Here is a 71,367-nt window from a genome sequence, read left to right as displayed (position 1 = left end):
AGTTTGCTGGGCAAAGATGTCCCTACACTGAACACATAACGAGTGCCCTGCATGATGCACAAGGTACATTGTCCAAGCACTTGAATTTGATGAACACTACACCCAAGAGAGACCCCATCAGGGCGTGGCGGCCAATGGAGCACCTTAAGCTCGACAGGCCAGCTAGGGTGTCGTTGATCACCGTCGAGACGAACAACGAACAACGACTAGGGTTGGAATAGTGAGGGTCAAGGGAAAAGGAGTAATTATATTTGGTAGATTCGATTGTGAAAAAAGAGTAACTTATACGGGGTAGGAAGGATTTGTTCACAGTGTTCGCCTAAATGGCCGTAAACGGCGTCTAAACAATAAATGGAGGTAAACTATGCTGTTTAAGTCGTAAATGGTAATTAAACAGGTGACCACTTAAACGGTCAAAAAATAGGAAAAAGGCCTAAACGGTCCAAACAGAATGGAATTAAACATATTAGGCAGGCTAGACAGCCGTTTAACACTCTGTTTAGGCAAACACCATCAAATCAACTTGAATTCTTACATGCATAAAGGTGTATACTTAATTTCTTTCCATGGATAAATATGTATACTTGTTTTGTTACATACATAAATATATATACTTGTTTTTTCAGTGCATAAATATGTATACTTGCTAGAATACTTGTTTTTTAAGGCATGAATATGCATTTTTTGTGGTGTAGTACAAAACTGTTTAGATCGTTTAACTCCATTTAAACATTGTTTACACAGTCTAAACGCTAAACAGATAGTGACCGACTGTTTACCATTTAGCATTTAGGAAAACATTGCTTGTTCAAAAGGGAAAGGGCACACAAAACAGCCCCAAACAAACAATATTTGGACTAAAGAAATGCTAAAACCGAATAGATCTCCAAAAAGCATTGAATCCCACAAATTTGGTTGGCATAGTACTATTCTATGGAGAATCCCAACACTCTCTGACTTCACTGTAGCTTTGCACCATACCAATTCAGATTGAGCACCATACAATAATAAGATAGCAAGGGGAAACTCAAATACCCTCTGTATGCACTGTAACTTTGCACCATACTCATCAGGGTATCATATTATGCTCCATTGTTCGATCCGCTGGCCATAACTCTTTAATTTGGACTCTAATTTGGGTGATCCACATATCCATTTCGGTTAGCTTAACGAGATCTACCCAATGGTGAATTCCAATATGAAATTTGGCTCACCATTCAAAGGCAATTAGCACCAGAGAATTGTACCATACTATACTTTGCTCCATCCACTAGAACCTTCCAGTCACCATAACTTTCTCGTCTGAGGTCCAATTTAGGTGATCCACATATCCTTTTGATTGTTTTCACGAGGGCTATCCATTGGTGAGCTCTATTCTATAATTTGACTCCATCTTTCCCTTGGTTCATGGCATCCTTCGATTTCATCTGCTTCAATGCGCCTTAATTCATCTCAGGCCATTTTTTAGTGTCAACACTTGTCCGATACAAAGAGTTCTTGAATAACAAGGAAACAAGAATCACTCAGGTATCAGCATATCACTAATTTGAGAGGTGAATTTGATGGACAACCAGGGGCAAATTCATGTGTGAAAGTCGCTCTGCATCCATGTAATGTTGGTTGTCTATGATTGAAGAAGAAACCATTTATTTTTGTATAAATGCTCCAACAAATTAAGTAAATTATTTCCATACAAAAAGGAACAACTAAAGTTGCTATGAAGAGTTCAAGCACTTGGTACCGGTGCATCTGTCTAGTGATGAAAATGGTCAGGAAGGTTTGGGAAAAGGGCCTAACCACTTTCGAGATGAAATCAGGAAAGCCTGGTCGGGAATGCGAAATCGGATACACGGGATGTCGGAAACGAAGCAATTCGATTGGAAGCATATATATCGATAATGGTCGAGAATGGATAATTAAAAGTGTATAGTAGATACCACAGTGCCACCTAGCAAATATGTGTATATTTTTTGACAAGTTATTTGATTAATCCCTTATATTTAATAAATCAGCTAAAATACATGTGTTTATAAAATCAAGAAATAGTTTTGGGAGAGAAAAACAACCGGAAAACAAAGCAAAAGAAACAATCGCTGGAACTCGGTTTGCCAAACTAGAGCAGCACTTCTTTTCTGATGAGCTGCAGTGGGCCTGCCGAAAAGGCCCCTGCATGTAGTTCACACTGCTACAGGTCTGCAGCTCGCCTGCCCTCGTTAGTCCCACTAGAACATAACGCGCACTCTACGCGCCCTATCAGCAGTGTTGCTTTTACAGTAAATACAAATATGAGCATAGTGCAATCTAAGAAATACTAATAGAAAAACGGTAGATAATAAATTTATGACATCTCATAAAAATATCTTAACAGCATTTATAGTGCTGACTGAATGGCATAAGCAGCATGTAGGTTCTATCAAGCCATATAGTACATTTAATGGTCAGCATTAGTAGTTACCAAACATTTTAGCAGGTAGTTTTAGAATACTACACTACTAGAAAACATGTAAAAAATCTAGGCCAAAGGAACCACTTGTTGCTTGAACCGGTATTAATGGGAGACATCAGCACCGGCTGCCTCAATAGCCGGTACTCTTGGCCTGCGCCGAGCGCTGGCAAGGCGCGCCACGGCACAAACCGGTGCCAATGCATCGACAAAGGCACTGGTTAAATCCTTCAGCTGGTACCAAATTGGCCATACATCAATGGCACCGGGTGGTGGCATGACCCGGTGCTTATGGAGCAGACATTAGCACCGGGTCATGCCAAGACCCGGTGCCTCTGCTGGCCCTGGACATAGGCACCGGTTGGTGCTTTCAACCGGTGCTGATCAAGTACTTTTGGCACCGGTTGATTAGCACCAACCGGTGCCTTTGTGCTCCTACTATAAATACCCCGCCCCCTCCCCCCTCCAAGCTGCCGTGAACTCACTGTTCATGGCAGCTGAGTGAGGGAAGGGGGGGCGAATTTTTTTATTTTTTTAATAAGGTTAGTAATACTATTTTCAATACTTTTACAAATTAATTTTGTAGATGTAGTTAGCACTTGATTTAGTTTATACACATAATAAATATTTGTAGATATATTTTTGGACCCGATTTAGTTTATGGTTTCATATTATTGTTATATAAAATATTAGGCATAAGATAACTATTTATTTATATATAGTTAGGATTTGGATTATTTTATTTTTATATTAGGCATGCATGATATATATATTTATAGTATATAATTTTGATGACACTCCAATTTAATTTGTTTCGTAATCAATCATTGTTTAATTCAATATATTATTATTTTAGCTTCCAATGTTTATTTAAGAATGGTTATGTTGACACTAGTTTGATGTTAATATATGAAATGTGAACCCAGATGAGTCGGCAATGGATGTACATGGCCGACCGGTGTTCAAAGAAGTTCATTGATGGCATGCATGAATTCATAGAGGCGGCCGAGAAACACAAGTATGGCGGTTTTGTTGGTTGTCCATGCAAATTCTGTATGAATGAGAAGGATTACTCATCATCAAGAACCATCCACAGTCACTTGTTCAATAGTGGTTTCATGCCGAACTACTATGTTTGGACGAAGCATGGAGAAAGAGAAATTATGCTGGATAATAATAAAGAAGAAGAGGACAGGATTTCTGACTTTGTAGACAATTACGGTGCTTTTTTGATGACACAGCAATGGGTGAGCCTGAGAAAGATGCTGAAGGACACATTGTAGAAGATGATCTGGGTCAGATGCTGCGCAAAGTTGAGGAAGTTTGCGAAAAAGAAAAGAAATCGAGAGATCTGAAGCGTATGTTGGAGGACTACATAACATTGTTGTACCCAGATTGCAAACAATGCCAAAAGAAGTTGGGTACCACATTGGAATTGTTATAATAGAAGGCATCAAATGGTTTGTCTGACAAGGGATTCGAGGAGTTGCTGAAACTTATAAAAAACTTACTCCCAGAGGGTAACACCTTGCCGGAGACAATATACGAGGCAAAAAAGTTGTTTGTCTATTAGGATTAGAGGCACAGAAGATACATGCTTGTCCTAATGACTGCATCCTATATAGAGGTGAGTATGAAAATTTGGATTCATGCCTTGTATGCAACGCATGCCGGTATAAGATCCCTCGAGATGATCCAGGCGACGCTGAGGGGATGCGTGTCAAGAAGAGGGTGCCTGCCAAGGTGATGTGGTATTTTCCTCTAATACCACGTCTGAAACGTTTGTTCATAAACAAAATGAATGCTAAATTGATGCGATGGCACAAAGAAGAAACTAAACAAGACAATATGTTGAGACACCCCGCTGATGGGTCGCAGTGGAGAAAGGTGGACAGAACATTCCCAACATTTACAAATGATACGAGGAATATAAGGTTCAGCTTAAGTACGGATGGCATGAATCATTTCGGTGAGCAGATCAGTGGCCATAGTACCTAGCCTGTGACACTATGTATATACAACCTTCCTCCCTAATTGTGTATGAAGCAAAAATTCATTATGATGCCGGTGCTTATCCCCGGCCCGAAGCAACCTGGTAACGATATAGATGTGTATCTGAAACCACTGATTGAGAATCTCCTATTGTTGTGGAAAGGAGAGGGTGTTTGTATGTGGGATGCGCACGCAGAGGAACATTTTAACCTTCGTGCATTGCTTTTCGTAACCACCAATGATTGGCCAGCACTAAGCAACCTCTCCGGATATTCCAATAAGGGTTATAGGGCATGCACCCATTGTTTAGAAGAAACCGACAGCACGTATCTCAAGCACTGTAGGAAGATTGTGTATATGGATCATCGTTGATTTCTTCCAATCAAGCACCCATTAAGGAGGAAGCATGCTCACTACGGTGGAAAGGCAGATCATCGTACCAAGCCTAGGCACCATTGTAGGAAAATGGTGTTTGAAATGGTCAAAGATATAAAAGTAGTATTCGGAAAAGGACCCGGCAGCAGATCAGTGCAGAGTGATGACGGTCGTGCACCTATGTGGAAGAAGAAGAAGAGTATATTTTGGGAGTTACCTTATTGGGAAATCTTAGAGGTCCGCCACGCAATTGATATGATGCACCTAATAAAGAATCTTTGTGTGAACCTTCTAGGCTTCCTTGGTGTCTACGGTAAGCCAAAGGATACACTGGAAGCGCGGCAAGATCTTCAACGTATGAAACAACGGGCCGCCCTACATCCAGAAAAAAGGGATAAAAGACATCATTACCTAGGTCCTGCGTGCTACACTCTTAGTAAGGAAGAGAAGCAAAGTATGTTCGACTATTTGAACAGTATCAATGTCCCATCAGGCTACTCTTCGAACATAAAGAGGATACTGAACATGAAAGAGAAGAAATTCGTACACATAAAGTCCCATGACTGTCATGTGTTGATGACGCAATTGATTCCAGTGGCACTTAGAGGTATTCTACCAGCTAATGTTCGGGCAACAATCATAAAGCTATGCGTCTTTCTCAACACAATTTCTCAGAAGGCAATCGATCCATCGAGTTTAAGCAGGCTACAAGAGGATGTTGTCCAAAATTTAGTCAGTCTTGAGATGATATTTCCACCATCATTCTTCAATATTATGATGCATCTTCTAGTTCACCTGGTCAAAGAGATTGATATTCTCGGTCCTGTTTTCTTTCATAATATGTTCCCTTTTGAACGATACTTTGCAGTCCTAAAGAAATACGTTCGTAATCGGGCTTGTCCAGAAGGAAGCATTGCGAAGGGTTACGTCATAGAGGAGGTCATTGAGTTTTGTATTGACTATGTGGAAAAACTCTGCCCAATTGGGATTCCAGTATCACGGTATGAGGGGCGGCTGATTGGAAAGGGCACACTTGGAAGAAAATCAGTAAATGCTACAGATCATGCCACGTTGAGCAAAGCACATCTCACAGTTCTGCAACAATCAGCCTTGGTGGCTCCATACATGGAGGAGCACATGCAAATTGTGCAAAGCATGTACCCTTTGAAGTCCAAGACACGGATTACAAAACATCATAACGATATTTTAGTCATCTGGTTGCAGAAGGAAGTCATGGCCAACGATGAAATTCATGAGCAGCTAGCTTGGCTTGCCAGGGATTCGGTAAATTCAATCCTGATGTACCAAGGATATGAAATTAATGGTTTCATATTTTATACAAGAGTCCAAGATAACAAGAGCACTAATCAAAATAGTGGTGTCCGTATTGATGCCACTGACTCTAGTGGCCAAACGAACTCATATTTTGGTTATATTGAAGAGATCTGGGAACTCGACTATGGACCGTTGAAGATCTCTCTATTTTGTTGCCAATGGGTTAAACTAACAGGAAAAGGTGTTGATATCGACGAGTACGGAATGACAACGGTAGACCTCAAAGAGCTTGGCTATCGAGATGAACCATTCGTCCTAGCTAAAGATGTCACTCAAGTTTTCTGTGTGCAGGACATGTCTAGCAAACCTCAAAGAATAAATCAAGTTTTCTAGGTGCCGGAGATGAGCCAAAGCGCCATATTGTTCTGGAAGGCAAAAGGAAAATTGTGGGAGTCGACGATGTCACAGATGAAGAAGAATACAACAAGATTGAAGATATGACTCCATTCGCAGTGGAGGTTGACACAAGTATACTTTTAGCCGAAGAGGAGGCTCCCTACACACGCCATGATCATAATGAAGGGACGAATGTAAAGCGAACCATTGTTAATATTCCATTAGTTGAATGATTATGTCTTGTAATATTTCCCGTGAACATGATATTAATGATTATCTATGATTGTTATGGCAATTATCAGATTTATTATGCAATTATTCGCTTTATTGTGCATTTAAATGATTTATTATACAATTATTAGATTTATTATGTATTTAAATTATTTATTATGTAACTAATAGAATTATTATGCATTTATATTATTTATTATGCATTTAAATGATTTATTATGTGATTAACTAATTTATTATGCATTGAAATGATTTATTATGTAATTAAAAGAATTATTATGCAATTATCTGATTTATTATGCATTTAAATGATTTATTATATAATTATCTGATTTATTATGCATTTAAATGATTTATTATGCACTGAAATGATTTATTATGTAATTAAAGAATTATTATGCAATTATCTGATTTATTATACATTGAAATGATTTATTATGCACTGAAACGATTTATTATGTAACTAAAAGAATTATTATGTAATTATCTAATTTATTCTGCATTTAAATGATTTATTTTGCAATTATCTGATTTATTATGAATTTCAATATTTTATTCTGTAATCAAAACAATTATTATACAATTATCTGATTTATTATGTATTTAAATAATTTATTGTGCATTTAAATGATGTATTATGCAATTTTCACTGAAATCTATTGGCACCGGTTGAATCCGAGCCGGGTGACCTGGGGTCGAATCCGAGCCGCGGCGAATAAATATCTTTGGCTTTCCATTGAGCTATGTTGTGATTTCAAGTTTCAAGGCGGCAAAACATCTAAAGTAATACTGAAAAGAGCCTAAGGCACCGGTTTTCTGATTCCAACCGATGCCTTAGGCCCTTTTCATTTCCCGCCCGTTGAGGTTTTTGGCACCGGATAATATCTCCACCCGGTGCCTATGGCTTTTCATTGGCACCGGGTGGTCTTCCAACCGGTGCCTTAGGATCTTTTTGGCACCGGGTGGTGTTTTCACCCGGTGCCGATGGCTCGATAGTATAAAAGGTGTGCCCTGTTCTCTCTTCTTTCTCACTTCTCCCTTCCACTGCCGGCCCTCTCGACGCCCCCGATCCTCGACGCCGCCGTCGCCCCCTCCGACGATCGTCCACCCCCGCCGCCCGGTTGTCCACCACCACGCATCCTCGACGCCGCCGCCCACTCCTACACCGAAGCGCCTCCTTCTCGACGCCCCCGCGCAGCCGTGCCCGTACAGGTGCGCTGCCGCCCCTCCACCTCCGCCTGGAACAACGCACCCCGGCCGCATTCGACGACCCCGCGCCTCCTCCTCAACGGCACCGAACCCGCCCTGCACCGACGCCCCTTCGCCGCCGTCTGCCTCGACGCCGCCGCCCCCTACCCTGCGCGCCGCCTCGTCGTCGCCGTGAGATCGTCCCCTGCGCGCCACCACCGCCAGGACCCTCGACGCCGACGCCGCCAAGTCGTCCCGACGTGGTACTGGTGGCCTCCGGCCATCTTTTAATTTTATTTCAAATACAATTATGGAGATATTTATTTGAATAGAACTATATAGTGATAATATAGAACTAGAATTATAGAGAATATTTCTTATAGAGATATTTCTTAGAATTATATAGTGAATTATAGAGAATTATAAAACTAGAATTATAGAGAATTATAGAGAATATTTGTTATAGATATATTTCTTAGAATTATATAGTGAATTATAGAGAATTATGGAACTAGAATTATAGAGAATATTTCTTATAGAGATATTTCTTAGAATTATATAGTGAATTATAGAGAATTATAGAACTACAATTATAGAGAATTATAGAGAATATTTGTTATAGAGATATTTCTTAGAAGTATATAGTGAATTATAGAGAATTATAGAACTAGAATTATAGAGAATTATAGAGAATATTTCTTATAGATACATTTCTTAGAATTATATAGTGAATTAAAGAACTAGAATTATAGAGAATTATAGAGAATATTTCTTAGAATTATATAGTGAATTATAGAACTAGAATTATAGAGAATTATAGAGAATATTGGTTATAGATATATTTCTTAGAATTATATAGTGAATTATAGAGAATTATAGAACTAGAATTATAGAGAATATTTCTTATAAAGATATTTCTTAGAATTCAATTATGGATATTCTTAGAATTGAATTATGGATATAGTTTTTCCTTTAATTACTTTTTCTTTACATGTGTATTTCTATGTCAATTATGAGATGTAAATATATTTGTCCTTATTCAATGTAAATGTCAATTATGTAATTCTGAATTCTTAATTCAAATGTGTCATTATGAGATGTACATGTCCTTATATAGTGAATTTTTGTACTTTCATTTCAAACTAACTCACGCAAACACGCACAAACTCTCGCAGTCTCCTTCGATCACACACCCGACCTCTCGCTCCTTCTCTCACACCCGACTTCTCGCTATCTCCTCTCACACACTCGGTCTCTCGCTCTCTCCCTGCTATAAAACACTTGCACCTCTCGTTGTCTCCTTGTCACCGACGCTCACTCTCTCGCTCACACACACACACGCACACACACACACACTTTCTCTCTCTCACACACACACTCTCTCTCACACACACTCACTCACTCACTCTCTCTCTGTCCTACTAACACACACACACAGACACACACACACACACACTCTCTCTCAAACTCTCTCTCACACACACACACACTCCTCACACTCTCTCACACACACACTCTCTCTCTCACACACATTCTCGTGCTACAGTTAAGGATGGTCACAGACTCTAACACATTCACACTCTTTCAGTTAAGGATGGACCCTTTCGGTGATAATGAGGCCGCCGGGCAATACATGTTGGACGCAATAAACGAAGATACGAGGGCCAACACCACCCAGCCAATTGCTGAAGAAGATGCTTGGACAGCTGATTTGTTCCTGAATATGTCTGGAGATGCCGATGAAGAAGATTATGACTTTGCGCCGCCGCCCAATCATCAGCAGCATGTTCCAGTACGAATCTTAAAACTATATGCATGGTGACTTTGGTAGATTACTTTTGCAATTAATATATCTTTTTTGTAATTTAGTCAACTTCCGCATTGAGCCAGTCAAAAGGGAGACGCCGGCCAACCAAAAAAATGGAGGGAAGACAGGTCGTCACAGAAGTGGACACGGAGGGCTGTCCAAGTACTCCAGAGGCTTCTAGCATGAAATTTGTCAACTAATGTGGGGTTATTGTTCGGGCGAGAATTCCGATCACCACAAGACTATGGAAATCGAGCAAACCAGAAGAACAGCAACACGCCGTGCCTCTACATCAGAAGGAAATGCTATGGACAGAACTCAAGGATATGTTCACTCTTCCTGAAGGAGTTGACGAAGAACTTGTGAAGAAATATGCCTTGAAAAAGATGGCCCTTGCCTTTCCAGGTTTCAAGAAGAAGTTGTACACCAATTACATCAAGAAGGATAAGGAGCCGAACTGGGACGATCTTCCTCAAGTTAAACCATACTGGGAGGAGTTCAAACAATACAAACTTTTAGAGGAAGCCCAAGAAAAATCCCAACAGGCCAAGGCGAATGCAGCAAATAAGAAGTACAGCCACCACCTTGGGGCTGGAGGGTACAAGAAGGCAATAAAGAAATGGCAGAAGATGGAGTAGGACCTTATGGACAGAGGCATCAGGTCGACGACTTGGGATTGGCCGGATAGATCCAAGTGGTGGTTATTTGCTAATGGTGTGACACTAAACCAGTTGGATGGAACTTTGGTCGTGCCCGAGCATATACAAGAAGTGTCCCGCGATCTGTTCGCGGCAATAGATGAGGCCCAACAAGGAATATTCTAGCCTCAAAGGGAGAATGATGAGCTGACAAGGGCATTAAAGAATCTGGAACACCCTGGATGAGCCCGCGACATCAGCGTGGTCCCATGGAAAGTTGCTTGTGCCGGAGATTCCTCTTACAAGACTCACCAAAAGACCATCAAATGGAGAATGGAGGCCGATAGCTGGCTTAAGACCATAGAGTCCAAGTTCACTCTGTACCCATACAAAGAGGGGGACAAGGTAGGATTTGCAGCTCAGCAGCTCAGGGATCCCGCACGTACGTGGTGGGACAACCACGTGGCCATGTTTCCTGCTGGAACTCAATTCACTTGGGCGGAGTTCACAGAAGCTTTCAAGGCACATCATGTCCCCGCAGGGGTGATCAGAAGGAAGCTTACGGAGTTCTTGGCTCTGAAGCAGGGCAACAGTAATGTGATGCAATATGCCCAGAATTTTAACACACTCTCACAGTACACTGGGTACCATGTGGACACGGACGAGAAGAAGCAGGCCTGCTTCAGGCAGGGGCTTAGCAGCAAGCTCCAAGATCGCCTGGCAATGTTCAAATTCAACAATTTTAGTGAGCTAGTCAATGGGGCTATCATTCAGGAGGATGCCCATCTAGCTCATAAAGCAGAAAAGAAAAGAAAGGCACTGGCAGCGGGGTCCTCTAGCAGCAACCCACAGAGGTTCCGCCTTATGCAGTCTGGGCCACAGCGAGCCCCATTCCAGCACCAGTCTGTGTACAGGCCACCACATCAGCAGTGGGGATATCAGCTACCTCAGCAACCACAGCCATAGGGAGTGGCTAGGCCTCCTGTTCCTCCATAGAGCGAGCAGAAGATTTGGGTGCCGCAGCAGGGTGCGCCCAAATTTGTTCCCTTGTTGCAACTGTGGCCAGCCGGGGCACTTTGCCCGGAACTGTCCGATGCCACCAAAGCAGGGCCAGCAGTCCGGTCAGCAGAGCCAAAAGCAGAATGTGGCTCATTTCAAGCCGGGGCAAGTGCACTACACCACCCTCGAGGGTATTCCTGAGGGAGCTCCAGTGATGACAGGTACGTTCTCAGTTAACGATCACCCTGTCATAGTATTATTTGATTCTGGGGGGTCTCATACTTTTATTAGCGAAGAGTGTGCAGTTAGACTTGGGCTGGAAATAGAAAATATGTCGGTTCCCTATAGTATTCATTCACCTGGAAGGCAATTACTAACCAACCAAACGGTCAAGCAAGTGCCTTTACGGCTTCAAGGAAAAATCCTTGTCACTCATTTAATTGTGCTACCAACACAGAAGGTGGATATTATCCCTGGTATGAATTGGATGAAATTTCATGGGATCCTTATGGACACTTTGTCATATTCTGTGCATATAAATTCTCATCTCCATGGTTCTATGACCCTATCTCTAAGGGACCATGAGTTAATTACTCCAACTGTGAGTCACACCGAGGGCAAGACTTTGGCTGACATACCAGTGGTGTGTGAATACCCGGATGTTTTTCCGGAAGATTTATCCGGGATGCCACCGAATCGCAATATTGAATTTGCAATTGAATTGCAACTAGGAACGGCACAAATTTCCCGAAGACCTTATCGGATGCCACCCAATGAACTGGTGGAATTAAAGAAGCAATTGCAAGAGCTGCTCAACATAGGCTATATTCATCCTAGCACTTTGCCCTTGGGCTGTCCAGCACTTTTGTTAAAAAGAAGGATCAAAGTCTCAGATTGTGTGTGGACTATAGACTTCTGAATGCCGTCACAATCAAGAATAAATATCCACCTCCTTGGATTGATATTTTGTTTGATCAGCTATTCGGGGCCAAAGTATTTTCCAAGATTGATCTCCGCTCGGGTTATCATCATATCAAAATCCGAGCCGAAGATATTCCTAAGACGGCTTTCTCTACCAGATATGGACTTTATGAATATCTGGTGATGTCCATCGGGTTAACAAACGCTTCGGCACATTTCATGTATCTCATGAACTCAGTATTCATGCCCGAGCTAGATAAGTTTGTCGTGGTTTTCATCGACGACATTCTTATATTTTCCAAGAATAAAGAAGAGCATGCAGAGCATCTTTCGCATTGTCCTTCAGCGTCTCAGGGAGCACAAGTTATACACCAAATTCAGCAAGTGTGAATTTTGGCTCAAAAAGGTGCAATTTCTAGGCCATGTCATCTCGGAGGATGATATTTCTATTGACCCCAGCAAAATCCGAGATGTGCTAGATTGGAAGACCCCTGAGACAGTTTCGGAAATTCGAAGTTTTCTTGGGCTAGCAGGATATTATCGCTGGTTTGTACCAGACTTCTCCAAAATTGCTAGGCCCATGACCGAATTGCTTAAGAAAGGGGTGAAGTTTGTTTGGGACGACAAATGTGAACAGGCTTTCCTGACCTTGAGAATGTTATTGACGTCGGCCCCTGTCTTGGCTCAGCCGGACGTTACTCGGCCTTCTGATGTTTACTGTGATGCATCAGGTACGAGTCTTGGCTGCGTTCCCATTTCTGCCTTTGGCTTAGCCAGATATTGCTCTGGCCTTGACATTTTTGGGTAATGCATTAGGTATGGGCCTCGGCTGCGTCCTTATGCAAAATCAGCGGGTGATTGCTTATGCTTCCAGAGCTCTCAGGCGGCATGAGGAGAATTATGCTACTCATGACTTAGAGCTAGCAGCAGTGGTCCATGCGTTGAAAATCTGGCGACATTATCTTCTGGGTAATCCGATTCATATATATTCAGACCACAAGAGTCTCAAATATATTTTCACCCAGAGCGAGCTGAATTTACGCCAGAGACGGTGGTTAGAGTTAATTAAGGATTATGACATGGAGATTCATTACCACCCGGGCAAGGCAAATGTTGTTGCCGATGCATTGAGTCGCAAGGCAAGTTGCAACTGCGTCTCAGCTACAGTTTTGCATTAAAAACTTTGTGTCAAGAAATGGAGAAGATGAATTTGGCTATTGTAGCTAAGGGTACTCTTGCTAACATTGTTCTCACTCCAACTCTTCGAGATCAAGTTATTGCGGCTTAGAAAGACAATATTGGCATGGAAAAGATTAGGCAAAGGCTCAGAGAAAATGACCCTCGAGTGGCATGTTTCCATTTAGATGGCGAGGGTGTTTTATGGTTTAAGAACCGGCTGGTGGTACCTAAGTATTTAGAACTCCGGAAACAAATTCTTGAACAGACTGACCTTTCTAGGTATTCCATTCACTCGGGCAGTAACAAAATGTATCAAGATCTCAGGCAGCGGTTCTAGTGGACCAGGATGAAACGTGAGGTCGCCAAATATGTGTCCGAGTGCGATATCTGTCGAAGAGTTAAAGCAAGTCATCTCAGACCTGCTGGTATGCTACAACCGTTGGATATCCCTTCGTGGAAGTGGGAGGATATTAGTATGGACTTCATTGTTGGTTTGCCTCCCTCGTCAAAGGGATATGACTCTATTTGGGTTATCGTTGACCGCCTCACTAAATCCGCTCATTTTCTTCCAATGAAGACACGTTATTCCTCTCATCAATATGCTGAGATATATTTGGCCCGCATTGTGAGTCTTCATGGTGTACCCAAGACCATCATTTCAGACCGAGGCTCACAATTCATTGCACATTTCTGGGAACAATTGCAGGCCTCTCTGGGCACTCAGCTTATTCGCAGCTCAGCTTATCACCCTCAGACCGATGGTCAAACTGAGCGAATCAATCGAATTCTGGAGGATATGCTTAGAGCCTGTGTGCTCTCTTATAGCAAGAAATGGGATGAATGTCTGTCTTTAGCGGAATTATCTTATAACAACGGTTATCAAGAAAGCATCAGAATGGCTCCTTTTGAGGCACTATATGAGCGAAGGTGTAGAACTCCAGTGAATTGGTCAGAAACTGGGGAAAGAAATGTGTTCGGCCCTGAAATGGTCAGTGAGGCAGAAGAACAAGTCCGGTTCATACAGGAGAATTTGAAAATAGCCCAGTCTCGACAGAAAAGTTATGCGGATAAGAAACGTCAATCCGTCTCATTCCAAGTGGGAGATCATATCTACTTGTGGGTATCTCCAATAAAAGGAGTGCAGCGCTTCGGAGTGAAGGGAAAGCTCGCCCCTCGCTATGTTGGGCTTTTTCCTATCATTGAACGGTGTGGGCCGGTAGCATATCGCTTGGAACTTCCTACCCAATTATCCGCGGTTCATAATATTTTCCATGTCTCTCAGCTCCGGAAATGCCTCCGTGTTCCAGAAAAGTTGATTGACATAGAAAAGTTACAACTGGAGCCCGATCTTGTCTATCCGGAGTATCCAATCAAAATTGTTGATCACAAGACCAGGGTCACTCGGAATCAAACCAGTGATTTCTATAAAGTGCAATGGAGCAATCACTCCGAGCGGGAAGCCACTTGGGAAATAGAAGAATTTGTTCAATCCAAGTGTCCTGAATAGCTACAAATCTATCGAGGTAACTAACATTCGCTCTCGTTTCAATTTCTGCATCACCATTACAATCTCGGGACGAGATTTATTTTAGGGGGAAGGATTGTAACATCCAGCCTCGCGGACAGTCCGCTAGGGAGCGGCGGACGGTCCACCAGAGTAACGCCCAGATATTTATCCTGGTTGTGGGACCTGCCTTTCATATCTTCTCTTCTCTTCCTCACGACGACCAGAGGCGAGCTCCGCTCGAGCGCTTGCGCCGCCGTAGCCCCCTTCCATCGATCTCCCTCCTCCGGCCACCATACTTCGATGCCTCGCGCGAGAACCTTCCCCGGCACCTCCTCCACCTTCCCCAACCCCCAGCCCAGCTTCTCCCCGGCCGGAATCGCCCAACCACCGCTTGTCACCATTGGAGGCGCTTGAAGCTTTGCTCCACCGTCGATCCGCTTCTCCGGTCATCCTCCGCCCGAACCGACTGCGGGAATGGATTCGTGATGAGTCACTTGTGCCCCCTGGCCTCTTTCCCCCTCCCATTGTGCGCCGCCGGCGCCGGTGAACCGCCGTCGCCGCCGCCGCCGTGCTTACTGCCGCCTGTCGGGTGGTCTGCAAAAGCGAATCACGGACGGTCCGCCTAGGAGGGCCGGACAGTCCGCAGGTCAAGTTAGAAGTTATCCAGAGAGGATGTTGTCTCTGGTGTTTTCGTAGAATTGAACTGCGGACGGTCCGCTATTGGAGAGCGGACAGTCCGCCATAGAGTTCGAACTTTGTCCAGAGACGATGTTGTCTCTGGTGGGTTCCGCAGGCTTGAACTGCAGACGGTCCGCGTTTGGAGAGCGGACAGTCCGCCGTAGAGTCTAGGATTTTATCCAGAGATGTTGTCGTCTCTGGTGGATCGGCAGAGTGACTACGGACGGTCCGCCAAGGGGGGCCGGACAGTCCGCAGTAGAGTTTAAAATTTGTCCAGAGGCGTCGTTGCCTCTGGTGGTTTTGCGGAGTTAACTGCGGACGGTCCGCTACTTGAGAGCGGACAGTCCGCCGTATAGATTGAAAATTTGTCCAGAGAGGTTGTTTGTCCAGAGCGGTCTATCCAAGTGGCGGACCGTTCGCAGGGCAGTCCAGTTTGAAGTATAGTAGTTACATCATTGAGCTGCACTCAGTTATTTCATATGCATTCGTGTAGCATTCGCCGTTGAGGACATCCTGTATGAGGTGATAGCGGCACCGCAGGAGCAGCCGGATCGAGCCCAGGAGAAGAGGCGTGAGAACCCGGCCCAAGGCCCGTCTAACCCTAGCTCTGAGCAGCAGCCTGAAGGCAAGCCCCGGTGCACATCATATTAATTTAAATTATGACACCTAGATATGTTTTTATTACTTGTGCATTATGTTTAGGAGTTGTTTCAAACCCTAGTTGCATGAACCTTAGGTTTCCTTGAGTTATACTAGTATATATAGGAAGATAAAAATGCTATGCTAAATAGGGTTCGGTAGAAGTCGAGTAATTTTTGGTTACTCACGTGATATAGATTGTTTTTATGTTTCCATATATGAGTTACTCATCTTGGGATGGAAGTCTTGGAATGAAAGAAAGAATAGAATCGGAGACCGGGCGGGAGAGATGTAGTTCCGCCTGTGTCGGTTAAAGACTGAGCCGTTGTCGGCCCTGCTGATCATGTTTGAACTGTACTAACCGCATTCCGGGAGTAGGAGGTAGTCGAAACCGGTAAGCCTAGTACTGCCTCGTTTCGAAAGTACAGAACTTCATCACCACCCCTTAGGGTGAGTCGAGTAGTCGCGGAGAAACGAGATGCATATATTTACTTTTGGTGGTCTCTCATTGAGCTCGGCTGACTATATGTAGGTGGGGCGGTTCTGTAGTTCGAGGCGGGAAGGGGAAGGGTTGGTGCGTGTGGTCCAACGGAGCATACGCATGCCGTGTTGGTTATGTCCACCTTGCAAGGTTAAATCGAATCAATTCGCCGTCAGTCGCTCTCGGACAAGGGCACCTTGATCACTGTGTCACAGCGTAGTATCGAGTGGGAGTATGTATGGCATATGGTTATATTCACTTGGAATGTTATTATATGCTTTACCATGTTTGCTCTAGATATGCCAAATTTAGATGATGGTCAAGATATATAGAAGCATGAGCTAAAATATGGAAATAAGGATTCACTTTAGTCGCTTTTTCCACAAAACTAACCACCAGCCAAAAGCTTTGCATGTCTAGATATGTGGACTAAGTTATACCCACTGGTCGGGTAAGTCTTGCTGAGTATTAGTTGCTCAGGGCTTTTGTTGAAACATTACTGCAGGACACGCAGACGTAGACTTCTGTCTCTGCTGCGCTAAGTTCATCCGCCGGGATGCAGAGGGATGGGAGGTTGTGGAGTCAGACGTTTAGTTAGGGATCTCCTTAGGGTACACTTTTGGTAGTTGTAGGCCTCTTTCCTCTAGTTGAACCCGGATTTCAGTAATGCAAAGTTTGTAAATTATGTATTTATTCGAATTTGGTTTGTAAAACTTAAGGTAAAGTCTTATGAATATTTGCTGTATTTTTTAATTTCTGTGGTGCATGTACCATCTGCGCTCACCTTCACGTGGGACTATCGGTGTTGTTTCGATCGGGACGTGGACTGAGAAAGGGCTGTCAAATTAAACCATTAAGCTAATGCACCCGATGTGTTCAAATGACAGCCATTACATTTAATTGAGAGTTTTAATTTGGCGGTTCCGTCGCACGGGCATTGTGCAGCCCATGAGCATGCCCGCAGCAGCGGCCGGCGGCGGCGCCCACTCGCATGCACACGGCCGGCGGCGGGGCGCGCGGCGACTGGCGCCGCGGGCGGCTATGACACCAAGGCCGGCGTGAAGTGCCTCGTGGACTCGGGCGTCACGGCCGCGGGCTGCCCCGGCCATCTTCTACCAACGTGAAGTCCAGGCACGGATCGATCAACAAGCACGCCAGGGAGGACACTAGAACACATGAATGTGACATTGGAGACTAGACTACAAGACCTCATCAACGGAACAAGACCTATATATCGATCAGAAGGAGAAAAAAAAATTCCGAACCAAATTCCCTTAGTTATTGTTGTACATTGCATGCACACGGCACGAACCCGGTCGACGCCGCCGTCAGGGGTCGAGGTGGATCGGCAGCACCGTGCTTCATGAGCTCCAACCGAGGCCGAATGACGACATCAACCGCCGGAACCGACCACTCGTCTCGCCGGCACCGCGGTCGGAGACGACGTTGGTGCTGCTCTCGGCCGCGGCTGCAGCAGCGCGGCTCAGCCCAACCGCTGGAGATGCAGGTGCTGGCCGTCCCGGAGAAGCCGCGGCTGGCGCCGGGGATGACGAGGGTGCTGCCGACTGTCACAGCAGAGAAGCAGATGGTGGGCTAGTGTCGACGACTGCGGACGAGCCCGAGGCAGCATGCGATGGGTCGGGGCGCCGTGACACCCGCGTCCACGAGGCACTTCACGCCGGCCTTGGTGTCGTAGCCACCCATGGCGCCACAGTCCGCCGCGCGCCCTGCCACCGGCCACGGGCATGCGCGTTGACGCCGCCGCCGCCCCAGGCTGCTGCCGCAGTCGTGCGCGCGGGCTGCACACCCGCCCCTCCGGCCGCCGCGCAAGCACGTACACGCTCCGCCGTTCGCCGCTGGCCGGCCCTGCCGAGTGCGCCTGGCCTTCTCACCTCTGTTTCCTGAAGAAAGAGGATGATGAAAGAGAGAAAAGAAAAAAAAGATAGCGGGCCCACATATCAGGGCTGCCTAACGGAGAACTAGACGGAATTTTATCGGAGTGGTACACACGTCAAAAAAAGTTCGCACGATGGCATACACATATCTCCGAACTTTTCAGTGGCATACACGTAACAACGAACTTTTTTAATGATATATATGTAAAAGACTCTATTCTTTATGGGTTCGGAATGGTCTAGCGCCAGTACTCTTGGTTTGGAATTTTCTCGACCAAATCCCGGCGATGCTGCTGCTGATGCTCGTTCAGCTTTTCTAAGGTTTGGGGCTCGTCGTCGAGTTTGGTTTGAGAATAAATGGCCTGCGTCGGCATCCGATGGAGGTCGTCTATGGAGAAGAAGAATAATAATAATACCAGCAGACCCTGGATGTACTTTTTCTTATTTTCTGGTTTTACCAGGGTCCTGGTTGTAAAGTGGGGATGTACTGTACTTCTAATTTAACTAGAAACACAGCCGTATATGGTTCTAACTTGATCCATATGGATTCACTAAGTAATATAGTTCTTGCTACTGTACCGATTACCGTTCTAACTTTTCAATAAGATGGACTGTGCTATCCCAAAGTGTTGCCTCACACATTTCATACCCGGATTGGGGTGACTTTTACATTATCTTTGCAAAAAAACCAAAGAATTTTAATATGTCGAAGGTTCTATCAGCCTTGTCTATACCGTACAAAAAGGTGAAACAGTAAGCCAGATTTTGTTTAGAATTGATGGCACATTCTCTAAGGAGCTATATATGGCAGTGACAGCACAAACAAATAACCTGCAACTCTATGTAGCATTTTCCATCTCAATTTGTTGCAAGATGCAATTCTTGGTGGCTTCAAACACAGTTATAGTCTGGTAGTTATTGGTACTGTGTATCACCAAAGGCAAAATTTGCTCCCAGACGCTACTCAAAGGCGACTTTTGCTGGAACCCACTAGAAAAGTTTGGCTTAAATTTATAGTTATTTGCTGGTGGACACTTCACCTAATATTATATTTAGTTTAATGGAAAACTTCTGAAATTGACTAAATTACTCTCGTCTGGAACAGCTAAGCTGTGCTTTGCGACCGAAAAAAATAGGATCACGAACTCCCCATAGCTGGGTAGCCGTAGCGGGCGAGCAGCAGCACCTACTCTTGGCGGCACGTGGTGCCCGCTCGAGATGGCCATGGCGGCATGGCGCTCGATCCCGCACAGGGCCCTCTCGAGGTGGCCGCGGTGCTCGATTCCGGTGCTGGCACCCACTTCCGGCGATGGCGGTGCTGAGAGGGCCCACAGGTCTTGCATGCAGCACTTCTGCAGGCCAACTGATTGCCTGATTCTTCGGCTTGCATCTCTGTAGATCAGCTAGTATAATTACTTGATTAGCTTCCTTGCTCACGGCGCATTCAATTCAGTGCATCCAGCGACTCGCATACAAGCTCATGGCAGCTATCGTCGCCTGCGGCTGGATCAAGCACCTCGTGGGGGCGCTGGCTAGGACGGTGTAACACCCCAGTGTTAATCATACCTATTAATTATTAATCATAGCTAAGCATCATTATTAGTGCTAATTATACTTGATTAGTTATAATTCATGTTAGATGAGTTATAAGCTAATGCGCTTGAGATGTTCAAATAATGGCTATTACATTTAATTTAGAATTTTAATTTGACGGACGGGGAGCGGAGGCTGCTGACAGCCTAAGGCATCACAGTTGCAGCCTCCTCACACCAGCGCTAGCACTCTGCGGGAGGGGAGGAGAGGGCCTCCACGGGTCTGCGCGCGTCGGGGAAGACAGCGCGCGCTGGGGAGGGCTGCCGCCCAGGAGAATCGGCGGGCCGTCGCCTATTCGTGCGGTTGCGAACGGGAGAACGACGGCGCCGGGGAGGGCTGCGCGCCAGGGCGGCAGCGTGGCCGCCGCTGGGGAGGAGAATTGGCACGCTGCCGGCTATTCGCGTGCCGCGAGCGCGAGGAGTGCGGCGGCGTGCGATGGTTGTGCGAGAGGAAGAAGGTCCGTAAAGAGGATAAGGCAGCAAGGTTAAAATTGTCATTTCCCATCACTCTCCAATTAAATTGATTAAAATAGTGCTTGCGGTGTTTTGAGAAAATGTACATGGAAACTACACAAAATTGAATCTCCTGCTCCACCTCCACCGTGGGTGGCGATGCCCCCCCCCCCCCCCCCCCCCCCCCCCCGCCGCTGCCGCCGCTCCACCCCCCATCGCCAACCCAGCCTTCCCCGGCGGGGCCGCCCAAGCTCCTGCGCCGCGTCCAGGTCCCCCCGCCTGCCTCTACTGCTCCTTCGAAGTCCCTGCGTTGGGCGGATCTGGTGGATCTTTGGCCGGATTCGCCGCCGCCCCCGCCTAGCTTCGGTCGTCCTCCGCCAGATGCTGTTGAGTTCGTGCCGGCTACTCCCTCGCCAAGTCCGCGCCGTGCCCCGACACCCTCATACGCGGATGTGGTCCGGCGCTCCCCTCCTGCATTTATGCCGGCTGGCCATGCCTACCGTCCGCCGTCCGGCCGCCATGACGCCTTTAATCCGGTGCGGCATGGTTCTGCCCGCTTAGGGGGGCCTTCGCGCGCGCACCCTCTGCACTTTCCTTCCTCCTCAACGCTAGCTGGAGGACGTCCCACCCATCAATCGCCGGAGGACGGGTGGACTCGCGTGCTGCGCAGGAGGGGGCATTCAAGCGCCGCTCCGCGGCCGGGCGCCAGGCGCCTTGATGCCCATTCTAGCCGCGCCCACCAATCCGCAGCGACACGTCGAAGCCTGCATTCATGGCGGAGGTCTCCACCAGACCGCTCCACCTTTGCGTCCCTGCAAGCTTTCAAGAGGCGGACGACCAGGTGCTGCTTCATCTGCCTGGCTTCGGACCACCGTGCTGCCAGTTGCCGCGACCCTGTCCAGTGCTTCTCCTGTCGACACTCGGGGCACAGGAGGCTCGCTGTTCGGAGCGCCGGATGCATCGGCCACCCCCGCGCCCTCGTGGTCCGACCGCGTCGTCGCCCTCGCCCCGCCGTCCCACCGCCAACCTCCTCCAACTTCTCCGCACCACGCCGCCCACCCTCCTCCTCGCCACGCCGCTCACCCTTCCGCGCGGCGTCCCCTCTCATCGCGTCGTTCCCACACCCCTCCTCCTCCACCACCCCGTATTGCGGCGACCAGGTTGTCTCAGCTGGGGGACCCCTGTGCCAGGCTGGATGAGGAGTACTTCTTCGTCCCCTACTCCTTCAACCTGGGTCAGGAGACCCAGGAGTGGGAGGGCACGGCTCTGGTCGTGATGGCCATGAGCGCGCCGGCTTTGACGGGATGTGTCTGCACCTATGTCGTGGAAGCCGTCGTCCTCGACGAGATGTGCCTGCACCGGGGGGACGTGACTGTCTCTCGTCACCAGCCGCAACCGTTCTTGCTCAAGTTCGCCGACCGCCGCCTGGCGGACAAGGCCGCCGCAATGCGCTGCATCAAGCCTGGAGACAGCTCTGGGAGCGGCCATGTTCTTCAAGGTGCGCCTCTGCCTGGAGGGCATCCCGGTCAATGCCTGGAACCCGGAGATCATCGAGCGGCTGATTGGCCGGTCCTGCGCGCGGGACTGCATCGACACCAACCTTCTGCACCCGGACGACACTAGGACCATCGACGTTTGGGCATGGACGCCCAACCCGAGCAGGATCCCCAAGTGCATGTGGCTGGTCTTCACCAGCCAGGGGGATGCGTCCTCGTCGGTCACCGTCTCCGCAACACCACCAGCTCCGTGGCAGAAGGGTGTCAAGTTCAGGGTGCTTATCTACCGGGAGTGGATATACAACTACACTTCGGCCTCCACGGACCACTACGGCGACGGCACGGCCCCGGCGTCGGCGGAGCCAGAGCGGCACAGGCTCACGTGGCTTCGTGGGGTCGTGGACGGCGAGCCGGCCCTGGCGCCTGTGTCCCCCCCCCCCCCCCCCCCCCCCCCTTCAATGTCCTGCCTCCGGTCTAGACAGTGCGGCAGGATCGGCAGGACGGCGACCGCCGGGCTCGTCGCCTCGGTGGGGGGCATCCCGACGTGCGCCGGCGTGGTCGCTTCGGCCACCCCGACGGGGACGATGATGAGGACGAATGCCGCCACCAGCCGCCACGCTACAACAACGACCACCCTGACCGTGGCTGGGAACGACACCACCACCGCGACGATCAGGAGGACGGCGACGGCAACCCGGGCAACCATGGTGCCCGCACCAGGTCTCTCCACGGGGCCACAGGCGCTGGCCAGGAGCCGGTGTTCAGGGATCGGGAGCGTTCGCCTCCACGCCACCACTGGGGCTCTGGCAAGGGCGACAGGTGTCGTGACGCTAGGCTGAGAACGACGCTAGGCTTAGTCACGACCTGGTGATGCCTGTCATGGAGGACTACATCCACAAGGCGCTCAGACTCGTCGACAGATTGGGGATCGCCGACGCGCCGCCACTGGAAACCAGTTCCCAGCTGGGGAATGAAGCCTTGTCCACCAGTGCGGCCCTTCCCACTCTCCCGGGGTCGGATGGGGGCACCGGTGACGCTGACATCCCCGTGCCGGTGGCCTTCCAGAGGCTCAAGCGCACGCTGCAAACTGATGCTGCCGGAGCTGGCCACGACGACACCATGGCTCTGGTGGTTGACGCCCTCGACACGATGCAGGCGGCGGCGGCCCAGGCGACTACAGACCTGCAGCGAGGTCACCACTCCCCCCAGCCGCCGACATCTCCACGCGAAGACCAATAGCCGCAACAAACTCGGGCCTTGGACATCGATGCCAGCCTGGGGCTGGACACTTTCTTCGCCACGCCGCCACCACCAGCCATCATGCCGGGGCCTGAGGTGCCGCGCCAGGTCCAAGTTCGTCGCCGCAGAATATATGACATGTCTAAGGTGCGCCGGAGCACTCGGCTGGCTCGAAAGTGGTCATGCCGGCACTGATGAAGGCACAGATCAACCTTTGCCGCCAGCTTGGCCTTGTTGAAGCTGAGCGGAAGCCGATCGAGGAGGTACTAGTCGACTACATCAACATGTACAGTGGTCCGCTACCACAACACATCATGGCTGTGTTGACCACCTTCTTCGGCATCCACGACGAGTTCGAAATCCAGCTTGACGAGGCGATGATGGAGTTCGCGGGCGTCGGGATCGATGACGTCCACGAGGTGAACAACGACTTAGATGTGTAATTCGGCTCGTGTGCTGCAACTTTGGGGTCGGAGCAATTCGCCTACCCCAACAATGTGTACCCCTCTTACCCTTCTTTTGTACGTCTGAACTACTTCATCGCCGCCGCTGCTGCGACCAGTGTGTTTGCAAACTCTTCTTCAGTTAATCTACGTGAACTTCCTGCGACTACTGTCTTGTTACGTCATGCTCTACTGCTCCAAATGCTCTGTCCTCTTCGTTTCCTAAAGATAATGAATCGCAAGGACCCAATCCGCCCGAGATACGATGATCCAACATGACTGCTCCAAATAGTGACGTCCTGTGCTGGAATGTAAGAGGGTTGAATTCCCCGGCACGTTGCATCACCGTGCATGAGCTCATGGCGGCCACCCACTGCCACCTCGCTTGCTTCCAGGAGACCAAGCTGGCCGCCATAGATGGAACCTTCGCGTCCTTCCTGGGAAGCTATAAGCACAATCGGTTCGCGTTTAAACTGGCAAACGGTACCAGGGGAGGCATTCTCCTACTTTGGAACGACAACTACATTGATTTGCAAGACAATGTGGTGAGGCGCTTCTCCATTACGGCCACTGTCTCCATCCATGAATGTGGCACAACCTTCCTGCTCACAGTGGTCTATGGTCCGGCACGTGATAGTCTCAAACAAGCCTTTCTTAGGGAGCTGAAAAACTCCAAGCCGGTAGATGCCTTTGCTTGGCTCGTCCTGGGTGATTTCAATCTAATCTACCGTGCTCGGGATAAAAATAATCACAATTTAAATCTGCGAAGAATGCATCAATTTCGGGCAGCCCTCTCCTTCTGCGAACTGAGGGAAATTCACCTCCAGAACCAAAAGTTTACTTGGAGCAATGAGAGGAGACGACCGACCCATGCTTGACTGGACCGAGTTTTTTTTGTAATGAGCGTTGGGATCTCACCTTTGAGCAACACGTCTTACAGGCACTGGCAACTTCTCTCTTCGACCACTGCACACTGGTACTCTCAAGCCTTGCGAGTCCTAGGAGGCCGAGGCCTTTTCGGTTTGAGAACTTCTGGATCAAAATCCTGGGTTTTTACGACAAGGTGCGCGCGGTATGGCAAAGAAGCTCGCCACACTCACAACTGATCCGCATTCTTCACCACAAACTCTCTTCTACGGCAAGCCGTCTACGTAGGTGGAGTCAGTCCATACTCTCTGATGCAAAAAAGAAGTTGTTCATGGCATTGGAGGTGATAAAGAGGCTCGATATTGCCCAAGAGAGCAGGGACCTCTCAGACGCTGAGCTAGCCCTCCGGCATGGCCTCAAACGTCGAGTCGTGGGCCTAGCAGTCATTGAACGAGCAAGGAAAAAACAAGCTTCAAGGATTACAAATCTAAGGGAAGGGGACACCAATAAGAAATATTTCCACCAAAAGGTGATTGCACGTCGAATGAAGAACATCATACAACACCTTCATCACTAGGGCGGATGGGCCACCTCCCATGAGGACAAGGCTTCTTTGGTTCATAACTACTTCACTGAAATCCTGGGCCCACCGATGCCGCGGGTGAGGGATTTCAACTAGGGGGTCCTAAATGTCCAGCGCTTCGATTTGGAGGCCTTGGCGGCACCTTTCACCGATGATGAGATTTTGAAGGCCATATCTCTCACGCCCTCCAGTAAGGCGCCAGGCCTGGATGGTTTCACTACAAACTTCTTCAAATCCTGTTGGGAAATCATTAGGGGTGACCTCATGGCGGCGCTAAACACTTTTCATGATCTCCGGTGTTTGAACTTTGACCTACTAAACACGGCGAATATCGTGCTTCTCCCAAAAAAGGAGGGGTCCGATAGTATTGGGGACTACCGGCCGATTAGCTTCATCCATAGCATCGCAAAGTTACTTGCTAAAGTCATGGCACTACATCTCGCACCAGTGATGGAGCAAATCATTTCCAAGAGCCAGAGTGCCTTTATTCGCGGCCGCAGTATCCACGACAATTTTCTTTATGTGCGTAATATGGCAAGGAGATTCCACAGAAATAGGACCCCGATGCTCCTCATAAAACTTGATATCTCCAAGGCCTTTGACTCGGTCTGCCGGGACTAAATCCTCTCCCTCCTGCAGCACATGGCCTTCCCGGCTCGCTGGAGAAACTGGCTGGCGGCAATCTTCTCCATAGCGTCGTCGCAAGTTCTGCTCAATGGCATTCCGTGGCCGCACATCCCCCATGGTCGCAGTCTGCGGCAGAGGGACCCGTTGTCGCCCCTTCTCTTCATTCTGGCTATTGACCTGTTGCAGCGCCTACTCAACTTGGTCACGGAGGCAGGCATCCTCAGCAAAGTCGCAAGGGATCGTGCAAGAATGTGGATCTCATTATATGCGGACGACGCAGTCATCTTCCTGCGGCCTGATAAGCAGGAGATGAAGGCCTTGGCCCGCCTCCTAAACTTGTTTGGTCAGGTCATTGGGCTACAAACGAACGTCCACAAGTCCTCCATTGCGCCAATTCGATGTGATGGTATTGACCTCGATGATATCCTGGCGGACCTCCCGGCAGCACGGGCAACTTTCCCGATCAAATACCTTGGCCTCCCACTATCTACCAGACGATTACGCAAAGTGGATTTCCAACCACTCATTGACAGAGCCACGACCCGGTTATCGGGTTGGAGAGGCCGTAACATCACGCAGGCAGGCAGGATGATACTCACCAAGACCGTCCTATCTTCCCAACCGGTCTACCTGCTTACAGCCCTAACTGCAACGAACAAGGTACTGGAATCGGTCGACAAGATTCGGAGGAGGTTCCTTTGGGCAGGGGATGAGAACTTAACTGGCGGAAAATGTAAGGTCAATTGGCCAACGGCCGCCAGGTCAACGGACTTAGGAGGGGCGGGCCTCCTAGACATGGACAGATTCGCGAGAGCTCTACACTTACGATGGCTATGGCAGGAGTGGACAAGGCCAGAAAAACCTTGGGCTGGTATGGGCACACCATGTAATGAAACAGATGCATTATTATTCGCGGCATCCACCGAAATTCGTATTGGTGATGGCCGGAAAATTTCCTTCTGGCACACGGTGTGGACGGCCGCCCGCCGCCCAAAAGACATTGCGCCAGATGTTTACTCCATGTCCACGAGGAAAAACAGGAAACTCCATGATGCTTTGGCGGATAACCAGTGGATCCGGGATATTGCTTTACACCCGACCATCAGCTTGCAGCACCTACAGCAATTCGTCGACCTCTGGTTGATCGTGCGGGATGTACACCTTAGCCCGGGGGTGGCTGACACAATCAGATGGAAGTGGACGCCAAATGGAGAATATTTTGCAGCCTCAGCATATCGGGCTAGCTGCACTGCCTTATTGACCCTTTCGTCCATCTGAGATTCCAAGGACGCAACCTTCCTTGTCATCTCTTCTTGCATGGCACGAAGTTTCTCTTCCTGTTTGGCTTTGCTCTTTTGGTGAGTCTTGTAAGAGGAATCTCCAGCCCAAGCAACTTTCCATGGAACCACGCCGATGCCGCGGGCTCATCTAGGGTGTTTCGGATTCTTTAATGCCCTTGTTAGCTCATCATTCTCCCTTTGAGGCTGGAATGTTCCTTGTTGGGTGTCATCTATTGCAGCGACTAGATCGCGGGACACTTCTTGCATATGCTCGGGCACAACCAAATTTCCATCCAACTAGTTTAGTGTCACGCCATTAGCAAATAACAACCACTTGGATCTATCCGGCCAATCCCAAGTCATCGGCCTGATGCCTCTATCCATAAGGTCCTGCTCCATCTTCTGCCATTTTTTTATTGACTTCTTGTACCCGGCAGCCCCAAGGTGGTGGCTGTACTTCTTATTTGCTGCATTCACCTTGGCCTGTTCGGATTTTTCTTGGACTTGCTCTGATAGTTTGTATTGTTTGAACTCCTCCCAATATGGTTTAACCTGAGGAAGATCATCCCAGTTCGGCTCCTTATCCTTCTTGATGTAATTAATGCACAACTTCTTCTTGAAAGTTGCAAAGGCAAGGACCATCTTTTTCAAGGCACATTTCTTCATAAGTTCTTGGTTAACTCCTTTAGGAAGAGTGAACATATCCTTGAGTTCTGCCCATAGCATTTCCTTCTGATGTGCAGGCACGGCGTGTTGCTGTTCTTCGGGTTTGCTCGATTTCCATAGTCTTGTGGTGATCGGAATTCTTGCCCGAACAATAACCCCACATTGGTTGACAAATTTTGTGATAGCAGCCTCTGGAGCACTTGGACAGCCCTCTGCGTCCACTTCTGTGACGACTTGTCTTCCCTCCATTTTCTTGGTTGGCCGGCGTCTCCCTTTTGACTGGCTCAACGAAGTCGATGCGGAGGTCGACTAAATTACAGAAAAGATATGTTAATCGCAAAACTAATCTACCGAAGTCACCATGCATATAGTTTTAAGATTCATACTGGAACATGCTGCTGTTGATTGGGCGGCGGCGCAAAGTCATCATCTTCTTCATTGGCATCTCCAGACATATTCAGGAACGAATAAGCTATCTGAGCATCTTCTTCAGCGATTGGCTGGGTGGTGTTGGCCCTCGTATCTTTGTTTATTGCGTCCAACATGTATTGCTCGGCGACCTCGTCATCACCGAAGGGGTCCATCCTTAACTGAAACCGTAAAAATATGTTAGAGTATGTGTCCATTCTTAAATGAAGTAGGAGAATTTAATTCTTTGAACAAATATGCGTGTTTGAGAGAGAGAGTGTGTGTGTATGTTAGAGGGACAAAGAAAGAGAGAGAGAGTGTGTGTGTGTGTGTGAGAGAGAGAGTGTGTCTGTGTGTCTGTGTGTGTGTTAGTGGGAGAGAGAGTGAGTGAGTGAGTGAGTGTGTGTGTGTGAGTGTGTGTGTGAGAGAGAGAAAGTGTGTGTGTGTGTGTGTGCGTGTGTGTGAGCGAGAGAGTGAGCGTCGGTGACAAGGAGACAACGAGAGGTGCAAGTGTTTTATAGCAGGGAGAGAGCGAGAGACCGAGTGTGTGAAAGGAGATAGCGAGAAGTCGGGTGTGAGAGAAGAAGCGAGAGGTCGGGTGTGTGATCAAAGCAGACTGCGAGAGTTTGCGCGTGTTTGCGTGAGTTAGTTGAAATGAAAGTACAAACATTCACTATATAAGGACATGCACATCTCATAATTGACACATTTGAATTAAGAATTCAGAATTACATAATTGACATTTACATTGAATAAGGACATAGATATTTACATCTCATAATTGACATAGAAATACACATGTAAAGAAAAAGTAATTAAAGGAAAAACTATATCCATAATTCAATTCTAAGAATATCCATAATTGAATTCTAAGAAATATCTCTATAAGAAATATTCTCTATAATTCTCCATAATTCTAGTTCTATAATTCTCTATAATTCACTATATAATTCTAAGAAATATATCTATAACAAATATTCTCTATAATTCTCTATAATTCTCTATAATTCACTATATAATTCTAAGAAATATATCTATAACAAATATTCTTTATAATTCTTTATAATTCTAGTTCTATAATTCTCTATAATTCACTATATAATTCTAAGAAATATCTCTATAAGAAATTTCTAGTAGTGAGTAAGCCTTAGAAAAATTATCAACCCTAATGTCCATCATTAAAATTCGTAAGGTATATATTCATCTTGTAAGGTATATATTCATCATGTAAAACAAACTAAACAGGACTTAAATTTATTTCCTATAAAAAATATTCATGTCTGGTTATTAAAATTCTATTCTCCATATCAACTTCTTCCGCACTCATCCGTCCTCTATATTCAACCTCCATCCCAACTACCTATCATAGACCCGCATGTCAAACTCACTGCCTTCTCTCTCCGCCGCCCTCACTCCCATTTTCTCTCTCCCTGTTCTCTCTCTCCGCCGCCCGCCTCCCAGCACGTCGCCGCCGCCCCGGCTCCCCGACCGCGGCCGGAGCTTCCTCCCCTCGACGGCGTCGCATCCTCCCTCCCCTCGACGGCGACCTCCAAGCGGTGGCGAGCGCGAAGCTCAAGCGGCGCGGCCCCTGCTCCCTCTCTGCTCGAGCCGCCCGACCCTCCCCGGTGAGCAGGTGAGCCGGCGCAGCTCTGGCGCGGCCCCTACTCCCTCCGCTTGCGCCGCCGGCCGCTGCCTCCCTGGCCAGCGCACGGCCCTCCTCACTCCGCCCTCCCTTGCCGCTAGCGTGGGCTGCCTTCTTCCCCAAATCCGGCGCGGAGCATCCCCGAGTCAGCCGGCGCGGCGCATCCCCGGCTCTCGCGCGAGCCCCGCGCGGGATGCGAGCCCCGCACAGCCACGGCGGAGGCGGAGCTCCACGCAGGCGGCGGCCATGGCGAGGCGGAGGCAAGCTTCGCGTGCGGCGGCCATGGTGAGGCGGTGCCGGCGGGGCGAGCCGTTGGGTCCGGCGCCGGCCATGGCGAGGCGGCGGCGGCGGGGTGAGCCGTTTGGGATGGCGCGGAGGCCATGGCGCGGGCCCCGCAATGCCGATAGCAGAGTCCTCTACTCCGCTCAGAATGGCGGAGACGGCTCGCGTCCGCTGCTTTACCGGGTGCGGTAGCGTGCCCCGGTGCAGCACCTCCTTCCACAAAATGTTACTTGAGTAAGCTGTCCAGTATACCATTGCACACAGCCTTGTCTACTCGTCACGACACGCCGACATTGATGAAGTTGATGAAGGGAGTTGCTCTTGCAGTCTTGCTTGCCCCCTATGAACTCTCGCCTCTAATTCGCCTCGTGTTTAGAATCCTGCGTTTTGTATAAGAGAGCAAACTTTCCATTATTACTCCATTCCTAACGCACAATAACAAAGCAAAACATAGGATGGAATTCCTTTGAAAATCTTCCATTCCAAATAGGGCCTGATTCACTATTCAAATACTGAAAAAATTCAGATAAAACTAATACAGAACGTTACCGCTTAAACACACAGTAAACAATACTCAAGTAACTCAACATGTTACATAGAAAAGAAAATGATTACCCGTATTGTTGATATGCTGTACTGGGCAAATGCATAGTTTTCTTTAAGTGAGCGCATTCTACTTTTACAAATTAGCCCTCTCTAGACTCCTGTGGAGGTTTTAGTGGCACGATTTCGGTTTTTTCATGTCGTCAGAAAACATGATTGAAGACTATGTATCTTGGACCATGCGCTCCGTTATTGAAAAAAAAATGCAACTTGACATTAGGTTATTATAATATCATCAAATAGGAAGTGAGGACACCGGCTCAAGCATATGCATGTATGTTTTTTTTTCCGTATATGGAAGATGCATATATGGTGTTTGTACTCTATATAGTGGATGTCATATAGACCGTGGGCAATAAATCTTCAATTATTAGTATAAAACGCATCGACTTTAACTGGAATTTGAAAAATAATTTTTCAATTACTTTTTTGGGAAAATTTTACTAATCTGCAATCAAGAAAAGGTTATGATAAATGTCTCACATGAGCTGCCTGCAGACAGAACATTACCCCACTGCATAATGGACCATGGTCTTCCAGTACTTTCTTCTAATGTTGTAGCATTTCATTTTAAGGGTGGCAAGCCGCAAGCAGGTCAAGAAGGACCTGAACATTGGATTTATGCTGGTTGGTACAGAAAGGGGTACATGTCAGCATGTTCATCTATTTTGTTTACTAAAACCCCCAAACAAGAACAATATCACATTTAAGTCCCAAGCAAACTACTTCCACAGTTCCACCCACAAACAGATTCAAATCAACAGCTGCCTAGGGCAAAATCTACTTGCTCTGCAATAGATTTATTTCAACTTCCCAACAGGCTTCTGGCTTGGCATTGGCAGTATTATCTAGATAACATAGTTGAAAAGCAAACCAATAAACACCCAATGCATCACAATCGTAAAAACTACAGTTACATTTCCATGCTACAGCTTACAAACAAGAGGAATGGTGCAGCATTTCTTCAAGAAAAATTAAGATTATGCCCGTTTCCACCATCAGAGATTTAGCCTAAGACTTTCAAGAATACAAAAGCCGTATAATAAAAAATGGCTAATAAACTTGCCTAGAGCTATTGCAAAACATCCAGTTCATTTTGTGTTTTGCTTGCAGTGACTTAAACTTTCAATAGCTTATAGATGAGGTTACATATATGGCATGACACATTTTGCTCCAGTGCACCGCATGCTGTATGTAGTTTGTAGAAGTGTTTACCCTACCAACTCAATTTTCATCACTGCAGTTTGCATCAAAATTGCCTATCGCACAAGCAGGGTGTCCTACCAAGCCTTGTGAAATAATCATCTCCTGCTATTGGCTGTTTCAGCTTTGTTTAGGTTTGCAAGCTCCTCAATCAGCTTCCTCTCATCACTGCTCAGACGTTTCGGAATCTCAACCTGGATTCGCACCAGCTGGTCTCCTCGAGCATTTGACTTCCCAAGAAGAGGAACACCTTTCTTGGACATCACCAGAGTTGTGCCTGGCTGAGTCCCTGAGGGTATCTTAAGGTCAACCATTCCATCAACAGTTGGGACTTTGACGGTTGTCCCAAGGATTGCATCAATGTAAGAAACCTTGCATGTGTAGAGAATGTTTGTCCCATCTCTCTTAAGAACAGGATCTGAAAGGACATCAATGAAGACATAAAGGTCCCCAGGGGGCCCTCCTCTCCGGCCAGCATTACCCTCAGACCGGACCCTCAGCCTGCTTCCAGAATCCACTCCAGCAGGAACCTTCAGACTGATCCTCTTCGTTCTTCGCACTCGGCCATCACCCCCACAGGTGTTGCAAGGAGTGGAGAATTCGCCAGTGCCACCACAAGTATTGCAGGTGGAGACTTGCTGAAAAATTCCAAGTGGTGTTCTTGTGGAGGAGACCACCTGCCCCTGACCTCCACAAGTTTTACACGTCGTTGGCTTTGTACCTGGCTTGGCACCAGTTCCATCACAGGTAGTACATCCTTCCAGTCTGGTTATCTCAATCTCTTTCTCTACACCAAACACTGCTTCCTTGAAATTGAGTACCAGATTGTAGGTCTCATCATCACCTTGCATTGGTCTGTTCCGAGCAGCACGACCACTGCCCATTCCACTCATTCCACCAAATCCTTCAAACAGTGACTCAAAGAGATCGAATGGGTTTGAGTAATCCTGCAGGAAACAAAATTGATATGTTTCAATGATCCTGCTGATCAAACATTTGATATAGAAACCATGTAGGAACACTTACTCCTGTTCCCATGCCAGCGCCCTTCAGACCTGCTTCTCCATATTTATCATAGATTGCTCGCTTCTCATCATCAGACAAAACCTACAGCATCCATCTTTGCTATGTAAGCTCAGAGAACTGTGTAACCTACTACCAAAAACAGAATTTTGGGAGTTCAGTATGACCAGTGGCCCAACCTCATAAGCATTGCTGATATCCTTGAACTTTTGTTCAGCACCAGGATCTCTAAAACAAAATAAGAAATAAGTGCTTTTATTATTTGACTAACTAGAAGAGAAAGAGATTTAATGTACAAAACGGTATCACGAGTCATGTACAGGTGGCTAAAAGCAGCTGAAATCAACAAAATGATTATTGTAGCTGAAAAAGTGATTCTTGCATTGCGATAGCCAACTCACTTGTTCACATCAGGATGATAGCTCCTAGCAAGCTTCCGGTAGGCTGGAAAACAAAAGGATTCAGGGCCAAAACAGAAAATAAACAATTCAACATCATGTATGTCCATTAGTATCAGGTACTACTGACCATGATGCTTTCAAATTACAAAAAAAATTTAATGGTCCGCCACACAGTAGATATTTTTCATATAAAAAAGGTAATAAAAGGCTAACAATACCAGCTAATCAGATGCAATGAATGACACCAAGGACATCACAATTTGTAGATTCAAATGATCAAAGGGCTGTTCCATGCTACGATAATCTTAAATTAGATGAAATGGTAAAAATTCAGAGATTTTGCATGGTTTCCCCCACATTGGGGCCTATTATGACTTTTCCCTCCTTTTCTCATTTTGCATCATTACCCCTACTGTTTCCAAAATGTTTGCACCAGTGCCACTATTTTTTTGCAAATCAGGGGCAATGGTGCATTGGTGCAAACTGAAAATAGAGGAGGTAAAATTCATAGTTAGGCCTCAAGTGGGATTCATGCAGTTGCATCTAACAATTCAGCCTTTTGAAGAACTGCATTATACTTCTGAGTGCTAGGAAAACAACCCTAACTAGATTACACCTAGGCATACTTATTTACTTACATGAATCTGCCTTTGAAGACAAATCCACACATGCCATTACATGTTCTCGATAAACATTTTAAGAGTAATTGGTAGTCCAAGCTTCAAAAGCTTGACCGAGTCTTTTCCAAAATGACATATATTTATGACCAGAGTAAGTAGTAAACAACTGATACATATCTTAAGTGTTGGGGTTTTTTTATAAGTGCACTATATTATGCAGCAGCATTAAAATGGAATTTACAAGCGACAATTGCAAGGACTTGTATGGTATATTACATGATAACTAAAACCAACAAAAAACAGGTAATAAATTCCTCTAATACATAACTAAGAAATAAAACAAGAATTAAGTGAAAAAATTCACAGCATGAGCAACCAAACAAGATACTAACCACTCTTGATTTCAGATTTACTAGCATTTCTTGAGACACCAAGTACGGAATAGAAATCCTGCCATTTGGATATTCAAACCCATATCAGTATGGAAGACAGTTTTCAGCAATAATACAAGCAAAGACGAAAGACAAAAGAATAGCTCACAGCTTCAGCTCTGACAACGAAACGTGAACCCCTTTTCTGGCGAAATCTTGATGATGGTAAATGGTTTAGTCGTTCGGAAGAGGTCTGTGAATGCAAACTATAACTAGATGACACCAGGTGTTTACCTCTGCCTCTTGTACTGCACAGAGACAGTAAAAACAAACTCAGTTTGCTGGAAAAATTATGTGCATGGTTAGTAGAATATTAATTTGAACATTCTTAGAAAATTTTGCTGCTACATGCTACAGGATTTTTGAGAAAATAATCGAGTGCATCTGGCTTAATTCCCTCCACCTTATTAGATGTATGTTACATTTTACTATTTAGATTAGAAAAATTGATCAGATGACAAGAACTGATAAGAAATGTGGAAGTTTAGAAATGAATTGCAGCACAGAAACTATCGGTTCCACCAAGGGCCTCCTAAAGTGAATTACATGGTACCTAGTACCAAATAATATCCCAACAATCGTGCACAGACATACCCATTATTTGGTGCCAGGAATCTTGCATCAGCAGCATAGGCAGCCCTTGCGACGGCAGGCGATGTGGGTAGCAAGCGAGGCTTTTCACCGAGCTGGGGAACCAAGGCGCCGCTGAACTGTACCAGCGCCATTTAATGTTTCCTGGGCTAACTGCAGGGCTTCAGTCTACCAGCTGCAACATCACGGAGGGCAGAGTTAAGGGTTTTGCTGCATTAGGCATTCCAGGAGCACAACTAAAACTACAAATAATCAGTACAATTCAGAACCCAGGTCAACTAACGGGAGCTCATTCGGGAGCCCGCGAATTAGACCAACACCGGCGCGGCACCACGCAGGCGCGGACCGCCCGATGGTTTTCGCGAGGAGAATCGGAGGTGGTAAGTGCGATACAGTGCGTGCTCGTAACGGGGTCAGATCCAAATGAGCAGAGTAAATAGCTTGGCTTAGGGTTCGGGGCGCTCCGTTTGGGGAGGGAGGCGAGGAGGGCGGGGCGTACCTGGTGGGCGGTCGTCGCCGGGGAAGGGGTGCCGGAGGGCGCCGCGGCTCGCCCGGTCGGGGCCGCCAGGGAAGGAAGGCCACGAGAGGGGCAGAGGCGGGCGGAGAGATAAGAGAGGCAGGGCCGCAGAGGCAGAGAGAGAGAGAGAGAGCTGAAGAGAAGAGAAGAGGAGGGGAGGGAGGAAAAAAAATGAGGAGTGGAGGAGGAGGCTGTTCTCGAAAAGTACAGACCGTTCTGCTGCTCACACTTGCTTCCACACTGGTGGGCTGCTTGGCACAGCCGATCCAAGCCCACTGGGCCTTTCCCCTGGTGGAACCAACTTTCCTCGGCAGGCCCGTTTGCAATTGTAGAGAGAGAGAGATTCAAAGCCCTGAGCCGGAGGATTTTGGGCCCTCATTCTACCGCACAATCTGGCTCACGGTATTAGGTATATGTTCTATCACTCCATCCTAAATTATTAGTCATTTTAGCATTACTAGATACATAAATTTTGCTATGAATCTTAGATATATATCTAGATATATAGGCCGTGTTTATATGCCAAAAGGCAAAACGCAAAATTTTTGTAAATCGTTTGCATGGTGTACTAAATGTAGTCGAAAAATAAATCGCATTACACAAATAGACTGTAAATCGCGAGACGAATCTAATAAGCCTAATTAGGACGTGATTAGAAACTAAATTACTACAGTAATTTATACCTCTCCACCTGAAAAAAAGCCGTTGGGATCAGGGTTACCCGGAGACTCCGGGTATAAGCCCGGAAACTCCGGGCTAGCTTGATTTCGTACACTGAACAGGGTTCCCGGAGACTCCGGGCAACAGGGTCCGGAGTATCCGGCCCTATACCCGGAGTATCCGGGTATGGCAGGACAAAAGTTTTGATTTTGTTCTTTCGAGTGGTGTCTATGGCTCACATGTGTTTTTCTAAGTTCTCTCGAGCACTAGTTCTAGATCAAAACCTTTGAATCAAGTCCCTCTTGATAGTACGGCGTTCCTAAACTCAAATTTCAAATATAAAAACTATTTTCTTGAGTAAGTTTGAGCACCGCCTTTTCATTCCTTTTTTGAGGGGTCATGCATCGTCATTTGATTTACCTGTTCAAACTCATCACCTACACACATGCTCAATTACACCATTAAATATACATGTGTTTTGTCATTTATCACCAAAACCCACTTAGGGGCCTAGATCACTTTCAGTTCTCCAAGTTCCAATTAATCAAAGTATTCTTGTAAATAAAGCATAGATAGAAAGATGGTTAGGGTCACTTGCCTTTTTCCAACGACAAGCTACTCTTACTGCTCTTCACTACTCTTCAGCTCTTGCTCACTTGGAATTCTTGATTCTTCAAGCTTCAAACAATGATCCTTCTACTCGAAGCATTCATCGGGCAACATATAAAGCAAACAATAGGTACAACTAAGAACAATACACCAAAACAAAAGAAAGACTTTAAAAGAGCATACTAAAGAACAAGGCTCGCTGCTACGGTTACGAGAGCACAAGAAACGTAGAAAACAGAACTAAGGTTGAAAAGATATAGCTATCGAAAGATTTGTATTATAAAGGAAAACAAAAGAACTATCAGCTTTATTTATTTTAATTAGAAACCACATGTAAAGATTATTTATAAGAATTATCCTAGATTATAACTAAGTCACATTAATTTATATCAGAAAAACAAAGTTGAACTTAATCAAGTTTTATTTATAAAGTTTCAGTATAAATTAAACTAGTTAACTATTTAACTAGCAAATAAAAGACATGTGAGAACAACTAAGTGCAAAACTTTATGATACATGGTTTTGGACTAAACAAGTTATATAAGAAAAACACATTTAAGTTGATATTTAATCAAATTAACATTAATTATGAAAACCGAAGTAAACATCTAATTAGCTTTTAATTAGGAAAAACTACATGCGGGAAAATTAATCAAATTAAATCTATAATTAATTTTCAAAACAGAAACAATGGTACAACTAAACGATAGCTTACACTAAAATAAAACTAATGCAACGAGAACGGACTAAAACGGACATAAAACGTGGAGACGGCTGTAGAAACAAGGTTGCAAAGTCGCGACTAACTATAAACATGAAAGGCTAACAAAAAAGACTTGCAAGACACAGCAAAATGTGCTCACATAGGATGACAGGGTGATAAAGCTATTGCACACGTTGCAAAGATCACATGAGCGCAAGAATCGATGAAAACGGAGTTAAAACGGGAAAAATTATGGCTAAAACAAGGTTCCAAGGACTTGTTTGCGATAGATTTAAACTTCCAGAGGCTAGTTCTAGAGAAACCAGGGACTAAAATGAGATTAAACCTAAACTACAGGGGCTAGCTTGAAAAACTGGAGCCCTTGGACTGCGGGTTGGATTTTGTAAAAAGGCAGGGGTTAAAACAAAAATATCAGGGCTGTTTTGTAAATATTTTTGAATAGGGTTAGACCGCGGGTTGATTTCAACAAAACTAAGGGGCTCTTTTGCAAAGTTTCCTCGGTTGACAGGTACCTGGCTTGTTTGACAGGGGAAGATCTAATCTAGTCCGTTGGATCTTGATCCGACGTCGCGTAGGTAGGTCGGGTCGGCTCGAGAGTCGACTTGCGGCTCGGCTGGCAGCTTGGTTCGGCTATAGACGGAAACATGGCTCGAGGAGCGGAGCGGCGGCTCGGCTCAATGCTGGGCGGAGCTGGCGACGACGTGCGACGGCAAGCGGCGGTGGGGGTCGCCGGACTTCACGACTTTCGATGCTCCGGGGCTCGATTCGGCTCGGGCTTGGATGGGGAGAAAGAGGAGACGATGGGGAACGCGATTTGGGGCTCGGTTGGGGCTACGGCGAGCGGGAGAGAGCGTTCTGCGGCGGCGCACGGATCGCTAGCTCCGGCGAGCTATTGCGGCGGTGAGAGATCACAAGAGGGAGGGAAAAAGGGATGTTGAGGGTCCTCACCACACGGAGGAGCTCCTGCTGCGGCCTGGGTCGGCGAGAAGGCGAGGGAACGGGAGATCGACGGCGGCCCGAGCTCCCGAGCTCTAAAGGTGGTTTTGGGGCTATGGTTTGGTGAGAGCGAGAAGGCGGCGCGGGTCAGAGGGATCTAAGGGGGCAGTCGCAGCCACTATTTATGGGGGCACCGGGGTGCCTTGGCGTGCGGGTCAAAGGAAGGTGCGGGCGCGCGGACACCGACTCGGAGCAGAGTCCTGCTCGGGCACGGCGGGGAAGGCCCTGACGGGCGGGACCCATGCGGCAGAGAGAGAGGGGAGAGGGGCGCCGGATTGGGCCGGAAGAAGGGAGTGGGCCGGCTGGGCTGGAGCGGAGGAAAAGAAAAAGAGGAAGAGAAGGGAGAAGGAGATTGGGCCGGTTTGGGCTGTGGGAAGGAAAAGAAAAGACAAAGGGAAGGAAGGGGAGAGTTGGGCTGGGCTGAAAACAAAGAGGGAAAAACAAAAGCTCTTTCAATTTAAGAAAAAGAAAATTCAATTTAAATTTAAATTCCAAGAATTTAAATTCAAATTGAAGCTCAATCAAATAAAATGATGCAAGCTGCATGAGTGCAACACAAACAAAACAACCTCATTTAGTTTTAGAAAAGCATCCAATTATTTTATTTTCTTGTACTAAATTTTCTGTAAAGAGAATAAATGTTGGGAAATTTTTAAAATTATGAGAAAATTGTTATTTTGTTTTTAATTTTAATCACATCTTGAAATCCAAAAATTTCAGGGTGTGACATATTATTTTTAAGGTTTCAAGAAGAGCTATGCTCTTACCTTTTCTTCCACTTGTGTAACTTTATAGCATTTCATTTTATCGCTACATGTACTTTAATGGTCTTATATCGTACTCTAGCTGTAAAATTGTACATGTCATGTTTCCAATTGTATTTGTATAATGGATGTATTTGAAAAATGTTAAAATAACTGGCAGGTGCACCACAGCTTGTATGTATGTGTTGACCATGTTGTTGCTCAATTTTACTACTAGGGCATGCTATCCTCAATCTAAAACTAGGATCAATTGTATATGTAATTTCATATTAACCCAAGAATTATGTCTATAACTTCTTTTTATTGTATATGTTTCCATGTTGTGCTGAGCTTGATGTCATGGACCATGGTAGCAAAGTTAAGCACCAGCTGCCAAGGTAGAGTTAAACAAGACCTGGTGGTTCATTGTTGTCCTCTTTCCATTGTAAGTAACCTAGGCTTCAGCATGCATGGTAAGACTATAACAACACAATATAACCATATGCTAGTGTTAGCTAATTTATAATTCAATATATTATGTTTATTGATTTAATTTCATTTATGCTGAAACAGTTTTTTTCGATCTGACTGTTTCTAGTGTATAATCTAGTTCAATCATGCTTAATTGCTTATTGAGTTTAAATTAAAAATTATAAACAACTTGTATTAAAATTATACCCAAGCATCTTGTAATTCATTTCCTATTTTGTTAACATTTCTTATAACTTTTTTCATTTGTTCCTTCTATCATTTTCCTCTGTTCTAGATATCATTTTGTATTTTGAGGGTCAATTAGTAGGTTGAACTAATTATGCAACTACTATCATGATTTCTTGTATGCAATCATTTTTTTATGCTAGCTTGAAAATTTAGAACAGGGCATAATAGTTTTATATTTTTACAACATGTCATTTGTTCCCGGTTTCACTCCCATCTCTTCTTCATAGCATTTCTGTTTTGTTTCCCTTGTTCCCTTTTACATATTGGTCGGTCCTTGTTTAGAGTACAGACTAATTTGCAAGTTTTGTATGCTTTTCTATAGTTTTGGTAGTAGTACGATCTAGTTCATGATAAGTTCGGACATTGGATTTGTGCAAGTTATGTATATGTCAACAAGTTCTGTATATATCAACAAAATTAAGTCCATCGAACCCATCATGAATCTGTGAAAGTTGAGTGTTGTCCTTAGTGATAAATTCAAATTTCCATATGCTCACACGCAACCTAAATTATTTTTTATGTATATGAATCTAACTGATGAGGACATCCTCCACTATTACCCGCTGGCAAAGACGCAGCAAAAAGAGAGGCCAAGTGGCCCAGTTGTAGTCGGACGGCGATCGTGTGAGCCTCTGAATAATCCCACCTTGCTTAGCTACCTTACTTAGCTTGGGAGGAGGAAGCCACCTTAAAAGAGAGAGCCACGCTTCCCCTATCGGACTAGTCTTTTAGGGAGATTGGGCCTTTCTCCGAGGGGGTGTGCACTAAAAACTATTGGGGTTCGGGCAACCTTAATTTATTGGGCATCGGTCAACCCCACCTGGGCCAATGCTTGCACTTATGTGATTTTAGTATACCAAATATATCTATATATTTTAGTTAAATTAGAGGTAGATTGTTGTTTATAAATATATTTGTACAATAGCAAAATAAAGCTAGGCGATATTTATGGTACCTATTTTTGTATGGTTACTGATGCTTAGTATGGTGTATGGCCTAGAATCATGTTATCCTCCGACGAGAATCAACTTGTGGAAAAGATAATAAGTAAGGCAGAGAATGCTGATGCGGAGGGTTTTCTTCGTGACGCTTGGCTTCTTGCTCAAGCTCTGATGCAATTAGATGATGATGACAAGATGTGGAAAGTAATCAGAGGTGTGTGGATTGAGATGCTCTGCTTTTCTGCAGGTAGATGCAGGAGTTACTTGCACGCCAAGAGCCTCTGTGACGGCGGGGAGTACCTTACCTTTGTGTCTCTCCTGATGTCGAATGTGGGGTTAGAGATCTTTCCGCACAAGCAGCAGAGGGTGAAGCTTCGCCTTCCGAAAGAGCAGAGGGTGATCATCGCAAAGCAGATGATCGAAGAAGAAGCTGCAGGTAACCAACCTGCTGTCATGTTCCGTGTGTTTGGAGGAAAAAAATGCTGCTGCCACTCAGCCATCAGCTTTCCATGAGATTGTTATTGTTGACGTATAACTGAATTGCCTCGTCAACTAGTATCGTGGTCTTGAGTGCTTGAGTTTTACTATACAACTGTTGCCGCCTAATGTGAACAGGTCTTGGCTTTGCCTTCTTTTGTTTTGTTGTACTATTGATTGATGAATAAAGGCTTATTGTGTAATGTGTGTGTGGGCCGATGGTGGCGTATACGTAGGTAATGTAAATGTGTCACACCCGGTTTTAAGGACAAAACCGAATGCATAGCTATATGTATGCCAGGATCAAGTTTCATACATATAGAGATATTATAAGTGAATAATCAGTAACCGTATCACGTAAAAGAGAATAAAAGCAACTAAAAGACTATCAGAGTCATACAGCTTATCCTAGAAACGAAGGATTCAACCTCACAGGCAATCAACTGGGGGTTGCGTACGCCTAGAACTCAGCATCATCTTCAGAAGACTTCATAGCAACTTTCTCTTCTAAGCAGCAGTAAGCAAGTGTGTACACTTATGGTTGGTACTCAGTGTACTCAGCAAGGCCACAAGAAATAACCAGAATGTGATTTATATCTACTTTTAAGTTAAATTAATCATGTGAGGGTCCAAGCCTCTCATGACCGTGAGCACGGCTAACCGGTTAGTTTTAACTCTTCAGAGGTTGTACACTTTCACCATAATTCGCGTAAAAGTTCCGAAGAACTTTGAACCCAACCACGCATGTGCTAGCTAGGCACAATACTACACTTCCGAGGTGTGATTGCATAGGGACGCTACGAGGCCTTTCCAAAGAATTCCTATATGTAAGTGTTGGTCCCTATATTTGCAGTATCTTAGAAGACACAGCTTCCTTCACTACTCCACCACACAAACCCAAACACCACCAAACTAGCTACCCCAACACCACATATAGTTCATCTAATTACTTAGCCAAGACCAGAGCCATATAGTATTGTGGTTGCACTGTTTTCCTGGGTGGTTATCCATGTTCCAATTAAACAAAGTATTCTTGTAAATAAAGCATAGATAGAAGTATGGTTAGGGTCACTTGTCTTTCACCAATGAAAAGCTACTCTTACTGCTCTTCAGCTCTTGCTCAAACAAAGCGTCTTGATTTTTCAAGCTTCAAACAACGATCCGTCTACTCGAAGCAAACATCGGGCAACCATACAAAGCAAACAACAAGTACAACTAAGAACAATACACAAAAACAAAATAAAGACTTTAAAAGAGCATACGGAAGGATAGGGCTCGTTGCTACGGTTACGAAAGTGCAAGAAACACAGAAAACGAAGTTACGGTTGAAAAGAAACAGCTAGCGGAAGATTTGTGTTATCAAAGAAACAAGCTTTATTTATTTTTAATTAGAAACCACATTTGAAGGACATTTAAAAGAAATACCCTTGATTATGATTAACTCAATTATATTTGCATTATGATATCAAAGTAAAACTTAGTCAAACTTTATTTAATTGTCTATGTAGAAATTACACTAATTAAACAATTAATTAGGGAATAGATATGTGAGAGCATCTAAACGAACAACTTCATATGATCATTGTGGAACTAACAAATTAAATTATAAACACATTTGAGTTGATATTAATCAAGTTAATATTAATTATGAAAAAGCAAAGTAAACATCTAATTAGTTTTTAATCAGAAAAACTGGTTGAGAGATTATTAATCAAATTAAATTTATATTTAGTTTCAAAACAGGAACTATGGAACAATGACACTACTAAGCGATAGCTTACGCGAAAAGGAAACTAACACAACAAGAACAGACTAAAACGGAGCTAAGACGTGAAAATTATGGAAGAAACAAGGTTGTAGGGACCTATTTGTGATTAACTATAGATTTCAGGGGCTAGTAAAGAAGATTTGCAGGACACAGGCAAAAGTGCTTGCAAAAAGGTTAAAGCTTGGGGTAAGATATGCAAAACTAGGGTCCTTGGACGGCAGGTTTGATTTTGTAAAAAGACAAGGGCTAAAGAGAAAATAACAGGGCTGTTTTGTAACAAGTTTTTAACTGATGTGTGCTGACTGCTGAGGCTTGATTTCTAGAAAACTGAGGGTCTCTTTTGTAAAAAGGCCAAGGTTGACCAGTATGAAATTTATTTGACTTGGCTGGATCGGATCTGGGCCATTGGATCTCGATCCAATGGTGGCCGGCGGGCGAGGCGGCTCGGTCGGCGGCGCACCGTTGCCGGTGGCGAGGTCCGCGGCGGGGGCTCGCTGGACTTGGCCAAAATCGGCCGTCTGGGCACGGTTTCGAGTGCGGGTTGGCTTGGGAGGATGAGAATGAGTCCGCGAACTATCTACGGGCTCTGGAAGGCGAGTTGGAGATCGGGTGGGGCGCGCAACGGTGAGGGGCGGAGCAAGAGATCCGGCGAGCGATTACGCGTGGGGCAGAGGGAAGAAAAGAGGGAAAAGAGGCCTATGAGGGTCTTTACCCCAAATCAAAACTCCTGTAGTGCCTGGTCGTCGAAGAGGAGGCGGCGGACCGGTGAGACACGTGCGGCGGCCGAGCTCAAACAATGGCGGCGGCGGTTAGGGCTTGCGCGGAACGGAGGCGGCGTGGGTCGAAGGGAGTCCAGAGGGGGAGCCATAGCGCTATTTATGAGGCCGAGGGCGAGGTCTTGGTGTGCGCGCCAAGCCGACACAACGGCGCGGTGTGGTGCAGCCGGACTCGAACGAGTCCCGATCGAGCATGGGAAGGGGAAAAAGGAAAGCCCGACAGGCGGCGCCCGCGTGGCAGAGAGAGAAGAGGGGTGAGGGGCGGAGCAGGCCGGGAGAGGTAGCTGGGCCGGTGGGTTGGGCTGCTCGGGAAGAAGAAGAGAGAAGAAAACTATGCCGGACCAGAAGAGAGGAAAGGGGAGAGAAGAAAAAGGAAAAGCACTTTTTTTTAAAAAAATTAGATAACATCCATTTAAATTCAAATTTGATTTTGAATTCAACTGAACTCAGACAAAAAAACAAAGCATTGCAACATGGATGCAAGACAAGAACAACTTTATTTACTTTAAAAAACAACCAATTATTATTTATTTTTCTTATACTAAATTTCTTGTAAAGAGAATAAAGGTTGGGGAAATTTTAAAATTATGTGAAAATTATTGTTTTATTTTTACTTATAATCACATCCTGAAATTCAATAATTTCAGGGTGTGACAAAATGTTTTTGTAACCTTGTTTGAGATTTCAATAATTCACTGCTACTACAAGAACTGTCATGTCTCATCGTTCATTGCAACCTCGCACCGTTAAAGATTGTGTTGTCTTTCAAAATTGACAAAGAGCAACTCCAATAGTTTGGCAAAAGGACTTGGCATCCTAGAATTTTGCCAAAAACTCTAAAAAGTAGTCTCCAATCGTTTGGCATCCCGGTTGGCAAATTTGGTAGAGTTGGCAAATTCTTCCCCCGCGAGCGTATATTTGCGCGCGGTCTACCCCGGCGCATCCTCCCCCGCAGCACTTCTCCAGCGCATGCGGTTCTTTTTCCCCAAAAAAATCAGGTGTTAGAGCATCTCCAGCAGTTTAGCAAATCGAGTTGCCATCTTTGATTTTTGGCAAAAATGTTAAAAATACTCCTCCAACAGTTTGGCAAAAGACTTGGCAATTTTTGGCAACTTGGAAAAAACCAGCCTCCAGCGCGTAAATATACGCGCGCGGCGCGCGGTTGGCATCGTGGTTTCTAGTCAGGTGGGAGGGTGAAAAAAGAAATAAATAACAGAGAAAGGTTCCTGATTTAAGTTTTCAAGAGGTGGAATGGCATAAATATAATTTTGTTTCTCTCTAAGGGTTCCTGATGTAAGTTAGATCTGGATTTGGCAAGTGAATTATGCCAAACTGTTGGAGATAAGCTCTTTTTTTACTTGGCATATCTTTTTAGAAGTTGGCAAAACACAAAATATGCCAAGTAAAATATGGCAAACTTTTGGATATGCTCTTAGTTAAGTTGGGCCCATTTCTTTGGGTTTTGGCAAGTGAGATTTGCCAAACGATTGGAGATGGGTTTTAATTGTACTTGGCAAAAATATTGAAGAGTTGGCAAATCTCAACTTTTGCCAAGTGAGATTTGCCAAACGATTGGAGTTGCTCAAGGTTGGAATAATGGGAGATAGGTCTTATGGGTGCGGTTATTCATGCTTGAGGTGATAGTTGCGTTAACTATCACATGAAAGCAGGAGCAATTAATTTTCCCAACCAATATGAATGGGGTTTTCTCAAGCCCATTTATTTTAATCAAATGCCTAGATTTGACTGGGAGAAGTAGAATCCGATTAGTACTATCACGAGACCAGATCCATGCATGCAGTGCAGGTGGGGATAAAATTGATGATATCACCCATTGCACATGGGTCAAGTTATATTTCAATCGTAATATTGTATTTCTTACGATAAGATTTTCAAAACAAGACCACAAGACCGCACTTGACTATATTTGTACGAGACTATTTAAAAACATTTTTTAAATACACAATAATTAATTTAGGATATTAGAAACAAATATTTAAACAACACGAACAAATAATTATTTTTACGAACAAAGAAAATTAAACATAATGAACAATGTACAATGTACAATGAACAAAATATTAATCATTGTGAACATTTGATTGTATAGGCTAAATATGGAAAACAAATATCACGAACAAGTGAGTCAACATTTCGGAACAATTTGATTTACACAGCAAACAAATAATTTGAAATTGTGAACAAATTTGTTACATGCAGATAAATAATTGTACATGAAGAACAAACACATCTACATCGGTAAAAATATTCTTATAGTTACATATACACATGCTAATACAAGCTTGTTTTTGGCTCCTGCCTATATGAATTGTATAAGTATATAAAGAAAATAAATTATTTAAAAACTCTACAAGACACGTATATAACTTACATAATTCTATAATTAAGAAAAATCACCGTCAAATACAATAAAGATGAGATGAAAGTGAAAAGGGAAAAAGAAACAGAAGGAAAAACATGTTAAAAGTGAGAAAACAGAATAATGAAAGAAAAATATGAAAGAAAGTGTTGGACAAAAAATAGTAATTTGAGAGAAAATAATAAATACAAAAGGTAAAAATATGTTTATAATGAATAAAACAGGAAAGAATAGAAATAGAAAGAACAAAATGAAATAATGAAATGTTTTCCTATTATGAAATGATAGAAGTAGAAAAAAGAATACGAAAATAGGAAACAATACACACGACAAGAAAAAAGAAGGAAACAATAAGAACAAAAAGGGGCTGGATCATTTATTGCTCTGGATGATGTCATGTAAAAGTCATGTGGTGTGTCTTCCTACAGGAAAAAACAAAGCACGTTATTTAGTCTGCTGCATGCATGCACATCTGATACTGTACGGCCTCAAAAGTTATAGTAATTGTTATTGGGCTAAATGAATTAACGGAAAACAGCCCACCAACTGATGTGGATTCCTTCTGGCGATGGATGAGGTTTTTGCAGCGTGAGCGATAGCTAGCCCCAGCGAGATCTTATATGCCTAGGGTTCTAAATAAGATCCATAAGAGATGGTTCCGATTAAGAACCATGCTGATAGCTGCATTATCTTTGGCGGTTCTAAAGTAAGAACAGAGAGAAAAACACATGTAAACTAACCCCAAGGTTCAAACCTATATCTTAGATGGTTCCTCAAGTCTGAAAGATAATATTTTAAGCAACATATACTCCAGGTGGACACGTTCCGTCATAAGGAACATATATCATTCTGCAAAATTTTAAGAAATATTAAATATGATATAGTTTAGACTAATGAATTTGAAATGTGACAAGTTAAACTTAAAAAACCTTGTGAACTCAAAGAAGGTTTGGTACTCGTCATACAATGGAGACATTTTACATGACAAAGTAGGTAGTTTACACACACGTGGTCGTCGCTAGCTAAATGATCTTTGTTTGCGCTTCCTTATTCGCCGCGAGCTTCCGGCCGCGCTTGGCCTCCTGCAGCATGGACACCACCTCCCTCATCGACGGCCGCTCCTGCGGGCTCCGGCTCGTGCACAGCAGCGCCACCTGCAGCGCCAGCGCCATCTCCTCCCGGGCCTCGCCGCTCTGCCGCCGGTCCGCCCACGCCGCCGCGTCCATCACGTCGCGCGCCCCGCCGTCCCCGCCGCCGGCGACCTTGCGCCGCACCCAGTCCACGATGCTGCTCCCCTCGCCGTACTCCGCCTCCACCGGCCGCCGCCCGGTCAGGATCTCCAGGAGCACCACGCCGAAGCTGTACACGTCGCTCTTCTCGTCCACTCGGAGAGTGTACGTGTACTCTGAATTGTTCATGATATTTGACGAAATGTTCAGTTAGCTCTACGAAGGTCGAAATTGTTCATGTCATGGCACGATCAGAGATACGCCGCCTCACTCACCTGGCGCGATGTAGCCGCAGGAGCCGGCGACGGCGGACATGGGCGCGGCGCCGCGGAGGGCCTTGGCGACGCCGAAGTCGGCGACGCGCGCCTCCATGTCGGCGTCGAGCAGGATGTTGCTGGGCTTGAGGTCGCGGTGCGCCACGGCGGGGCGGCAGTCGTGGTGCAGGTAGCTCACGCCCTGGGCGACGCCGACGGCGATCCGGTGCCGCGCGTCCCAGCCCAGCCGCGCCTTCGGCTTGGCCCGCGCCGCGGCCGCGCCGGCGCCGACGCCGTGTAGGAGGTCCTCCAGGCTGCCGTTGGGCATGTACTCGTAGAGCAGCAGCGTCGCCTCGCCGTTGGTGCACCACCCGAGCAGCCGGACGATGTTGCGGTGGCGGAGGTGGCCCAGCACCTCCACCTCCGCGAGCACCCTCTTGCCGCCGTCGCCGTCGACTTGGTCCTTCCGCGGCGGCGGCGGCTCCGGAGCGGCCGCCTCCTTCTGCGCCGCCGCTTGCCACAGCTTCTTCACCGCGATGACCTCGCCGTTGGGCATCTTCGCCCGGTACACCGTGCCCGACGACCCGGCGCCGACGATGCCACCGCTCCCCTCGACGCACCGCGCCACGTCGTCGGCGGTGAAGCTGAGCTTCTGGAACGCAGTCATCCGCCACGGTCCGGCGACGACGTTGGCCCGCGCACCGCCCATACCACCGCTGCCTTCCGGCGCGGCGGCGCCGTCGTCCCGCCACTGGAGCCAGCGAGCCGTGACCGCGAGCACCGTCATCCCGGCGACCGCCACCGCCGCGGCGGAAACCCACATTGCCGCGTTGTGCCGAGCGGAGCTGCCCTCGCCGCCGCCTCGCGAGTCGGCCGGCGCGAGGTGGTTGAAGGACACGTCGAAGGTCTCCAGCGTGGTGCAGTTGGCGAACCCCGGCGGGACTGCGCCGGTGAGCGCGTTCCAGGACAGGTCGACCTCGGTGATCGACGGCAAGCCGGCGAGCTCGGCCGGGATCTCGCCGGTGAGCTGGTTGTGCTGCAGCCTCAAGCTCACCAGCCGCTTGCAGACGCCAATGTCATCGGGGATTGCACCGGTCAGATCATTCCCTGCCAGCTCCAGCCGGTACAAGTTTGAACACCCGGTGGCGCCAAACGCCGGGACCTCGCCGTCCAGGGCGCACTTGCTCGCCGCGAAGACTTGCAGCTTCGGCGCCTGCCACGACACGTTCGGGAGCGCGCCGCCGACCGGGTTGCCGGAGATGTTCAGGTACTCGAGGCTCGGAGAAGTCACGAGGTCAGCAGGAATGCCGCCGCCGGTGAGCGAGTTGGAGCTCAGGTCCAGGTACGTCAGGTTGCGGATGGCGCCGAAGCCGGCCGGAATCGTGCCGGAGAGGCGGTTCGACGCGAGCCGGACACGCCAGAGCGACGAGCAGCCGGCGAGGCTCGCCGGGATCGCCGAGTCGAAACGGTTGTCGAAGAGGATGAGGCGGGCGAGACGGTTGCCGGAGCACATCCCGGCGGGAATCGGGCCGGAGAGGGAGTTGGTCGACACGTCGACCCGGACGAGCCGGCCGCTCGCGCCGAGTGACTCCGGCAGCCGGCCGGTGAGCGAGTTGTTCCAGAGCTGCAGCACCTCGAGGCTCGGCAGCGCGCCGATCGACGGCGGGACCGTGCCGGAGAGGAAGTTGCTCATGAGGTTCAGCGTGGTGAGGTTTCCCAGATCGCCGAGCCCGGCCGGGATGGCGCCGGCGAGCAGGTTGTCCGACAGGTCGAGGACCTGCAGTGCGCGGAGGCGAGACCACTGCGGCGGTATCGCGCCGGCGAGCCGGTTCTTGAACAGAAACAGCGCTTCAAGCCGCGCGAGCTCGCCGAGCTCCGGTGGCAGCGGGCCGGTGACGTTGGCGACGGCGATGTCGAGGTACCGGAGCTGCGTCAGGTTGCCGAGCTCCGGCGGAATGTGGCTGTCGTAGGCATTGTACCCGATCTCCAGGTGCTCGAGAGATGCGAGCTCGCCGAGCTCAGGCAGCAGCCGGCCGGTGAGCGCGTTCCCAGAGAGGTGCAGGAACCGCAACCGACTGAGCTGCCCGACCTCAGCAGGGATGCTGCCGTTGAAGTAGCTGCCGCCGAGGTTGAGTCTTTCCAGCCGCCGGAGCTCGCCGAGGCCACGGGGGAGCGCACCGACGAAGCAGTTGCTGAAGGCGTCGAGCGCGGTGAGCGCGCCGAGCATGGCAATGCCGTCGGGGAACGTGCCGTTGAAGAAGTTGTGGCTGACGTCGAGCACCTCGAGCCGCCGGAGCTGGAACACGGCCGGCGGGAACTCCCCGGCGAACGCGTTCGCGCTGAGGTTGAGCGCCGTGAGCGTCGGCGCCAGCAGCCGCGCCGCCGTGGCCGAGACCGTTCCCGAGAGGTTGCGCCGGGAGAGGTCGATCCCGACGATGTCCCCCGTGGCGGCGTCGCAGGAGACGCCCGGCCACGCGCACCACGGCGGGGCCAGCGACCGCGTGGCCCCCGCGGACGCCGCGGCGGCGTATGTCCACGGCCGGAGCGCGCCGGCCGGGTCCCGCAGCGACAACTTGAGGGACAGCAGCGCGAGGAGGGGCAGCGGCGCCGACGACGCGGCGGTCGTGATGGCCAGCAGGGGTAGCAGGAGCAGGAGACCGCCGTGGAGCGGGAGCGGTGACGGGGAGGAGGTGCCCGTGGCGGCGGCCATGGCGGGGGAGTGGCCGTGTGGGAGAAGGTGCCGGTGGTGGTGCCAGGGGGAGCGAGGGGGGCGTAAAATGGAGGCGGGAAAGGTAGTGGTGGCGCACTGGTGAAGGTCATGATGAGAGGCTTGGAGATGGAGGCGGAGGAGGTGGTGGTGGACGACATGAGGAGTGGGCTGTGGAAGCGCGGAGTGGAGACTGGAGCTCGAGGAGGGAGAGGAAGGGATGGTGGTGGTGGAGGTGGTGATGATGGCGGCGGTCTGGTCGGGCCGGGCTCTGCTTTCTCACCATTGCGGCAATGGAAGCTTACGCTTTTTCGTTGTACCGTGCATGAACATGCATATTGCCTCTCATCACAACTAGCACTAGTTCTGTCTCTCTCGTCCTGCATGAGATAGTTTTCGAAACACTCTTTTTTAGAAAAAAAAAAACTAAGAGAACATCTTGAAGTTTGAAGCTTCAAATTAAATGACGGTTCTCTTCATAAAAAATAAGCTTCAAAATTCACAGAAACTTAAATAATAGCCAGCAAGATTCCATTGGAAAATGACCTGTTTGAAGCAGCAGCAAGAGACCAAGAGTGAGGATCAGGGCCTTTAGCCGGCTTTGATGTTGAAGTTGAATGAACAGTTCATGCTGCTGTATGCGACAACAAGGTAACATCCACAACCTCTTTTTGCCCGGCATTGTCTCTTTCGCTTTTCCAATTCATCGATAGGTTTGCTGCCCTTTTCCCCCTTTCTTCGCTTTCTCAAAGAGCTCCTCCTCCTACACCTCGAGGGCTGCTGGAGAACGGTGTGGTGTGGCACAAGTGCACGGGCCCACGGCGTCAGTGAGGGAGATGATGCCGCTCTGATTGCTTTTGGGGGAGGCATGGGGGGAGTGCTGTGCACTCGAGTAGCTTGCTGCCAAGGTGCTGATCCTTCCTTCTTCCTTTCCTCCTCCAGGATGCTCATGCTGCCGTGCTCTTTTTGTAACTTTGAGGCATGGAGGAGGCTGATGGATAGTGCACCAAGCCACCAACTCGGTTGAGTGACCGTGTCAGCTCATGCTCAATTGTTCGTCCAGATTCCCAGCCCAAGTGGGGGCAACCTGTGTTCCTTCAAAGCTCTTTTCTGATGCTAGCCTCTCTGAATCCTGCACAGTTTGTTACTTTGTTTGTTGTCCAGAAGTTTGCATTGACTTCTCTGATGGCAGCTAATTAAGTACTTGTTCTCTGTAAGTATAAGATCATTTGGTGATGCTAATCTACATTATGCCGGCACAAGAAGTATGCACATCATGACTTAATCATGTCGCATATATCTTGATTTCTTATCAAGTTCAAGCACTGTGCTGCATAGGGAAAAATGTAGCACACAACGTTAAGAATGATTATGTCCTAAGTTTAAGTAAAAGTTACTCATCTCACCAGATACCAGTAGCACCAGATGGAGCACTCGAGTGTACCAAACTGTCATGTACCCCTGCCTCTCGATGCATTTTGGGTGAAGAAATCAAGGCAAATCATGTCTTGCAACAGATCTGATCGGCCACTGCTGTTCCAAGTTTTACCAAGATCGATCATCACCATCTTTCTGCTGTACAAACATTACCTTGTTTTCTTGAACCGAGTAAACTAAGCACTAGGAACTACAGATTTGAGCTTATTCTTTATGCTCATTGTCTGCATGGTGCGCGGCAGCAACCAGAGGCAAACCATGCAAACAATTCTGCTCTGAAAGGAGGAGAGCAAAGCTTTTGTGGCAAATTAACAAGCTAGGTCAAGAATTAATCACCCTAGAATAGGGTTAATGTGATTTTAATGGTCAATTGCATTATTGTTAATCATACTAGCAATGTGCAGTTTGCAAAGACTTATTATTGCTACTCGATCATTAACAGCTTCTTGTACAGATATTTCAATTCTGGTTCTGCACCTTTTTTATCGCGTGTGTTTCTTGGAAGGTTTCATGGTATTAAATATCATCAATTTTGCTGACATAGTAAGGAGAGATAAGGATGGAGTTTCATGAGATATGAGGAGTTTCATCATCCTGAAATCCATCTGAAACAGTTACCTAGTTTCCAGTCTAGATAACTGTGTCATGAAACTGTGCACTGCAACTGGCCTTAGTGGTTACTTGGTAAAAACAATGAATTGCTAAGCTCATCTCCCTAGTAAAGGGATCACATTTCACACTGAGAACCTGAAGTGTTATTGCCTTCTTTTTCTGCTGCACTTTTGGTTAACATAGCATCATTGCATTACTTGAGGGAGCTGTCACAACTCATCTTCATCCATGTTTGTTTTTCATGAATGAAGTTTGACGTGCATGAGAACGATCATATCTACTAACTGTCAACTGTCCTTGGCTCTCGAAGGAGTCTGGGTGAAGAAATCAAGGCAAATCATGTCTTGAAATAGATCTACGGGCCACTGCTTAGGTGATGATCCAAGGAAAAACCAAGGGTGTGTTTAGTTCGCGAAATTTTTTGGGTTCGGCTATTGTAGCACTTTCGTTTTTATTTGGTAATTATTGTCCAATCATGGACTAATTAGACTCAAAATATTCATCTCATCATTTACAGCTAAACTGTGTAATTGATTATTTTTTAAATTATAATTAATGCTTTATGCATGTGTCTAAAAATTCGATGTGACGGAGAATCTTGAAATTTTTTTAGAACTAAACATGGCCCAAGCACATCGTGTACGAACACTCATCTTGTACTGCGTAAACTAAGCATTGCCAACTGCAGGTTTTGAGCTTACCAGATGTCTGCAAGATGCCCGGCAAAATGCATGCGGCAGGAGCAGCAGAGACAACAAAGCCGAACGAGGCAGTCTCTCAGAGAGCACCAAAGGAAGAAGAAAGTCTTCATGGCGACATGACACGGCAAGCCAAAGCTTTGGTGATCTGAAAGCACAACAGCTAGCACCTAGAAGAGTTGCCCTTGCGCACCCTTTGAACTGAATAGTAGTAGGTCAAAGCAGAGTAGATTTTTTTTTATTTGGATGTTTTGGATCGAACGTATATGATGAATTATGCAATGATTGAACTTAAAATAATTAGTCAGTGGTGCTCATAATCAAGATGATATTTCAATCCAGTTTGTCTTATCTGTGTCGATGACAATGACTGCTAGTACGTACAGATTTGTATTAACAATGAACTGAGAACTTCAGTTTTGATGGACCACACCATTCTTCACTGAAGGCAGAGATGTATTAGATAGAATCCGCTTGAAGCAAGCAGTACTTGATACTAGCTCTACCTCAAGTCTCATCATTCTCGTAGCAACACCTGTACTGTAAGCATCATAGATGACATGGAGCATGCGGACGCACATGGATTTCAGAGACCAAAGGTTTCACTGAACCACTGGCACCGTGGATCAAAGACAGAGGAGCTTCAAAGCTGAGGAACGTGAGTACTCTATCCTGCTTGTGATGAGTGAATTGTCAACCGTGCGATGTGATCGTGCGTTTGGTCTTTGGATTGCAGGTACAAGGGCGTCGAGTGTCGACGGGGAGCTGCTGTGGAGGTGCTGTGGCCGATGGACCGTGCGGTGGACGGCGGTGAAGGGCAGCCGGGACCGGAGCTCGGACCGGGCGGCAGCTGTGGCGTCCACTCTTGGATCGAGGGCGCAAGCGGCGACGGAAGGCGGGTTTCTTGGTTTGCGCCACAAAACCAAGGAGGTGGACGGCAGTTGAAGACGCCGAGTCATGGAGGCACAGGTGTCGGTCTCGGGACTGACGGAGGCGACGGGCGTCTACGGCGTCTAGGGCCTCGCTGCGGACGAGGAGGTGACGGGCGTCGGGTGGCGTCTAGGGCCGTCAGAAGGCCGAGGCGGGAACGACGTCTACACTACAAGAAATGTGGTGATCTATGACGAAAATTTTATGACATTTTAATAGAGCATCACAATTGCATACAATCTATGACGAATTTGAAGGTATGGACCCTAGGCCCAGAACTCTGTGACGTTTTATTGAATTCGTCATAATTGAGCCCACAAAATATGACGTTTTATTGAATTCGTCATAATTGAGCCCACAAAACAATGACGTTTCAGCATTAATGTCACAAAAATCGTCATAGTTATTTTGACTAGTATATGTTTTGGCATTCATCATTTTTATACAGGCGCGGTGGGTTTGAGTCGATCACAACTAACCACCGGGCCCCTCCTTGGTTGTGCCATGGTTCGTTATTTAGTTTTAATTACATTCAAATCATGTTGGAAATATGCGTATTACTCCCTCCTTCCCCGTTTATAAGGCATGGTGAAACATGACACGGTCTTCTAAACAACATTTTGACCATTTATTTATCATATATTATATCACTTTTGATTATAAATTTATAATCATTGTAAAATATATTTGATTATGAATCCAATCATATGAAATTTGCATTATAAAAATAAAATTTTAATAGTCAAATTATTGGTCAAAGATGACAAGGTTTGAATCTTGATATACGTGTATGCCTTATAAACAGGGAAGGAGGGAGTATTATATTACCAGATTTTAGTTTGAGGCATATTTCATAAACAAATAAACACAAGATGGCGAGCTAGTTCTTTTTTATTGGGATCTATAAGATTGTTAGTTTTGCATTTTACTTCACAATGTTGCATTTTACCACACAAGGACCTGTTGTCAGCCTCACAAGTGGGGTCCATCTGTCATGGAGAAATTAAATTTCATTCCGCAAAAATAGAAGCACGAAGGGAGTCGAACTCTGGTTTGGAGAGAGCAACACCGGACCACACGCCTAACCACCAGGCTGCACCTTCACTTGTGAGCATATATGGTATTTAATTTTTCTTGTATACCAAAATATTGTCTTAATTCATAAAAATCGGTAGTAATGTTGAGCCTATGGGAACCTTCGTCTCCAGTCCACACACGTGGATACTTAACCACTGGATTGCTCTTGTCATTTGTGCAATTGTGGTGTTAACTTTACTTGTATATACACTACGTGCGCGGCATAGTTAAAATTGAAAAAATAGAGACAACCAACAAGTGCCCGGAGCGAATCGAACCAGCGACTTGCCATTCGCCAGAGCTGAGCTGTCCACCTGGGCTGCAGCCTTTGATTTGTTTGGTAAGTGCGAATTTTAATTATAATAAGGCATTACTAGGTAGACCAAGATGAAGATTATACATTTGTGTTATTAAACTTTTATGACAAGATTATGCATTTGTAAAATGATTCTAGAAGAAGTTACAAAATTTTTAGATAAGATTTATGTATTATTATCATTATTTTATAATAACATTGCAAGTCGAATTTTGAATTATGACTAGCAAACATTTGAAATTTTCATTGATTTTCGGGATATGAGCTATAGGAAAACTGAGACACTTGAAATATTATTTGAGCTATATTTTTGTGGATTTTTTAAATATTATTTGAGATACTTGTACATATGACTTGTTTTCTTCCATCCAAGTAGATAAACAAAAAATATGTTTTTGCATAACAATTAGTAATGTAACTTCATATTTTCTAATGTTATAATGAACATAAGGCTCTGCCCAAGTTTGAGGTGCATATGAGTTTAAAAATATTATAAGTTACTCAAATCTCAAAGTTTGACTTGTGTTCTATGAAACAATGTGACACACCTATAAATTTTGTGAACAATGTATATTACAATTTCCATAAAATCTTGTGAAACTTTTATTAAAAGCATATAAATACATGAAATGATTCTATCCCAATTTACAAAAAAAATTGGAGAAGTTTTAGGTATTATTATCATTATTGTATAATAAGGTTGTAAATAGAAGTTTGAATTGTCCCTAACAAACATTTGAACATTTTATATATTTTTAGGATATAAGCTATAATGGTTCATATGTCCTTAAAATATATTTTTATCAAATATTTTAAATATTATTTGAGATACATGTAGCTTAAATTGTAATTATTTTCAATAAACGCACAGAAAGTCATTTAAACTACTAAAAATATTAAATGACTTAGAAAATTATTGAAACTTCTGTAGGAGAACTTATATGTAGTCTATTATATGTAAAAAATAAATTGATATATATGGTATTATTTTTACATGTTACTTCACAATGGTGCAGTACAATAAAAATAAAAAAGAAAAATGTTAAACGGGCCATGAAACCTTGTCTGGGCCATTTTCCTCTAAGGTCCGACGTTTACCAGTCGTACATCTCCGATCCGACGATTCGAATGAATCCCTATGTGTATAAAAGGCCCGCCGAAACACTACCTCCCTGTTCCGCGCTCCTGCTACCCCTACCGGCCGCCTCCTCGCGCCTCCACCTCCCCTGCTACCGCCGCCGCTTTACTCCCGATGGGCGAACCACGCCCACCTCGACCGCCGGCCTCTCGCGCCCTCCGTCGCCTCCCACCTCCACCGCTGCTGCTTCTCTCCGGATCCACTCTCCGCACCCGCCGCCCCACTCTGCCCTCGCATCCTCGTCACCGCGCGGCTAACCCTCCGGCCTCCACACCTCTCCCTCTCTTTCTCCTCAGATCTGCGAGCTGCTCCCTCTCGCTCGTCGAGGGCCGCGGCCACCGTCTCCCTTGACCTCGTCGCCGCCGCGACGGCCCTCTCGCGCGGCAGCCGTCTGGGCACATGGAGGAAGGCCGGGCGAGCTCCAAGCCTCGACCCCGGAAGATATACAATGTATAGTGGCCGCTGCCAGTGCGGACTCGGGCCCCCTCCTCGCCGCGCCTCCCCGCCGGGGGGCTCATCCAATTGCTCCTCTCCTGCGGAGCGGTTGAGGTCCGCAGACTCATCCACCAGCGGCTGCTGCATCCGACTCAACAAATAGCGATTCAGGTTTGCGTATTATTTAGACCTTTTCTACCACTCGGCCATCTCCTTCTCTCCATTATGGCTGTGATAGGCATATGGACGAAGCAGCAGGCAGCAGCGGCCATACCTGATCCATGGGAATGACGGGGCTCCTCCATGGCATCTTGAATTTCTTGATTCCCTTCTTCACGGCCTTGACTAAGATTTATCTGTTTCTAATTGTACCAGCAGTTTACCTCACGCCATAATTGTTGCCTGTAAAGTGCTCGACAGAATGCTCCAGTGGTGACATGATGTTTGGATCTCTGTTGGCAAAGGAGCAATTCTTTGGTAAAGTTGAAGCTGGGTTAGCATATTCGCTCACTGCTGCTACTTCGCCTACAATTTCACACATTTGAGTTCTTCCTCTCTTGCCCCTAACTGTGAATTGGTCTTGTAAATTGCATTGAGACTATAGCCTTCTATTTTTCAGATTTCTACAGGTTTTGTTTGTACTGCAGCTGTGTTAGTATTGACGCCCTCCTGTGCATTGATTGATTGGATGAGATATTGTTGTATGTCTTTCAGGATTATTGCTTCTGAATGAGCGTGGGAAAAAGGGAGAGCTGTGGACAGAGGTGTTGTCATAGGAGCTCGCATGGAATTCTCTCAGCTGTGAGCCCCCTGGTAAGGCTGCATCATTGTTTATGACATGTGTATGCAAATTGAGCTAGAACTCATTGTTGTAAACAAATGATTTATAGGAACTTAAATGTGCATCTCAGACTTGACTGGTGGTTTGTGTTTTCTTCTGCATCTCTAGTCTCAGCCGGTGGCAGTAGGCGCATGCACCGAATGGCTCTCTTGTTGGCGTTGAGTCAGACCTCTAGGTACAACTAGCATCCCCCTGCTGCTTATATTGACATAGTGTAATTCGTATATAGATTTTGTGTACAAGGTTATCATTCTCATGTATTTGGAGGGCCTATTTCAGTGATCTGATGTATCTTGTCCACTTTTCTATGTTTAATATTTTCACATGTTAATTATGCTTTATACCTCAGTTGTTCTCCATTGAAAAAAAAAGCACTGTAAGATTGATTTCTATGACCATCCAGTGCACTGATTTTTTATATGTATCATGTCAGATCACCATTAAGATTGCTTTCTATGACTACTGTCTCTGTTTTCAATTAGCTGCAAGCTGTTTGCCACAATTCAAACCTTTCCTAATATAGCACTGTAGTTATAGTTATTCTGTTCCACGCCAACAAAATTGTGGATAAATGTACAGCAATATCTCAGCTGTGTGTGTGCATGTTTGATATCTCAGCTTTGTCTCTTTGAGTTCATATGTCCTGCAGTTTTATTTGATTAAGTTTTCTGCATTTTTATTCCCTACAATTCTCAAAAGTTAACTATGCATTGACATTAATTTCTGCAGGTGATTTAAAGGGTTAAAGAACTGGCGGTTAGAATAGAAGCCTCACAGAGAAGAAATCATTGTAGCCAAATGTGCTGCCACAACACTCATCAAAACTGATACGTGTTGAAAAAGAATTCTTTGCTTAGTTACTGCTGCTGGTTCATACTCTTGGTGAAAACTATCTTTTATTTTTTTTCTGGTTCATTTTGTTGTCTTTGGTCCTGCAATGTTAGATTGCTAGTTCTGATTCATGGAAAACACTATGTGATCCATTATTCTGGTGTCATGATGTTTGATGCAAATATTATTGATATGAGGTTATAATTTGGGCTGTAATTGCTTATTGTGACTTTTGGACTGTAACTTTTGTTTTGGTAAATGGATTGTGTATAAGCTGAATTTTGTTAGCTAATAATAAATATTGGGCTGAAATTAGGCCCAATTGAATTGGGCCCATTCAAAAATGGGCTGTGAGGTTGAAGTTACTTGCCATGTCACTTGCCACATCACCACTACTTCCTACATAATGGCCATATCATCGGCCACGTCATCTTCCATGTCCTCATTGTGTGACATGGCAATTGAATCTGTGACAAAAATTATACTGTTCGTGACGTTAATTTTTGTCATAGAAAACGGGCTTGGGTTGGGCTTCGGGGGCCCGGGGATATTCCATGACGGTTTTAAAACGTCATGGATCAAGCAATCTATTACGAAAATTTAAGAAATGTCACGAGGTGTGATCTGTGACGCTCAATACATGACGTTATTTGAGATCGTCATAGATACTGTTTTATGACGGTTTTTCAGCGATTTGTGACGGAGTTCAATCGTCATGGATCAACAGATTTTTTGTAGTGCTAGGGCCACGGCGCGGAGGTGGGAATCTTCCCGCGCGTGAGGTTTTGGCGGTTTTCTCAAAACCGGCCACCTACCCGGGTTTCGCGGACCCTCCAAAACCGCAGACTGGATCTTCATCAAGACGGCGGCATCGCGGAGAAGACTTCGTTTCGAAGAAAGAACATCGGCCGTCGGATGAGATCGTGTACAGGGGGTGCTGCAGGCCAACCGGTCTGACCGGTCCAGCGTACTGGTCTGACCGGTCCCGCGGGTATAAATACCCCTTCACTTGTGTTAGGTCAAGTGCGGCTTTTGTAATCTATTCATGGACTCTTCTGTTCTCCAGGCCGCCGCCCCTGTGTTCCTCTCCCCCTGTTCCTCTCTTTAGAGTAGAATTTGTCCATGGATTTGTGAGACTTTGTATTGGATGTGATTGGGAAAGGAGGCCCCATCCTCCTTGTGCCCTCTGGGCTTTTGAATCAATCCAATTCTGTCCCTTTTGTGCTTATTGTGATGGATTTTCGTTTCGATTTTGATGCACTTGATTGCGACGTTTCGTAGAGCTCTTTGGAGTGATTCCCGTGCTTCTAGCTGTGTGCCAAATCTTCTGGAATCACGAGCTCATCAGAATTGAAGTTTTTGAGTATTGGAGAAAACCCCAATCTCTTTTGATCTCCCCCATAATTCTCAAGATTTGTTGATCTTTAGGTCGAGATCTTTTGGGGATATGTTCACGGGGTAGGGGCGAAGCAATCTCCAAAGTTTCATCGATTTTCATGGTCGTCTGGTCGAGATTCACCGTTTGAATCAAAGATTTTCGGGGTTTTCTGGGTGCCACCGGTCAGACCGGTAGGCAAGACCGGTCAGACCGGTCTGCTTGATTTTGAACAGCCGCGACCGGTCAGACCGGTCCAGGCAGATCAGTTCTGCAGTTTTTCCGATTTGCTTCCGATTTACTTCGTGGTTTCGCTCGCTCGTTCGAGGTCTTTTGTGTTGGGTTAGCTTTTCAATAGCTACTCCAAACTTTGGTCAGAACGCTTGAGGGCTTGGCCGATTTTGGGACATAGGCCGACGATTCGAATTTCGAAGAAATTTTGATCGGCTCCCATTCACCCCCCTCTGGTCGCCGGCTTCGGTCCTTCAAAAGCACATGTATGGTGCACAGGATTTTTCTTCAGGGTTCAGAATCATGGTCCCCCTGCCCGGCTGCCCGGCCGCCTTCTCCTTTCTTTGGGATGCACCACCGTGAACCTATTTTCTTATTCCCTTGACCTTTGTTGCAACTCTTTTTGCCTTTTTGCTGCACTGCATGTGCACTGCATTAGGGCAATAGAAGTAGTTGTGCAATCATGTGCCTCTTTGCAGAAGTAAAGTAGTAGTTATCTCTGAAGAATGGATTATTAAAATTGCTGGAACAAGGGAGGCCTAGCTCCTAAATCCTAATTAAGACAGCGTGATGATTAGCAGGGCATGCAGCACCAGCCTTTTTGCCGACCCCTTTCCGTGAGCGTCAAGAGTAAACAAATCGAAAAGGCGGTGCTAAATGCGCATCAGTAAGAGTAGTAGTAGTTCTCATTCCCAAGGCGTGCAAAGATCGTCCATCATCATCATCTGTTCATCGAAAGATCGGCCATCATCAGTGAGTAAGCATGATGTAATGCAACATGCCAACATGGTAGGGGCGGGCGGGCGGCTGAGGCAGGCGATGGAGATCTGGGAGTAATCGAGAGCGTGCCATTACCGGGGCTATCAGAATGGTGAACGGAGCTAGGCGATCCGTCGAGCGTCGATGCATGCTATTCCTGATTCCTGAATCTCGATCACTAGTGCCGGACTGTTCATGTTCCTCTTGCTCGCGTGTGTTTCAGAGCCTAACTGCAGCTGCAATGCAAGACTACTGCAAGGCCGCTGCATCTGGATGATAGGCGCCGCAACTTTTCAACGGGGCCTGCCTGCCTGCCTGCCGATCTTCAGAGGAGGGCCGGGCATGGAATGATGAGACTTTGGCAGCCTTTGGACGACGCGCGCGGTGGGAGCCCGACGAATCGAGTAGGGAGCCCGCCGGCGTGGCTAAAGCGGCCGGCCGGGGAGGAGGAAGACGGTGGAGGATGGGCGCGTGTGTCGAGCTGATCGATGGTGCTCCTGCGCCGCACCTGCATGAGACACGCGCGGGATTGGGTTGGGGTTGCCGGCCGGCGGCAGCGCTGGTGGGTGGGTGCTTTTGGCAGGCGATCCATCGATGCCGGCCAGGCCGGCCGCTCTCGGTGCTGATGTGTGCTTTAGTTTGCTCGGAAATTTAGGCGGAAAGCGGGCGAAAGAGAAGCTTCTTTTCGTCGTCTTCGAGCTCAGTTCATTCAGACCCTCGAGCGTGGGTGCGGCTCATTTTATACTAAGGATAAAATCCGCTCTTTTCATACCCACATCGTGGATATGTACAACCAATGGTTACCAAGAGTTTTAAGAATATATTTAGTTTGGCTTTAAAAGCAAATTGGAGGGTGCTTTACACCGGCTGCAAGAGGGAAGTTTGACGAGAATTACACGCCTGCCATCAATTATGAAGCATATTAATTTCTCTCCTTTTGCGTCCGCTCCCCCGCTCCTGTCATCCTCAGCCGCACACCCACTCTGCCACCGCCACGATCTCCTCCGCCGCCGTTGCGCGAGGTCCCCACCGCCACCGCCGCCGCCGCCACGCGAGCTCCTCTGCCTCTCCCCCGCTGCGGAGCTGACATCCCCAGCGCCGTTGGCACTCTCCTCGTGTGGCCCTCTTACCCTCTAGGCAGGGCGGCCACTTCGGCATTGGCGGCCAGGGCTAGGGGGGAGGCGACGGTGGATATGGAGAAGGAGAAGGACAGGTGGATGGCAGTGCCGGCTCATAGCCTTCGCCGCCGTGCCCAGGTAGGCGAGCCCCGGCTGCCGTTGCTCCTTTGTGTCCTCGCTAGTGAAAGGAAGAAGGGGTTGCTCAGTGGGGTCTGCTCGTCAGTTAGAGAGTGAGAAAGTTAAGTGGAGAGGGCTGTGGATGAAACGTGGTTTTCTCAAAAGCCACAACTGCTCAATCAAATAGCTTCCTGACTTTCTCACAACCCATACCTCACAACAACTTTTCTATAGCCCACAACCCACAACTACTTTTCTCAAAAACTACAGCTCAACTAAACACACCCATAGACTCAGAGAGATTATTCATCCATTCTTTCTTATAGCAATTATCCTTTACTTGTAGCTCTAATTCCTTGATCTGTTCCAAGCATCCTGCGTGTAAAATATATGGTTCGTGCTGCTAATCACGTGATGTTGGAGAGATGCTCTTGCAAATACATATGGATTCAAGGTAAACATGATAGCGATTGTAGATATAAAGATGTGTTTAATAAATTAAAAAAAAACTAGGGATTGGTTACTTCATGTTGTTAAGAACCTAACACCTCTTACTCATGTTTTGGCAATGGCAAGGACGACAAAATATTAAAAAAGTATATTGAGTCAATACAAATTCAAATGCAATGCTTACTGCCCGGGGTGGTGGCCAAGGGCGGAGCCAGCGTGGGGGCAGGGGGGCTCAAGCCCCCCTACCCCTAAAAACTCTATTGGAGGCAAAGAGAACGGAGGAGGAGGAGAGAAGGGAAATGAGGTAGAGGAATGAGCCCCTCTAAATGCTAGGGCTTGCACCGCCACTGGTGGTGGCAAGCAGTCGGGTAGTTGATGATCTTTCGGGCAACGGAAGCTGATCGTGTGACGATGGCGGCCTAGTTGCGCTGGAGAAGGATGACCCTGCAGGCAGATTGAGAGTGAATTAATATTGCGGGCATGTATATAGGAGTACGTGGGTCCCACATGGATTCCATCAGAATATAGTATGTGGGTCCTACTAGAAGAGTACGTGGTCACGGCATGGGTCCCACCTAAAAAATACATGGGCCCCAGCTTAAGAGTACATGGATCCTGCATGAATAGTACATGGGTCGCACATGGGGCCACGGCTCACGAGAGGGCTCGAAATCTTGACCCGTTAGTATATGTTATAGATACGTGCGTGCCGCAAGTGTACCGTAGTAGTAGTCAGATGAAAAGTACACGAAGAAAGGTCTGGGAGGGTTGAAAACCATTCATGTTGTTGCAGTTTTCATGTAAAAAAAATCGGAAAAAATCCTTTTTGTCTCCCTCAACTTTGGGCCAAATCTGCTTTTCCTCTCTGGACAACAAAACTGTGCGTCCAGCCTCTTTAGACTCACAAAACCGTCCACATAACCTCTCTGAGCGGTTTAAGGGTGAGGTGGCAGCGATTTTCTCATTTTATTTTATTTTTTATTTTGACAAAATCTTTAAAAAATCATAGTAAATCACAAAAAATCATAAAAGGGAAAATCTAATTTTCTTGAACTCCACGTAAGTAGATCTACGCATTGAACATATTATATGATATACTTTAATATAATTTTTTTGTAGTTTTAGATATATCCTTTTCTGTAATTAAATTAAATCTACAATTTCTGTTGTCCAATTATGGTGAATTTTTTATGGTGAGCTAATACTTATATAATTGAGCTATAATACAAATTTATAATTATTGGATCATTTTTGACTAAGTTATAGATTTATCTATATAAATCTAGATAAATCTAGACCAATCTATAGATAAATCTAGGTAAATCAATAACTCAGTCATACATGATCTGATAATCATAAAATTTTTACTATATCTCAATCATATAATGATTAGACCACCATAAAAGTTTCATCATACTTGGATGACGGAGACTATAACTATAAATTAATTACAGAAAAATATATATCTAAATCTACAGCAAAACATTTATACTAAATTATACCATATAATATATTCATTGCGTAGATATGCTTATGTGGAGTTCAACAAAATTAGATTTTCTCTTTTATGTTTTTTTGTGATTTTTTTTAAAGATTTAGTCAAAAAAAAAGAGAAAAACCGCTGCCATGTCACCCTCAAACTGCTCAGGGAGGTTACGTGAACAGTTTTGTGAGTCTGAGGAGGCTAGATGGACGATTTTGTTGTCTAGGAAGGAAAATCAGATTCGGACCAAAGTTGAGGGAGGCAAAAGAAAGACTTTTTTTCAAAAAAATTCAGAAGTTTCTTAGCCCACAATTTTTTACGTCAGCCCATTTAAAGATCAGGCCCATCTTGAAGAGACAGCCCAACACCCATGACACGGGAGGATAACCAGCCGAGCCCGATTCGCTCTGATTCGCGTGTGGCGACGCAGCAACCACCAGTCACCACTCCAGTCCAAACCCATCCGGATTCGACGAACGACCCGGCGGCCGGCGGCGAAGAGGGAGATGGCGGCGGCGGCGGCGGAGGTGAGGTACGGGATAGTCGGTGTCGGGATGATGGGGCGGGAGCACCTCCACAACCTCGCCCACCTCGCCGCCGAGGTCGGGCGGGAGCAGTCCGTCAAGGTGCGGGTCACCGGCCTCGCCGACCCCCACCAGGAGTCCCTCCGCCTCGGCCTCCAGCTCGCCGACGAGCTCGGTCTCCCCGCTCCACAGGTAAAACCTCTAGCGCCTGATGCTCTTGATGAACCTGTTTTATTGCCCTCCATTAATTTGATCCATCGCATTGCTAGCTATTACACTTAACAACACTAGGTTGCTTATGGAAATTGTACCCAAATCTCTCCATAGAGTGCAACTGCAAATACTGAGAAGCTGCTGAATCCTTAACAACCAGAAGGTTTCGATGCAAGACCTTTTCAGGCCACCGCGAGCTGCTGGACAGCGGGCTCTGTGACGCCGTCATCGTGTCGTCGCCGAACATGACCCACTACGAGATACTCATGGACATCATCAGCCACCACCAACCACACCACATCCTCGTCGAGAAGCCCCTGTGCACCGCGGTGCAGCACTGCAAGAAGGTGAGGAGGCCATGGTCTGGTCTCTTTGTCTGACGTGATCTTCTTATGCGCTGCTACATACTAGTGTCTGCTACTCTGTTTTGTTCGTTGGTATCGCCTTGATGTAGTTTGCCTCTTGCATAAGCTCTGACATTTTGTCTTCCTGGAGGGATCAGCAGCCATATATACTCTCTGATAGTACAATATGTATGCAAAAGTACTGCATTGTCTTTGGTAGCTTAGCTCAGACTGTAATGGCGTTTGTATTGGCTATCCGTACAGGTAATTGAAGTGGCACAACAGAGACCAGACATAATTGTGCAAGTTGGATTGGAGTACAGGTACATGCCACCAGTGGCAAAGCTGATAGATATCGTTAAGAGCGGCACACTAGGGCAAGTCAGAATGGTGGCCATACGTGAACACCGTTTTCCTTTCCTTGTTAAGGTACATAAAATGTGTCATTACTTGTAATACGTTACAGATTCATTTCTCACTGTTTCTAACTGCTACAACTCCTGCAGGTAAACAACTGGAACAGGTTCAATTGCAACAGTGGGGGGACTCTGGTAGAGAAGTGCTGCCACTTCTTTGATTTGATGAGACTGTTTGCAGCTGCGAACCCGGTTCGTGTGATGGCTTCTGGAGCCATCGATGTTAACCATAAGGATGAGATGTATGAGGGAAAGGTCAGGATGTCTTACTTTATTGATCCAAAAACTTCATTGTATGCATAGTTTACTCATGTGTGGCATGATGCTCATGTCCATGCCATTTTGAATAATAATGTTCTGTTTGTCTTCCTACTCAAGAACATGCATTCTATACTACAGTAAAACCCTGAGTTCTTATCATATTCCCTTCTCTAGCATTTGTGCAATGTTGCAGCTGGACCTCCTAAGCTGTAACAGTAACCAAACAACAATTTGAAGGCAGCCTTTAAACTTTTCTAGTAGTGACTAAAAGTTGATTATATCCTTGCAGGTCCCAGATATAATTGATAACGCATATGTGATTGTAGAATTTGATAATGGCTCTCGTGGCATGCTTGATCTCTGCATGTTTGCTGAAGGAAGTAGAAACGAGCAAGAAATTTCTGTGGTTGGTGACACTGGGAAGGTACAAATACAGCTACATGATTCTTTTGGATTTTATATTTTCCATGTAGTGCTGTGACGAACTGTCACCTTTCGTTGATATGAATCTAGCCATCTAGGGCACTTCAGTTATACTTAGTTGACTCAGTTTCAGTTTTGGTGTCTGTTCTACTCTGTTTTAGTATTGTGTGGTCACAGATTGCAAGTACGCTATCATCAGAAGAAAGGCCTAAAACATCTAGGAAAAAAATCACCATTTTATAGAAGCACATGTTCCCCTGACTGATTTTTTTTCTTCGAAATAGTGTTTACAAAAATATTTTGTTCCCCAATCGAAGGAAAGCTTGTCCAACTTCAGTTGAGATGCTTTGCTCATATCAAAGAATGGAATATGTATATACCCAAAAAAATTATCCTTAGATAGGAGCGCGTGGGAATCATCAATATATGTGTCTGGATCACGACCTGAGCTATACTTCTCCTTTTACTATTATCACTATTGCTGACACCTTTCTTTACTTTTATGTCCTTGTTATTGGAGGTAAATCTTGAGATACATAGTAGGTTGTTGAAGTGCGTAAACCTAAAGCTACACTGGGCTCTAGACTTAGCTTTTGGAACATAACTATGCAAGATTAGAAGGTACAGTAACTATGCATTGTTCTATAGTGTGTAGATATGCATAAACCTGTAATAAATAACATAAGCATAAATTGTGTAGGCTCATACTAGCCATACAAATTGTGACTCGTAAATCAGACAAATGGCTGTGGTTTCTGTACCAACTACAATGGGTAGTGCTGGGATAATCACCTCCTTGTGGTACCACAAGCCTCCTGTAGAATGTAGGTGAGATATCATGATCAAATGCCACCTGTCAGGTATTCCAAAGGCTGAATTTGGATGGTGAATCATTGATGACTCTGTCAGTTCACAAAAGGCTTGGTGAATCATTGATGATTGTATCAGTACATGAAAGGCTTGGTGATAAAAGGCATGCACATGCATTTTGTTGTATGAAAATTGAAAACATTGTTCAGGATGAAGATCAATACTGTAGGTTCTCGTATAGCTAGATACATAGTCGAATCAATTGGGAAATGGAAGCATCTGGACTGCATTGTTTTGAATTTCCGTTTAAGTCTGCAGATCTATTTTATCTAGAAGAGGCATAATGGATTTAGTCCTTTTTATGATATTCTTTATCAGTTACCTTTTCTGGTTTTGAGGGAGAGGGAGAGCTAGATTTTCATTTGAAACGTGAGCTGTGAGGGAGCATCTACAAACCCCCCTCCTTTGAGATTTACGATCATTTGTTTTGTTCCATATGATCACTGGTAGCTCACAGTGCGCTAGTTTTTTTCCCTCTACTTGAGTTTTCTTTTACAACAACAACAACAACATAGCCTTTTTTCCCAAGCAAGTTGGGGTAGGCTAGAGATGAAACCCGAAAAAAAATAAGATCAAGGTTTAGGCACATTGATAGCTAGTCTCCAAGTGCTCCTATCCAAAGCTATCTCTTTAGAGAAATTCCAATCCTTAAGGTCTCTCTTAACCGACTCATCCCACGTCAGTTTAGGTCTACCTCTACCCCTCTTTACATTATCGACCCGCTCAAGAATCCCATTACGCATCGGCGCCTCAGGAGGCTTTCATTGGACATGTCCAAACAATCTCAGCCGATGCTGGGTAAGTTTCTCAATTGATGCCACCCCGACCCTATCCCGAATAACTTCGTTCCGGACTCTATCCCTCCTTGTGTGCCCGCAAAACCACCGCAACATCCGCATCTCTGCTACACTCAGTTGCTGGACATGTCGCCTTTTTGTAGGCCAACATTCAGCACCGTATAACATCGCCGGACGAATTGCTGTCCTATAGAATTTGCCTTTTAGCTTTTGTGGCACCCTCTTGTCACAAAGGATGCCAGAAGCTTGCCGCCATTTCAACCAGCCAGTTGAAATTATATGCCTAACATCTTCATCAATGTCGCCATCCTTTTGTAGCACCGATCCTAAATACCGAAAAGTATCCTTCTGGACCACCACTTGCCCATCTAGACTAACGTCTCCCCCCTCATGCCTAGTCGCGCTGAAATCGCACATCATGTACTCGGTCTTGGTCCTACTAAGTCTGAACCCTTTCGACTCTAATGTGCGTCTCCACAGCTTTAACTTCCTATTAACCCCTGCCCTACTCTCGTCGACTAGCACCACATCATCAGCAAAGAGCATACACCAAGCGATCTCACCTTGTATATTCCTTGTGACCTCATCCATCACTAAAGTAAATAAATAAGGGCTCAATGCTGACCCCTGGTGTAGGCCTATGTTAATAGGAAAGTCAGTGGTGTTGCCATCACATGTCCGGACAAACGTCGTCGCATCTTTGTACATATCCTTAATGAGGATAATGTACTTAGTTGGGACTTTGTGCTTCTCCAAGGCCCACCACATGACATTTCTCGGTATTTTGTCATAAGCCTTCTCAAGGTCAATGAAAACCATGTGCAAGTCCTTCTTCTGCTCCCTATATCTCTCCATCAATTGTCGTATTAAAAAAATCGCCTCCATGGTTGACCTTTCAGGCATGAACCCAAATTGATTTTGGGTCACACTTGTCACTCTTCTTAGTCGATGCTCGATAACCCTCTCCCAAAGCTTCATCGTATGGCTCATCAGCTTAATCCCACGGTAGTTAGTACAACTTTGAACATCGCCCTTGTTTTTTAAGATAGGTACTAATATACTTCTCCTCCATTCTTCCGGCATCTTGTTTGACCGAAAAATGAGATTAAAAAGCTTAGTTAACCATACTATTACTCTATCTCCTAGGCATCTCCACACCTCAATGGGGATACCATTAGGGCCCATCGCTTTACCTCTCTTCATCCTCTTCAAAGCCTCCCCAATCTCTACCTCCTGAATTCTCCTCACAAAACGTCTGTTGGTATCGTCAAAAGAGTCATCTAACTCAAGGGTAGGGCCCTCACTCTCCCCATTAAACAACTTGTCGAAGTACTCTCTCCATCTATCCATGATCTCCTCATCCTTCACTAGCAGTCGATCTGTCCCATCCTTAATGCATTTGATTTGGTTGATGTCCCTTGTCTTCCGCTCGCGGATCCTAGCCATCCTCATACTTGAGATTTCTTTTATGTGAAAGATATTGGCGTATTCTTCTCCTTTGTTTATTACTTGAATCTGATTACCTGAATTTCAATTGTATGCTACCCTGTCTCTGTTGAATGTGCAATTCTAGGGTGAGTAATACAATATTTCTTTTCAAACAGGGTGAAGCTTTTGTTCCTGAGAGCATTGTCAGGTTTGGAAAGAGAACGGAAGGCAGAGATGGAGTTGTAACAATAATGGCCGAAGATGACCGAATCAAGTATATCTATTTTGCTGTACCATATCACCATTCTGCTCTCCTGAGTACTTGCAATTTAAGGAAAACTTGCACATTTTAAATGGCAGTTTCTGAAGTAATATTATTTTGTTGCTCTGTGACTACATGATCATGGCAAACTGAACTGATAAATGAGAAAATTGATTTAAGTTTGGTTTATTGAAGTTAAGATGCAGAATGCACAGCTTAGCAGTTGGGAAGTTTTGGTTTGTATCTTAGCAAACTTTTTTTAATAGGTATCAAGGTCTTCATCATGGATCCAGCTACTTGGAGCACCTCAACTTCTTATCTGCTATAAGGGCTCAAGGTGCCTATGGACCTTCCGTCAACTTAAGCGACGGTCTACTATCTGTTGCCATTGGCATGGCTGGTCAATTATCAATTGAGCAAGGCCGGTTTGTGACCATGGAAGAGGTCTTAGGTTCCTAGGCTGATAATTCAGGTGAGACACAGGTGGACATGCCAATGTATTGTACAACCTTCCTATGTAGATTAGGTACAGTACACAGACTTCAGAATGCTCCCAACTCCTGAGCTTTCGCAATGTTATAATAATGGGCATTTGAATTCTTCATGGAAAGAGGTCTCTTCAACCCATTCAATGCGATCAACGGAACATACGGAGATGTTTTTTTAATCTGCACTGTATCTCTTAGTTTACCTCCAAATTTTTGAAGTTCAATACGTTATGCGCTTGCATTCTCCAATGAAGCATCTAGTAAGCATGGATTGCCTATTGTATGCCGATTATTCATGGAGGAGAAATTGTTTCCACATCAATTCATCTATCAAAGTGGACGTGAGTGCATTTAAATCCTTGCCTGTATTTTGGTGTGGTGGTATATTTATTTTTGAATGTACACGGTTTGGTCTGGCATATGATGGCTCCACAACTTTGATCAGATTAATCTTGATAAAACCTACATACATTGAGGACTTCCAATTTCCAGATAAATCCAAGGGATCAAATTAAATACCCTAAAAGCTTGCTTTATTTGTCACATCACCTGGACTACCTCAGTTTGTGAGTACAATGCAATCAAGTTACATACGCACCTACCTCTCCATAGGTTGTATGTACACATATTTGGCATCTCAAAGCTTCAAAGCCACAAAGAAAGCTGCCCACTAATGAGTTATGCACATTGGTTGATATTGAGAGGAATGAAGCTATGGACATGGGAGACACCAGGAAGTTAAGTTCAAGGCAAAACATTGATTGATGCTCTGCTTGAATGCTCGAAGAGGGTCTTGAAATGATAAGGCACAGGGTGAAAGGAAAGCATGGGCTGAGTCATGTCGTCGGTTTTGGGCTTTCCAATGAAATCTCCGCATGACCAGGAGCTTTAGCTTTGG

General features: G+C 46.0%; 3 protein-coding genes and 1 long non-coding RNA gene across 10 annotated transcripts; 2 read left to right on the top strand and 2 right to left on the bottom strand.

Annotated features, from left to right (window-relative positions):
- Positions 1-31,717: 31,717 nt before the first annotated feature.
- On the bottom strand, positions 31,718-35,758 carry LOC120678579 (chaperone protein dnaJ A7A, chloroplastic-like). Its single transcript, XM_039959831.1, has 8 exons — positions 35,594-35,758; positions 35,098-35,269; positions 34,613-34,751; positions 34,465-34,522; positions 33,453-33,495; positions 33,231-33,279; positions 33,055-33,135; positions 31,718-32,975 (listed from the first exon to the last, which is right to left on the bottom strand). Exons 2-8 carry the CDS (start codon positions 35,226-35,228, stop codon positions 32,127-32,129), a joined length of 1,350 nt encoding a protein of 449 aa, XP_039815765.1. The 5' UTR covers positions 35,229-35,269; positions 35,594-35,758; the 3' UTR covers positions 31,718-32,126.
- Positions 35,759-47,325: 11,567 nt separating this feature from the next.
- On the bottom strand, positions 47,326-50,932 carry LOC120679848 (leucine-rich repeat receptor-like protein kinase TDR). Its single transcript, XM_039961515.1, has 2 exons — positions 47,910-50,932; positions 47,326-47,810 (listed from the first exon to the last, which is right to left on the bottom strand). The coding sequence occupies exons 1-2, from the start codon at positions 50,596-50,598 to the stop codon at positions 47,428-47,430; spliced, it is 3,072 nt and encodes a 1,023-aa protein (XP_039817449.1). The 5' UTR covers positions 50,599-50,932; the 3' UTR covers positions 47,326-47,427.
- A 5,924-nt stretch (positions 50,933-56,856) lies between these two features.
- LOC120679258 lies at positions 56,857-59,139 on the top strand. Of its 4 annotated transcripts, none has more exons than XR_005677082.1 (4): positions 56,857-57,409; positions 57,617-58,051; positions 58,188-58,254; positions 58,809-59,139. It is a non-coding gene; the product is annotated as an uncharacterized LOC120679258 (long non-coding RNA). The 4 variants fall into 4 exon arrangements; XR_005677080.1 differs by having other exon boundaries at positions 57,614-58,051; XR_005677081.1 differs by having other exon boundaries at positions 57,614-58,051; positions 58,129-58,254.
- A 5,721-nt stretch (positions 59,140-64,860) lies between these two features.
- Positions 64,861-70,718, top strand: LOC120679503 (inositol 2-dehydrogenase-like). 4 transcript variants are annotated; one of them, XM_039961109.1, is made up of 7 exons: positions 64,861-65,159; positions 65,367-65,527; positions 65,789-65,953; positions 66,031-66,195; positions 66,491-66,625; positions 69,896-69,993; positions 70,248-70,718. In XM_039961109.1, the coding sequence occupies exons 2-7, from the start codon at positions 65,426-65,428 to the stop codon at positions 70,438-70,440; spliced, it is 858 nt and encodes a 285-aa protein (XP_039817043.1). In that variant the 5' UTR covers positions 64,861-65,159; positions 65,367-65,425; the 3' UTR covers positions 70,441-70,718. The 4 variants fall into 4 exon arrangements, with proteins under 4 accessions (XP_039817043.1, XP_039817045.1, XP_039817046.1 ...); XM_039961111.1 differs by having other exon boundaries at positions 65,357-65,527; XM_039961112.1 differs by having other exon boundaries at positions 64,877-65,159; positions 65,295-65,527.
- The last annotated feature ends 649 nt before the right edge of the window (positions 70,719-71,367 follow it).

Source organism: Panicum virgatum, chromosome 6N (assembly GCF_016808335.1).
Source record: "Panicum virgatum strain AP13 chromosome 6N, P.virgatum_v5, whole genome shotgun sequence".
Lineage (NCBI taxonomy): Eukaryota > Viridiplantae > Streptophyta > Magnoliopsida > Poales > Poaceae > Panicum > Panicum virgatum.
This window is presented reverse-complemented; position numbering and strand designations above follow the sequence as displayed.

Bases quoted from the DNA above. Each gene is read 5' to 3' on its own strand.
- LOC120679503 (XM_039961111.1), top strand. From the start codon at position 64,950: ATGGCGGCGGCGGCGGCGGAGGTGAGGTACGGGATAGTCGGTGTCGGG. The intron at 65,954-66,030 runs GTACATAAAATG...CAACTCCTGCAG, and splicing joins GTTTTCCTTTCCTTGTTAAG to GTAAACAACTGGAACAGGTT. The intron at 66,626-69,895 runs GTACAAATACAG...CTTTTCAAACAG, and splicing joins TGGTTGGTGACACTGGGAAG to GGTGAAGCTTTTGTTCCTGA.
- LOC120679848 (XM_039961515.1), bottom strand. From the start codon at position 50,598: ATGGCCGCCGCCACGGGCACCTCCTCCCCGTCACCGCTCCCGCTCCAC. The intron at 47,811-47,909 runs GTGAGTGAGGCG...TGAACAATTCAG, and splicing joins CTGCGGCTACATCGCGCCAG to AGTACACGTACACTCTCCGA.
- LOC120678579 (XM_039959831.1), bottom strand. From the start codon at position 35,228: ATGGCGCTGGTACAGTTCAGCGGCGCCTTGGTTCCCCAGCTCGGTGAA. The intron at 34,523-34,612 runs GTGAGCTATTCT...TCCAAATGGCAG, and splicing joins TCGTTGTCAGAGCTGAAGCT to GATTTCTATTCCGTACTTGG. The intron at 33,496-34,464 runs GTTAGTATCTTG...TTTGTTTTCCAG, and splicing joins TAAATCTGAAATCAAGAGTG to CCTACCGGAAGCTTGCTAGG.